We start from the raw sequence: 72,089 nt of genomic DNA, 5'->3' as shown, positions 1-72,089 counted from the left end.
GTCCAACAAGCTTTCCCGCTACTTGTTCAGCTAGGACCACCCTATCCATTAGTGGTTAACAGAAGCTAAATGGATAACTATCTACCCCCAGTGACTGGTCTACCCTTCCAGGTCCTGCGGACGAGACAGGCTGGTTGTGCTGTCATCAGCAGTGCCCTGGAATACTGCTGACCCAGCTGGATCAGGAACCGGATGACCGAAACTGCCACAGAGGGCTCACGCGATTCCAACATTCTGTCACCTTGAAGCCAGTTCAGCCAAAGAGACCCCACTTTCCTGAAAAAAAACAGTAACACATTCAAGGTGAAGGTTTGACAGATGGATATAGCTAACAAATTGTGTGTTGGTCTATTAGCACACAAGACAAACCTAATTAAAAGTATAGCAATTTCTTGGTTCAAGTCAATGGCTCGGTCTCCTTGGAGCACTCAGTGTTAGTCAAAGAACTGAATGGAGGATACAAACAAAATATCACTGAATATTTGCTAATTAAAGACTGTTCAGCACAAAAGATAGCACATCATACGGATGGCATTAGCCACTTTCAGGTGACTTCTCTCAACTCCTTTTACTCCATGTCTTTTTAATGGATTTTTAGATTTCTCCTGGTTTAGTAATGGTTTACTAAGATTGAATTTCATTGTACCCCTATTTTTAGAGTTTGTTTTTCATGAGGGAAAAGCTGTAGAAGAAGGAGAGAAAGTATGAATTAAACTAAAGAACAAGTGAAAGAAATAGAAAAATATAAATAGAAGTATGCTAGCAAGATAGAGATAATAATACATTTGATATAGCACGTTATCACAGAATAGCACTTCACAGAATATAGTGTAAAGTGAATTGACTGTATATTTTATTAGATAATCCCTAACATCATATTAATCCCAGAATATAGCTAGATTAAGACCACAACGATCTTAATCTCCCAGCAACAAGTTAAATGTACATTCCTTCCTCAAAGAGAATAAAGTCCTGCTCAGATGAAAGGATTATATGGACATTTATGGATTCAGAAGTAAATGGAAGATTAACTTAATTTGTAAATTTGCACAGCTGATCAGCACAGATACAGTATTTTACTTTTCAGATAGAACCTATAAATGATGGTCTTTGGATCAATTTAAGTGTTAACAGTCCATAATTTATAGTGCCAACCCCCCACACGGTCTAATCATTTATAATGGCTAAAAGATAAATTAGACTGATACCATAGTGCTTGCATGAGTGCCATAGGTCCATCAACTCTCATGGCTCAGGGCGTGGAACAAAATTAATACGACCCTAAATGTTTGTGTGTCATGCACATCAAAAGAATGCTTCAGAAGCCTGCTATATATATTGATATTGTGCTTTATAATCAAAGGTTTGTGTTGCTATTGAAAGCATTGTTGCAGTTTACTTGGAGGTTTACCAGCTATAATTTCATGTTATGCTCGACCTTTTAATCTACAGGAAACTTTTACGCTTTTAAAATGATTAAGAGCAAGATTAAGATAAGTGCAGGGGTAAAGATGAAAGTCGTTGATAAAGGTTACAAAGTTGAAAGATGAAGAATGGTATACACTCTCACATAACTGCGGAGGAGAAGCCTTGGACTCAAAAAAAATGACCGAGGCCTCAACCAAATGGCTCAGTCAACGAGGCTCAGAGCAACAGGTGCTCCAGAAGCTACAAGAGGTTAGTTGCTTAGAGACGTTCTCCCATTGTGAAAGGTGCTGTATCAGATGTTAGGATTAATGTTACCTGCCTGGTGGGATCAAAATTACTCCATACACACTGTGAGTTTATCTAACTAATGGCTCCTCCACAGATTAGACTACAAAGATGAAGGATGGGAAAACGACACGATAATGCATAGAGGTTGGTGCAATAAGCAAGCTGAGTTTTATTTTAGGGATCACTCTCTGCCCTGAAAGCTAGTTAAATTAATGTACATCTTAAATAAAACAGGCTATATTCAACGATACTGTAATGGGTGAACCAGAAGCACATTTGAAGGGAACGTGTCAGAAGTAGACAATATTGCTTGTTGTTCAATTGGCAGACCTGCTTTTAGTGAAGCCTTGTGATTCGAGTTGACCATCATGATGCCTTAAAGGAGAAGGTTCAGTGAAGCTCCAAGAACAGAATGTTGCAGGTTCAATTCCCGGTCTGTGCTGTGTTGGCTAATCTCAGGTGGGGAGTTAGTTAGGGTCTTTATATATTGCTTTAGTGTCCTGGACAAAGGAGTGGATAACCAGCCAGAGTTTCCACTCATTGACACTATCCAATGACTCCCTGTTGTAATTCGTGAATAATAGGAAAGAATGGGATGTCGTCCAATTCCTGCTGACAAGCATGACGAATGGTCATTTAAGTCAAAACCTGGACAGTTTGGGGGCCTGTGAAACTACCATCAGTGAGTGGACTGGTGGAAAGTGAGAAGATAATTGACTTTTTTTAAAAAAAAGGAATGTTTAGAGCAGCTTTCAGTTTGCCTTGATTATTGACCAGGTTATCAATACCAATGCAACCTTGCACAATAGTGCTGCACCTTGTACATGGAGCACATGATGATAAAATACACACCAACGGATCTTGTGCTTATTTGAATCCACTTAGGCAGCTGCTTCACCATCATAAGTGTGGACAGATCTAGGGAACATTTTATTCATCTTTCAGATCGTATGTATGTAAAGGGGCTTTGCCTTTAACTGCCAAATAATATTAGAGACATTAGAGGCCTCAAAGCAAGCAGAGAAATTATCTAGAAATAAGTTTTGAAAGTAAATATTAAGCCTACAAAAATAATCATCTCTGCTTGTAGTCCCTTGGTCCTTTATGCCTGTGTTAACTTGAATAGTAAACAATGAAGACATTTCATCCTCGCTGTATTTCATTGCCATGCCAACAACCTTTTAGGTAGATGACGTAAGATGCTCCAACAAAGGCGAAAGAGTAAGATCACAGGACTATGGAATAATTTAGTGTTCCTTTAGGAACCATTAATCATGCTAAGTTTGTGTTGAGCGGAAGCATAATCAAGCCTTTACCTTCAAAGATCCACTTTGGTAAAACTATGCTAACCATTTCTATTGCTGGACAAACTCAACATCGAAAATCAAAACATTCCCAGTGCTCTAAAAATAACAGTATGAAAGAAGCAAACACTTAGTTCCTTAAAGTAGCTGTGTATTGTGCAACCAATGGTTTTGCAAACTTTCTCATGTCATTATTTGTTTCACCCATAAAATAAACAGTCAATTCACTTGACAGGATATTCTGTGAAGTGCTTTGAGATGTTTCATCGATGTGATAAGGCATTGTATCAAATGCAAGGATTATTATGATATTTTGATTACTTTTTAAACTCCAGACATTATACAGAAACTGTGCAGTGCTCTCATACCTCTATCTAAGTACTTCATACACCTGGTCACAATAATGGAACTCGAGAAGCAAAGGGGACCAATAATTATTAATTCTTATTAGAATTATTATTATTGAAGGAGATCAATAAGTATGATTCCTTGTGTTGGATAGATTAGCTATGAGGAACTTTGAGGAGCAACTAGAAAATCTATGGCTCTTCGATGTCATTTGGCTCAGTAGCATACAACGCAGAACATTTACCACTGGGAAGCTAAATTAGTCTTCAGTCACAGCAGTTAGAAACTAAACTATTGCATTAATCCCTGACCTGCCAATCCTGGATATCATTGTTGAGTCCTGGGCAATGTCAGAGAAAATGCCAAGAGCAAAAAAATCAAAATGAACAATATATGCGACATATTGGTTAGTGGCAAGTCTGTTTCAAAGCTGCAATCAATCTTTGGGTTCCGACACCTCAGCAAACTACTTTTCAGAACACATCATCCGCATTTGACTTGAAGCACATTCCCAGCGATCTGATTTATATATCATTCATAAGAGTTGTCTATTGACACTCCTTCTCGTTTCATTGAGCTGACAGGCATCACTTCACTTTTCAAACATCATTTCTACTTTGTGAAATTGAGAGTGCAATGTCTTAACAATCCAACACATTTCAATGTAATCAGTTGTTTGGTCAACAATTTTTTTTAAAAAATGCTTACTTTGCTTGTTTTAAGCTTTGTATAAAGTGCAAACTAATTGCCCCAAGGAGGTTGGGAGATAGGTACTTTTGTGCAAGAAGATCCATCATTTCAGCACATACTGGACTTATTTCAAAAGGTTTAAATAATAGTAATTATACCAATTATTTCTGATCAAATTGTACCAATCGTGGAGTCCTGTAACTCAGTGGTTAGAGCACTCGCTTTGCAAGCGAGACACCTGGGTTCGATTCCAGGCAGGGCGAAACCTTGGGCAAGTTTCCTTACTCCACACGCCTAATAATAATCCCTCCAAAACCAAAAACAATAATAAATTGGTCATTTTCAATCTACCACTGTTTGTGCGACATTGCTGTGCGCAATTGGCTGCCGCGTTCGCCCACAAATATACAGTCAATTCACTTTACAGTGTGTTCTGTGAAGCGTTTTGGGACGTCCTCCCGACGTGAAAAGCGCTATATCAAATGCAAGGATTACTATTATTATTATTATTACCAAGTGTGTGCTAGCAATTCTTCATACGTTCAATCCCTGATCGCCGTCTGAGGGGCAAGTGTGACAAGTAATCTGCCACAAGAAAAGAGGAAGAAACAAAATGGGATGCTTCCCATAGTTAAAAGTACTACTAGTAACCTACTGATGACAGCCTGGTGTATTGGCAGGACTTGGCAGGACTTAGCAGGGCAGGAATTTCTCCCACACAGCTCCCATTAACCTTTCATGTCAAAGTCACACATACAGTTTTATTGTAACCCTATATTGTACACAACCACACATATGGATCCGCTGATACACAAACCCACACACACAGGTACATTTACATGCTCGTGCACACATATACATTTACAAAACAAACACAAAAATGTACTTTTATACACAACCACACAAAGGCTTTGCTTTTCAATTAAAATTGAATTTGCGTGTGCCGTCACACCACTATATACACCCACGTGGGCAGCATAGCAGCCAACTGATGCTCATCTACTGTATGTTAAGGAAGCAATTCAACCATTGTATGCCTTTTTGTATGGCAATGGCATTGCAAAAAAAAATCAAACAGCTCTGAATTTGCTCAACACCAGCGAGAAGTTGTAACCATGGCAACCTCTTCACTATGTCTGCATGTAAGCACTCGGGTGTATCAGGCGAAGAAAGAAAGTCACAACAAAAAAAACACTTACCCAAACATCATATGAATAAAATAGAGACAGAGCCCTCCAAGATCACATCCCAATCAGTAACACACACACCAAACACTCACACAGTCAGTCCTTCTTTGTATCTTTATTTGATAAATAGCCACACATGATACTGTACAAAATTACAGCTTTAAAGCGCCTTTCACGTCGGGAAGACATCCCAAGTCCTCACTTATGGTACAAGCGTTTGATTGAATCTGGCCTGTGGTGTTATGGGATATTACGGGTTATGGGATATTACTACCTATTACACCATTTCCCTCAAAACCAGAAGGGAAAAACAAAACAGCAAACTCTACTCAAAATATACCAGTGTCTTTTGAGTTTGTAAGCATTCGCCACGTGGGCATAAAATACTTGAGTTTATTCTATTTTAATTAAACCAGATGCTTTTGAAAGAGACAATTCAGCACTTTAGTGTCTCTAAGGAGATCATAAAGAAACAATTGTTTCCAAATATCAACAGGAATCAGAGACCACTATTGTTTTAAAATCCCACTGAAACAACTGTTATATGAATTGGGTTCTATATGAGTAGCAAATCTATGAGAAGTCTTGTAACCTACAGGGAAGGGTGGAGGACTGACAATCAAATTACTGGGTTATGCATGTTATTTCAACAGAATAAATCCCATGCAAGCTTGTTCAACTGCAATTATAATTCAAAATTCAATAGCTTTTACTGTCAAAAATAAAATGAATAGGGAATAAATATTTTAGCCATGGGCTGCACTATTTCTATTAACTGGTCTTCGTTTAATAGAACTACATTCCAGCTATCAATCATTGATCAATGTTTTTTTGGGAGTGAGGTATTTGTGTTGCACTGCATAATATTCTCCTGCCGTTCCATCCCAAGGAACCATTCCATAAATTCCATATCCCAGATTCCAGTTTGAAAATCTGTGGTAAGCTTCAATTTAATTGATGGGTCTCAAAAGTAGCTATTAAACCTCTCCACACCCCCAAAAATGTTCAACCTATCATCATCTTTCAGAAAATCAGGAATAACAGAACCTCTTTCTGCAGTACAAAAAATAACAGCAGGGCAAAACAAGCCACCCCCAAACATATTTATACATATAAATGTTAAAGTTATAGTGAACCAACAATGAAGACATGGTCATACCTACACTAATAATTCTGTATTCAATACTTTGGTAATTACTATAATCCTTGTAATTAACCATTCAGAATACTGCCCTGTCATCAAAGAAAAATCATGAAAAGCTCTAAATTGGAATTGCAAAGAAAACGTTGCTTTCAGGTTACATCATTGTGACAAAATAAATCAGCCTGGCTCAAATGGTAGCACCTTTACTACATGGCAAAGATTGAGCCTCCTCCCAAATGTAGTTTCCTAAAATGTTTCTCATCTTCTAGAGTAACTTTTAATGCTGAAGCAGTTTAAATTGTGCTTGTTCCACCATATCGTCCATAAAATATACAATCAATTCACTTTACAGTATATTCTGTGAAGCACTTTGAGATGTCTCAATGACCCAATGGCACTATCAAATGCAAGGATTTTTATTATTATTATAATGGACCGATGGTAGGGGTTAAGATATAGAACAAAATTCAGGTAGTCTCTAGCAGTCAGATTACTAAGGAATGATCTCCATTCCCATTCCCCTTAGTTTAGTGTTTAATCCAATTTAATTTAATTTAAGCATGTAATCCTACTTAGCCAAGTTTAAAAAAAAATCAGAATTACAACAATGGCTCATGAAATAAAATGAAAGGCATTTAAGATAGTAAATTAACTTGTTTTTTGGCCAGTGTGAAATTCCTAGTCTTTTGGATCGTTCCAATGATGGAATGATCAGTAATTAAATAACAATGTACAAATCTGTTATTGGCTGCCAATGCAGCCCTGACTTACTCAGACATCAACAGGTCAGCAGTTTAGCAATAATTCACAACATCACAGTACATACTGTATTCACTATGGTTGCCTCAAATGCAGCTCTACAGGTTAGGAAATAATCAGTGCAACAGAGATAATTTGCTGTGACTGATTGTCTGCACTCAGGCCTCTGATTAAATGTAGTAAACAAACAATTAGACAAGTATTGCCCACAAACACACAGTCACTACACTTTATAGAATATCCTGTGAAGCGCTTTGAGACATCTCGAAGATGTGATAAGGGGCCATGTCAAATGCAAGGATTATTATCATTATTATTGTTAACAACACACCAGTAAAAACAATGGCAATCTCACAATACAAGGTGCAGTGAAGAGTATATTCTGCATTTAGAGGATAGTTACCTCCTGCCACCCTGTGGCAAACTTTAGATTGTTATTAAACCATTTTATCTTCTTAGAGCTTTAAAGTTATTTTCCAAAAAACATTATCTGCAATTACACCACCACTGAACCAAGTATCTTTCATGATACAAAAAGGTATTTAAAAAATTGCACTGCCAGAAATAAAGGGAGATATTTGATGTTTCAACATGGGGAGAAAATCCCAAAATATTCTTGTTGTGGTTTGAGAGAGCATGGACATTTTCAGCAGTGACAGGCTTGTGCTTCCAATTCTGAAAGGTGGGATCAAAATTTGATGACAGACAGAATGCCAAATTGGGAGAGAAAACACAGCCAAGACTCACGAATAAGAACTAAACAAGAGAAAGCAGATTTTTGGAAAATGGAGACAGATGAGAAAAACTTAAGCATGTGCTCTTGGCTCTTTCTTCAGTACAGCAGGTGAAATAGCCAAGTTGTTTAATCTGTCTGATCTTGCAGGCATGTGTATTAAAAACATTCAGGTGCATCTAGTGCAGATAATGAAGTGGATTAGAATCTACTGCTGCAAGTGCTCCTTCTGGTTTCTGGCATAGACACGATGGGCCGAATGGCCTCCTTCTGTGCTGTATAATTTTATGTACAATGAAGAAAAGAAACAGAGGTTAGAAGAATTTGGAAAATGTGGAATGTCCTAATAGGACGTTGAAGTGAAGTCTTTAAAAGGAAATTGGAATAAATGTTTGAGTAAAAAATATGGAGCAAAAGAACAAGAATGGGATTACAGTAGATAGATCATGTGAGGGACCCAACAGTAGGAAATATGATGGGTAGGGCCTCCTTCTTCATTGTAAACTTTTTGTGATTCTATCATATCTGAAAGTTCACTTTATTTCTAAAAGAAAGCATTCGATGGTGCAAAGCACATTATGTATAAACTGCCTAAATTATGGTGAGGACCATGTTAATAACTCTTATTCACTCCCAAAGCACAAGCAAATCTATGTTCTTATGAGATGGATTTAGTGTGATCGTGAAACCAGAAGAAATCGGTGAGAATGTTGCACATGAATGAACACATTTGGTGGTTGACGAGGAGCTAGAAACACACCCACTGGTAGTGAGCACAGCTCATGGGTTTTCATGGATGAATCATTTTCTAAGTTAAGACAGTTTAGCTCTGTTCAATTTATTCTACGTTTGTCAAAAATTAGATTAATTCAGCTTTCATTTCAACCCATGCCACTCTCTGTTCCACGTAATTACTACTTACTACACAACACAATTGGTTTTATAGGAAGATTCGTCTCTTAATCATCCGAAATTGTGAAGACAAATTTCCAAATTGGAAGCCAGTTTCTGATCATAAAGTCATACCTGGATTCAATCGAGTTCAGTCTTAAATTTATAAGATGCTGTCAATTGAAATAGTGACCATGCTTGAGTAATTAGTTGAGATTTTTTTTAATCCTTAAATTTCAAATAGATCAGAGTTTAACTTTGCCCATGGAAGCAACTTCAACAAGTTTGAGGTCCTGTGTTTGAAAAACTCTTTTAATCAACCGTTACTCATCTTGTCTCCATATTGAATTACAGATACTGGAGAATAGTTAAGGTGTTTCCACCTTTATCATCTTCAAATGTCAATGTCTAAGACTCTAGGAACTGAATCACAAAAGTTTGGCAGAGAGGCAGAACATGCTCAGAGTCGATATTAAAACGTTATATATATTCAATGTCAATTTCACACGTATATATTCAAACAGATTTTAAAAAATATTAAAATGCTCTTTATACAAGCCTGAATTTTCATTAAAGTGTGATTGATCAATGCTGACAAGAAAATTGCAACTTTCCTTAATTAATTCTTCAATGTGAAACTTGACATTCAAAGCTGATGGAGGTAGTGAACCAATTCCATCCCCTATGCCAGGGAGGTTATTGTAGTTCAAAATCAGAAACACAAGGCTCACTTTCTTATTCTTCACTCTTATTCACGTTATTTTTCACGTTAAGTGAATAGGTTGAAAGCTATCTTGCCACTTCTGTAGTCATCAGCACAAAAATTCGAACACGATAAATGACAGAATTAAAATACAGTTTCCTTTCTAACACTGAGAAAATGGATTTTAGGGTCTGATAATTAAACAGCAGATGAGGATATGACCACAAGTTTCAGTAAGTAAGAGTACAGGAGGCTGCTCAGTAGAATTTTCAGGAACTGTGTACAAACAATATAGTATTAATAAACCTTGCATTTGATATAGTGTCTTATCACATCATCAAAACAAAGTGCTTCAGAAGATTTTTACTGTGAAGTGCAGTGACTGTGTATTTGTAGCAGTTCAATAGCTATGAATCACTATTAATTGATTAGTAGGGCAGGTGCCAAGGAAAGCATTGGTGGAAGATCAAATTCACCAGAGATGTGTGGCATCAGCCTCCAAACACACAGTCACTGCACCTTGCAGTAAATCCTGTGAAATGATTTGAGATGTTCTCCAGACATGAAACATACTATATCAAATTTAAGGATTGAGCAGTTGAACAAAGTGAAGCAGCTTATTCTCTTCAGCTAATCAGTATCAGAGGTATCAGTAAATTGATAAAATCTCTTCACTGAATCCAAGCTTTCCCTCATGAGACTTCTCAGGTTGACTACTGAGATTTCCTATCAATCCCATAAGATTCAGAGAGCCACTGTGTTAAAATAGAACAATTTAACTGCATTTTACACACATATACATTTTGAGGTTAGCAGGGATAAGGGAGGTAAAGAGTTAACAAGTTGGTACGTGACACCAGTTTGTGGTCTAAATCACAAAGTGTGTACAGGTGATCTGCAGGGTACCCTGACTCAACTGCAACCTGATTTAACAGGAACTCGAGATAAGATAGAGAAGTTGAATACTGACAAAAACAAGCCCAGGTATGGAGGGGCTTAGCGGAACAATAGGTATTAACATTTTTAACACAATGCAGCATAAAGTAGTTAGCCACGCTTATTCGAGATATTGCGAAAACATGTTTTTGCTGATAGAGGGCGAAGCAGCTTAAGTTCAGGGTGTAAAGGAAGCTCGCCAAGCTAGTACAGCAGAACTGAGGATAATCTGGTGACCTCAAGGGCTGCGCTGCTGTCCAGAGCTCGGAACGGGTGATATCGTTTTGGTTCTGTTAATTATCGCTTATGTGTGTACTATTGATTCTACAAATGTTACAATAAAACCTTCTTTACATCCGTATTGGGATTGTCAAGTCGATCACTGGCTAAGGTAACCTGAGGGTGATCCCCAGAAACTTAACAACTGTGGACTGAATTAAATTCAGTATTTTAATATTCAGATCTTGATTCTTGCTCGTAACTATAGACAAAGTCAGAACAATAATTATTAATAAAAATAATAATCCTTTTTGATACAGAATATACTGTAAACTGAATTTTACAAGATATCCTACTGGTGTGATGACCATCACTAAGAAATGACTGCATGGAATTGACAAACAGCAGTTGAATACCCCAAAGCAGTTTTGAATCAGCCATTGAAAGTTAGAACACTTGACGTCAAATTAACTCCTCTAGAAAGGTCACTTCAGAAAGCAATTTATAAATAATCTCTGCTCATCTTAACTTGCACTATTCACCAATCGAGCTTTGTAAAACAAGATCACGTTGAGAGTTTACTGAAAAGTCTAAAAATATGTTTCTCGGCATGATGAACCTCCACTTATCAAACGCTGTACACCCTGATTTGCTTTATTATACATAACTGCAGGGGACACTTGGTGTTTTGTATTGGGATTTTTAAAAAATTAGTTTGACAGCTTCTCTTTGAAACTCCAACAGTCTCAAACACTAAGCATTAAATAAGAAAAAAATCTTAAATTTTTATAAGAACATAAGAAATGCTAGACAAAAAAAGACTAAGGTCCATCTAGTTCGCCTTCCACCTTCCTGACAGTCACATGCACATATGTCCCAAACTACTTATGTACTATATCCCATAATGTTATTTACTAAAACTGTCTTAGTGTTTGAAAGAATCAACACTTCCTGCTTCAACCATCTCCCTAGGGAGCCTGTTCTACAGGCTCTCTATTCGCTCACTGAAATAGATTTGTCCTGAATTTACCTCCCTTCAATCGCAGGCCATATCCTCTGGTTTTACTATTCTGGACATATTGAAACAGCCTGTCATAATCTACATTGGAATTGGAAGCTCCTTTAGAATCTTAAAGACAGCAATCATGTCATCTCTCAATCTTCTCTTTTCCAGCGTGAACATGCCAATCTACTTAGTCGCTTCTCATAGTCCAGTCCTTCCATTCCCTCAATTATTTTGGTTGCCCTCTTCTGTATCTTCTCAATTTCTCCACTATCCATTTTGTCCTGCGGTGACCAGAACTGTACACAGTACTTTAAATATGGTCTCACCAATGATTTATAGAGTGGCAGGATCATCCTTCTATTTTGGCTTGCTATTGATCTTTTGATACATCCCAACATTTGGTTTGCTTTACTCACTGCCACAGAACATTGTTGGGAGAGTTTCAATTTTTGTCCATCAGGACACCCAGGTCCTTTTCATTTTCCATACATATTATTTTCCTTCCATTCAAATAATAGTCCCTTCCAGGATTTTTTGTCCCCATGTGAAGTACTTTACATTTCTCCACATTGAATTTCATCTGCCACCGATCTGCCCAATTCCCAAGTATTTTCAAATCTTCCTATAACCTATCTTGTTCAGCTTCACAATCTACCACCTTCATTAGCTTGGTGTCATCTGCAAACTTAGTCACTGTGCTTGTGACTCCTAGTTCCAGATCATTTATAAAAATATTAAACAACAGTTTTTACAAAGTAGATTGTGTGAAATGGAACTTGTTTTGTCAATTTTCATTCTCCTCTTACAATTTAAGATTTCTTTTCATTTCTAAGATTTTGAAAATGGAAGTGCTCACAGTTCCTGTCCATTTACTCATACAGATCAGAATTTCACAATCTCTAATGCTGCTCTGAACTGAGTTAGCTGATCCTTGGTAGGGCAATAGTTTGGGTGCTACAGTGTTCCTGAGTTGGGGAGAGCAAAATCAACTTGGATTTCCTCGTCCACAGCTACTGAGAGAGCCCTGCTGTAAAGTGTATGTGTAGATGTTAGATAAGAACAGGATGAGTCTTGGCTGGGATTATCCCCCTTCCCAGTCAAATTGCCGACACTTCTGTCAAGGCTCACAGGAATCGTGACTATATGAGGTACCAGAGGCCATTGTTTAACCTTGAAACTGAAGCCCTGTAAAATAAATATTGATAAAAATGTGTTTCATTCCACACACGAAGACTTGAGGCTGTTATGAAAGGTGCAGGTCTATTGATTTTATCATTTTTAGTCTTCTGTAAGGTTTGATTATTTTTACACAGTATCCAAAAGAGTAAATGTGGTAGTTTTGACAATATAAAGTGTACGTTCAATATAAATGTAATCGCGTGAACTACACCTATGTTACCACTTGAGGTCAGGTTCAATTGTTCTTCAAATTATATTAATAGGCGATGGATACGAAGATAGAGGCAAACAAATAACAACAATAAAATTACATTTGTATAGCGCCTTTCACGTCAGGAGGACGTCCCAAGGCATTGGAAAGATTGATCTGAGTAAATAAAGAAGTACAAGAAGAGCAGGAAAATCAAAGTCAAAGCCTCAAAATGAGCATCATCATATCAAGAGAGATTCACACCTCACTACCAGAATTTGTACCATTGATTTTTGTTGCTGTTTGAAATTGACTTTGAAAAGGAAAAGTGTCTAAGGTTTCCAAAACAACATACATTTAGGTTATTATGACACAGGGAAGCCAAATGCTCAATATCTTCACAAGGACAATCCAATAAGGAAAAATAATCCAGCAGAACTTGAATCTGTGCATTTGTACAAATCATCAGTTGAACAGAATGGGACAGTTTAGTATTCTTTTGCTTCAAAAACCTAAACCTCAAGGAGCATGAGTTGTATAACTGAAACTGAGTGAATAGTCTCAAGTTTGATGTTAACTCGAGGTACCTCTTAAGATGTTAATGGTCCTCTACTGCAATGTTCCATTTGTTTCATGACCAACTACTGGATGGAAAGAGCCTGAAAAACAAAGGATTGTGATCATAATAATGATCCTTGTATTTAATATAGTTCCAAATCTCCCAATGCTTCACAAAGTTTTTCTGTGAAGTGGAGTAGCTGTGTATTTGCAGGTACAAATATCACACAGCAATATCACACAAACAGCCATGAGATGAATGACCAATTTATTTTAAGTTGGGGCATTGTTAGCCAGAACCACTCGGAGAAATTATTTTCTGAAATAGTGTATGGCTCTTTAAAATCCACACAAACAGATGGATGGGACTTCAGTTTAATGTCTCAACCAAAGGACAGAACCCCCAACAATGCAGAACTCCCCCAGTACTGCTTTGGAGTGTCAGCCGAGACTATGATCTTAAATTTCAAAAAGTGGGACTTTAACACACAATCTTTTCATTCATAAATTAGATTTGGGAGGTCAGAAAGTCCAGCCATCAATAGAAGCTGGCTAAGAGGGTAAAATGCGTACGGTTGTAGCATATTTTGGATATCCTCACAACAATCAGGTCAAAGCAGTCACTGTATTATAATGCTGCAAGATTCAGATATTGTACTTTTGTTAGTTGAAGACCTCATTGAGCCACAGAAAAGATACTTTTTGAAGTAACAAATTGAAGCTGGAATGACAGGAGAGGACAGTCAGTGAGGTGGAGTGTGCATCCATGGATGGTGATGCTGCCAGCCCTGAGGTGTGGGAGCCAATCAGGATGGCACCGGTCGTGATGTTGGGGTCGAGGGTGGAGGCAGAGAGATAGAGTTGGGTGTCATGCGCATACATGTGGAAGTTGACCCCATAATTATTTTGGGAGTAGAAGGAAGATTTAGCAGAGGCTAAAGTTTTAATGTGGGCCAGCCAGATCTGCCGATGGACCGTTAAGTTAGGGATTCAATAGTAATGGAGCTACAGCAGTCATAAACTTAATAAGTGTGCAGGTCTCTCCAGTGATCTGCTGTTGTCAGATAAATGGCTTGATTTTGACTGGGCAGCAGGGAAATTGAATATTATTAAGGTCGTAAGCCCAAGGTAGAGATGATGAAGTGGATAACATTGTCAGTGACTCGGTCAATGAGAGTGACCTGACAAATGAGAGCTGAGCAGTTAAAAGTGAATTAAGTGCTAAAGTGATGGTGGTTGTTAGGTTTTTACATTTGTTGTAATTCAATCCTTACGACTATATCTCTCTCTGTGCTGTTGTTACTCTGGGGCACAGCACAAGGAGGCAGGTTTGAGCTGCCTGCTTTGCTCAGTCCTCCCTCTTGTTGGTTTATGGGTATGCAGCACCCTACTGGGGCAGGGGAGAAAATAGATCAATTCTGATTAGAATTCATGGATTAACATTAATAATAATCATTATTGCATTTGATATAGTAATTTCACATAAGGAAGATATCTTAAAGAGCGTCACATGATTTACTGTAAAGTGTAGTGACTGTATATTATGGGCAAACGTGGAACCAATGTGCACACGACAATGTCCTTGAAGTAAATGACCAATTTGTGAGATTGTGGGTCAGGATACCGAGAAAATTTATTTACAAATAGTGCCATGGAATCTTTGACATCCACCTGAACAGGGTGATGGCACCTCAGTTTAACGTCTCATCTGAAGGACGGTACCTCCGACAGTGCAACACCCACCAGCACTGTATCGGAATATCAGCCTGGACTATGTGAGTTAAAAATGCTAGTGTGGGGCTTGAACCCACAGCCTTCTGACTCAAAGTTAAAAATGTTACCACTTGAGCCAGGCTGACACCTAAATCATTTTTTTCCATCAGCATCTAAACCAGGGGTGGGCAATAATTTTGTCTGGCGGGCCACTTCATGAGTTTTGGTAAGCTTCACGGGCCACAAACTTAATATAGATGCAAATGCTTAAAAACAGCTGAAAATCAAGTCTTACACATACATGCATTAAATAAAGTCTATATTATTGACATTCATTAAAATTAGGTTAAATAAAAATAATTTATTGAGCAGACATTTATTCGATATTTATTAACATATTGATGAGAATGTGAGAAGCTCATTCAATGGGAAGATTGAAAGTGCTGATGTGCGTTAACAAACAGTTGAAGTCAGGCATCGTCTCTGTTGTTGCAATGCAGAGTACTGCTGCAAGGTGGTCATAGATCATCATAGATCTATGTTTTGATTTATTGAATTTCATCACAGAAAATGTCTCCTCGCATATGTATGTTGGTCCAAACAGTACAAGCATCCTTCAGGCATGAGCCTTTATTTTTGGAAAGGTACATTCGTTAAATGAGGCGTAAAAACTGGGAAGTGGCACTGATTTGAATTGCTCCGCAAGCAATGGATCACATTGCAGGTCAATAAGCTTGAGTTGGAGGTCAAATGGGGCTTTGTCAACATCAAATGAGAAAGGTGAAGAGACCAAAGATAGGCCATTTTTGATCAAATTGAAATCCTGGAAAGATTCGGCATATAAGTCAAGTAGGGACGAAGTATACTTTTTGAGGCTTTGATCGCAAACAGTAATCTGCTGCAAATTGGAAAGTGGGCGAACAGCCTGTTTCCTATCTGATGCAATAAAATAAATAATTTTGTCATAAATGGCTTGACACTGCAATACAAATCGTCGGGTCTGAAATGCTGTACTCTGTCCAACACCTTGAAACGTCCTCCCGAGGTGAAAGGCGCTATACAAATGTAATCTTGTTGTTGTTGTTGCACAAAGGCCCCCTTCTGTTGCAGTTTTTAATTCAGTTCACTCATGTGGCCCATGATATCAATGGCAAATGGGAAATCAGAGAGCCAATTCGCATCATTCAGCCATTTTTATTTGATGCCCAAAGATAAATCATTCTCTGTTCTCAGTTCCCACACTCTTTTCAAGCCCTTTCCTAAACTAAGCAATCTTACATTTATGTGATACAGAACATCCGTGTGCTCGGATTCCAATTCCTCAAGCAGAGTTACAAATTGCCATGGTTTAATCTTCTTGCTTGAATGTAGTTGATCACTATCATAACTGTGTCCAAGACATTGCTTAGTTTTAGAACACTGTTACAGAGGACCTCTTGGTGGATAATGCAGTGTAGAAAAACAATATTCTGTTCTGGATTTGTTTCTTTGACTTGATCTTGAATTCTTTTCAGTAATCCAACATTTTTGCCTGTCAGATTTGGGCTTCCACCGGTGGTCACATTCACCAATTTTTTCTACTCCACTCCTAATTTTAAGATACACTTATTTACTGCCTCCAAAAAAGTCTTCTCCTGTGGTCGTATCTTTCATTGACTGCATTGATGCCAATTCTTCTGTGAGCTCAAAATGTTTGGGTGATACTTCGAGTAAAAATTATCAACTGGGCTGTGTCTTTGATATCACAATTCTCATCAAGTGCCAGTGAAAAACATGCAAAATTGCTTACTTTAATTTGTAACTGCAGATACAGGTTCTCAGAGATATCCTTGACACGTCTCACAATAGTTCGCCTTGACAAGCTAATTAGAGCACTCGCTTTACAAGTGAGAGATCCGAGTTCAATTCCAGGCAGGGCGAAACCTTGGGCAAGTTTCCTTACTCCACACGCCTAATAATAATCCCTCCAAAAAACAAAAACAATAATTAAATTGGCCATTTTCAATCTACGACTGTTTGTGGGACATTGCTGTGCGCAATTGGCTGCCGCGTTCGCCCACAAATATACAGTCAATTCACTTTACAGTGTGTTCTGTGAAGCGCTTTGGGACGTCCTCCCGACGTGAAAAGCGCTATATCAAATGCAAGGATTATTATTATTATTATAATGTTCTCCAACTGTTTTTTCTTGTCTGGGCATAAAATCGAGACAGAGTCAACCATTCCTTCCTTCCTTCCTTCCTTTCTTCCGATAATGGTTTGCAGTTCTTGGCGATTTTGTGTGCAATCACGTAACTCACTCTTGTAATCTCATCCTGGGGGGACGCAAATTGTTTTGTGAAAATGCTTTGTTCTTTTTGCATTCGAACAACCATCTCATCAGCTTTCTTTCCTTTTTCTTCAGCAGAAACGTTCTTATATTTGCAAGCATGTTTGCTCTCAAAATGGCGATTCAAGTTGTAATCTTTGAGCATTGCCACACTTTCTTTGCAAATTAAGCACGTAGCTTTTCCACCCACACTGGTTAAAAAAAAATTTAGAAGTCCATTCTTTGTTGAATATTCGGCCTTCAGCGTCCACTTTCCGCTTCTTTGATAAACTCATTTAGAATTAACGTCCTCTTCAGTGAAAAGTATTGCCGCGGTTGCCGCGTGATTGAAAATTTGCCGATCCGTACATTTTTGACGTCAGCCTGATTCAACACTTAAGGGAGCGTGCGCACAACTAAGCCGATTGGCTGATGTCCCCGGTCAGATTCAAATCCGAAATTTGTGCGACTTTCTGGGACTGAACGAACTGTAATTTTTTCTATTGCTAGACACAAGGACAGGCCGGATAGAATCATTTGGCGGGCCGGATATGGCCCGCAAGCCATCTTCCATTCCCCAATCACTCTGCCTCACCCCCTCCACATCCCGCCTCAAAACCCTCCTGTTCGACCATGCCATCGATCAGCCCCCTTCCCTCTCCTCCCCTGACCGCAGCTCGGGTCTGAAATACTGGATATTGTCCAGTGCCTTGGGACTTCCTCCTGATGTGAAAGACGCTATACAAATGTAATCTTGTTGTTGTTGTTGCGTAGAAATAAGGTTAACATTTTCAGGTTGTTGCACAGGATGCCAAGCCTTGGCTTTTGCCAACCTGCGCCTAACACTCTCCTGAATTAGGTAAACAAGATCATCCCTCAGGGAAGAGAGTGCGCAGTCCATTCCAACAATTTATCTCCGGGATTTCCAGGTGTAGGTGGGATGCATGGAGTTCGCAGCTTGGTTTGAATACTCTGAAGCACGGTGATGGATTTCCGCATGTATCAGACACCGGAATGACCCCAAAAAATTGAAACAAATCTGATGAATGTGTGTGAATGGTTCTAATTCAAATCTCCAAGCGCTGGGGATCAGTTTACTTCTCTAGGCGTTGTCGGGCTCTCGGGACTATTGAAGGGTAAACTGGTTTGGCAGCCCTCAGCCTGGTTTGACCTATTCTGGATACAAACCCATTTTCCACAGGCAAAAGCACAACATTTTCATCTAACTATAATTAGAACCCTTGTAATAGGAGTCTATGAGAACCAGCTCTGATAAAACAACCTTTGCAAGATTGTCATGACAATGCTGTCCTTTGCCCATCTCCATGGCAACAAAATGGCAAAATGATGAGCTTGGCCTTGTGCCAAAGATGACTCTTTGGGATTGATAGTTTGGTGCATGTTTGGTGCAAGAAGAGTTCAGATAAACCGCAGTAGATCCTCTCTCTCTCTCTCTATATATATATATATACAATACAATAGATTACCCAGGAATCATAAGCGGAGCAATGGCACTTGAGTAATGAGGAGTTTACCTCACTGACTTGAGTTATCTCCAACAAAATCCATATCAAACGTTTTGGGGGTGAAAACAATTGGAGGAAGCATTACTCCGGATCTAACTTTAAAGGATAATATTTCATCATTATGAATCATCTCTGATACGTAGAAAATTATTCTCATATTACTGTGAAATACCTGTCAACACATGGTTCCTGTAATATACTCCACGAGTACTTTTGTCTAGTTGAGTTGAGTTATCCTCAGCTCAAGTTTCTAGTGGAAATCTGGATCTTGACCATATCACCTATTCGTCCAATATATTAAGCATTGATACAAGTGGCCACATAAATCTGTACTCCAGATTTGGATGTATATATGTATTGCGGTATATCCTTCAGGGATCTTGCTTTGTAAACAAATATATCAATGCCTTGCTATGGATGAGTGGGAACTCCATTAATCTGTGACTGCCAGAATGTGGTACTTTAACATTGACTTTTTCTTTAAAAATTTTCTTTAAAAGATCATCTCACACTGTTGTCAACTACTATCATCTCACACTGTTGTCATTCCATGTATAAAATATGCATTCCTGCATTTACCTAGGATTAAACAGGATTAAATTATAAAAACTGATATTAGTTAAGAAATCTATATTGCAGAAATAATACTGTATTAAGTTACCATAGATATGAAATAGATTCAATATCATGTGGCATAATTTAAAATGTAGCAATAAACTGAATTATTAAACTTGAAGTCTAGTGAATACAATAATTGAGCATATGCTAACTTTCTTATCTGTGCTATTAGCTTCAAGCATATTGTGCCTCTTCCTTTTGTCTATGTTCATTTAATTATTTTTCACCTGACTTATAGGAAGTGGGATCAATCAATCCTTCCTCTGGGATTGAATCACATGGCTTGTTTCATTTTGTATCAAATGCGTTAGTTATTAAGCAATGAACTCACTGGCATTTCAGCAATTAATTTTGAGTTTCTTCCATCAATATCCTTGCGACATTTCCTTGTTTTATTCTCTCCCCCTCTCCTCCGCTCCCCCTGATAGGAGTGAGTGAAACTGTTTTCTTGGCTGTGGACTGAAGTGATGTTGATTCTACTGTTGCTATGAAAATCTAAAATGCTTACTTTCTAGCAGAGCTCATGATAACAGTTCTAAAAACAGGAGGTCAGTACAAAAACAGCACTGCAGCACTGAGTTCCAACCCCTTCCCCTAAAACCCAGCAATCCTAACGGATCTTCATCCAATTAAATTTAGTAAATCTGTGAATATGAATAGGTGAAAAATCATAAATGAGGGACAGAACAGATTAAACTTAAGGCTAGAAACTATTATATAAAGTTGGCACTGAACATGATTCTATTGAGGCCCATTGAAATTCAAATTTAATGCCTGTCCTTCTCAAGAAAAATGCACAAATTTTCTATGTACACCTTCAGCTGCACATAAAATTGCTTTAAAACAAATCCAGTAACTGTCATTCTATTATTCAGTTTGCTCCAGTTAGAAGAGTTTTAGGAATTACATCCAACCCTTGGTCTTTCAAAAACTGGACACAATAGCTAACAACATATGTTGGGTCAACACATTTGAAAGATTTATAAATGATATGAGAAAAAGGGATTGTAACTGCCAATTTTCCATAGTTTTCGATAAACTTCCAAGCCCAAAATAAATCCAATTCTGCTTAGAGAGCCTAATGGTCTGAAAGATAGCACATCTGTCTGGCAGAATCCAGAAAGTGCAGAATATAGCGTCACCTATCAGCATTGCCTCCTCAATGATTTTAAACAGTAGCCAGAAGGTTCACGGATATATCTTGCTTCTAGGGCCAATGCTCTTGTTGATTTTTAGGTAACTCACTGCGACACTGTCCAAAACTTCTATAACTATCCTCCCCCAGTGATTTAAAATTAGTTTCCAAGTACAGTTATACTAGGAGCTCTGGTACAAGCTGAAATCACGGAGCTAGAAACTCATGTAAGGCCTCTGTGTGAGACTTTTAAAGTTTAAAACTCATGGGCTTAATTGTAAATTGGATTGAAAAGTGCCTTGGCAATCAGAATCAAGGAAACTATATTTCCTCTACAGTGTAGATGTCTAAGTGTTTCTTGATGTTCATACTATTGAAAAATTACTTGGAGAACACTTATTGTAATATTTCATTTGATGATGCCAAGCTATACCTGCAGGGCAGAAATAGAAGTATAATTTGGATTTAAGAAGATCTGGGGCAATTAAACAAAAAAAGTGGATCAATCCAACCCCCTGCCCACATCACTTAGTCATCAGGTTTGCAGCATATGTGATTTGAACCCTTTCCACCCACTCCAAATGCAAAATAACAACCATCCTTGTGGAACATGATTTACAAATATATGATGGGAAAACACAGCTCTGTATGCCAAGAGCACATGAAAATTAAAAGACAATTGAGAATTTAGATGATATTTTGATGAATAGTTTTAATAAAAGCAGTGCGGTTTTATTCATATGAAAACGTAATTCTCACAAATAATTTACACGCTGGTTACAGATTTTGCAGTATTGTAGAAATTACAAATAAAGCATTCTGACATGGTGATTTAATGTCATAATCTTTATAAATAACAGAAAGTAGTGACTTTTCCTTTGCTTATTTTACTGCAACAATTCAAGCTGAAAGCAGATCCTTCTGATTCAGTTGCATGTCCATTTTGTAATTCTTGATCACCTGCAATTCTGCAACATTAATGTAATGCACTGTATGTTGTTTAATATGTTAAACGTTTTCTTCCATTTTTCTGCTTTCCTGTTTATTTTTATTGCTACTATCTTTATTTAAGTCTTCCATTATCCATCCTCTTTCCGCACCAATTTGTCTGCCTTCCACTTTGGCCTGACCTTGTTCCTGCTGGCCCTTTATCTTGAAGCAACCAGTTCACCATCTAGATTTCTGCCCAGCATCCTCGTATTATTTAAAGGAATAATAACTTCATTTTAAAGGCACTTTGCAAACGTTTTATTGAGTAGAAAAAAGCAAGTGTTGTTGTCATCACATTACAAACACACACAAAGATGCATTTCAAAATGATCTGCACTGCTGAATAGTATCCCAAGTAGCTCATTCAGTTGTACTGGGACCAGAAGGCTCTTGAATTAACTCAACCTTTCAAATAAAAGTGAAAAGTGGGGGGAGGGAGAGAATAAAGAGGAAGTCATCATGGGCTGAGCCAATAGAAAAGTGCATAAGTATTTGCCTAAAATTGCGGGAAAATTTAAAAATTTTGCCGGGACATTGTGGGGGTTTGATTGGTACTATTGAGGTACATTTTACTGCCAACCTACATTTTTTCACTTTATTGATGGAAAACTAAACGTGAGGAAATAACACGTTAGATTGTTGCAAAACATTTTTATTAATTTCTTTTAACAAAAACTGGGTAGTCCATTTTGGGGGAGGGATTTTTTCAATTGAAATGGTTGTCCTAAGTAGATTCATTTGCATATACTGTACTTTTAATTTAGATAATTCTGAAGTGTAACAATTGGCATATTATTGGACCAATAACAAGATAAGCAAGTCATCAGATGAGTGACTTTGAATTACTCATTATATGGAAACACTGACTTTTCAAAATCAAAGCCCTTTTTTGAAGGGTTAATAATGACAAATCTAAATGTGCATCATAAAATCAAAATTTTATTTTTTAAGGCTTAGATAAGCCTGCACTCTGTTATTCTGATTTATAAGCTATGTTTGCTCAAGTTTGATTAATGCTCCCTGGACTAAAGATACGATTAGAGAAATAAATAACAACGTAAAACAGACACAAAGACTCCAATCCAGGGTTTATATTTCCCACTGACCAAGAGTGCTAATAATCTTAAAACAAAGAAACGCATGTTTGCAATCTAAACAGGGATACGGTGAGCTATCAGTACAATTTTACCTATTAAATAAAACCACAATGCCTTCTTCCTGGTAACTGAGACATGAATGTAATATTGCTATTTGCTTTACATTCAGTGTAGGTAAACACAGGGACAATAAATCACATTATTCATATGGGGCCGCATCTATTTATTGCAGTGTATTCATTAGCAGTGTGCCATTTAAAACTTTATGTAATTTTATGGTCATCGTTTATCATTACTGGTGAAAAAATGACTTGCAGCGATGAAACTGATGGCAACTAATCACAAGTTTTGTCCAGTCCCAGCACACTTCCTAACAATTTTATCCTGTAACAATGATGCACACTTTTAAACACATCAATTTGAACTCACCGTATCCAGGGTATTGTGATTTTTGTACATCTAAGGACCAGTGACAATCTGAAACCAAAATGTCAGTCTGAACATCAATGTTATGTCAGGATGGACAAAAAGGCAGCAACTGAGTGGAGCAATACCACGTCAGAATACCTTGTGAAGATCCTAAAATAAGCTCCACTTAATCTGAATTTCATTTCTAGAGGTACAAGGAGATCCTGAATTTCAAATCCTTAGACTCTTCAGTAGGTGTCAGTTGATAGCACTTTGGATCAGTTCAAGCCCGACATTGAGACTTTGAACTCATATTGTTCAAACTGTCACTCAATACATTTAGTGCTTAGTACCTAGACAGATATTTAAATTGCGGAGGAAAGAGTTACAATTGTATTGATGTTGATTAGCAATACTGATATCAGCAATTGTCCATAAATTACTGCGCTGATCAAAGCTGCCGTACCTTTCTCTTTAAGTACCTCCACAACGTGGATACAAGTCAGATACGGCAGGTAGCTAATGGGAGGGCCAGATATTGCTGAAAGGAAAAGAAATTCACTTTGAGTTTGCAATAACTTTTTAAGAATTAAACATCAGAAGAGTTTGAGTTTTAAATTCCAGGTTTCTTGGACACCCACCTGTTGCATTTATTTTGAATATGCCCCAAAACGTCAACCGCAAGTATATTTTCATCACTTTTTTCAAGCTTGATCATCTAACGAGGCAACACCAAATACTGCATGTGTAATACAGTATTCTTCTCCAATCAGTCATTCGTAGAACACCGATTTTTCTTTATGAAGAATTACTAATTACTCATCACCTGAATGGCTTTATCAATGCAATATCACAGATGCACTGGCACATTGTACATCTAATCGTCGATATGAATAAATGGCAGAAAAATGAAGAGAGATGAGAAATACTTTTCGAAAAAAGTTTTGGGCAGAAGGAAATTATCTTTGATATATTGCATTTCTGACATTGATGCCAACTGGTTGGTGGATTATGAAAAATGTAGACAAGGATTACACAGGACAAAATAAGGTGATATGCATGCCATAAATGTTTGTTTTATTAGAAATTTTGTAATACTGACTAACATAGTTTGCACTACGTTACCAGTCAAACAACAAGAAAGCAAATGAAACACAAAATGCATTATAAAGTAACAATACTGAATTGGATATTTGTTCATAAAGGCGGAATTTTGAAACTCTAGATTAGTGTTTTTCACCATAGTCAATATAGAAGTACTAAATGTAAAACATGCTTTGAAACTAAAGATAAAGGAGAAATAAAGAATATACAATCTAATGAAAACAGTTTTGATTGACAGATATTGCAGAAAGTCCTCCTTTAGTGTGTTACCAACTGAGTGAGTGCTCAGCCAATGCAACACCAAAACATCTGTTTTGTTTCAAATGGTAAGCAATATAGATGTGACACTTTAACATACTGCACTGAATGGGTTTCAACTTCTTTCCTCATCTCAGTTATTGTGGGTACAGCATGTCATTTCAAGCTTTGTATACTCATGTTGCACTTGAAACTGCTAGCTTTTTCAGGTGATCCATAAACACCTGCAGGCTGACATCATCTGTCAGGATGGGCGCTCCACTCTCCTACGGAACATAATTGCATCATAATTATAATCATAATTCACAGAGAACAAAATTGCACAAGCTACAGATACCATGTGAGACAATCATTTAGCTTAGCTTGCGAATTACACGACACTCAACATTAAGCAGTGCTTCAATATTTGAATAGGCGTGCAAGATTTTAGGCAATTTACATCATTTGGATTTAGAATGAGTAAGAGTCTAAACAATTTGCTTCCCGAATATTATGAAACTTGTACAATAGAATGCTGTGTATCTACATGCCGTCTATTTGCATGACAAACTTATCCAATATAGAAATCAAACCAGGCTGCAATGTTGAATTTTTAAATAGTTGTGCACACGTGTGCAGTGTTTAGAAACATGACTTTATTGGAGCAGGAGGGGTAAATGGGAGTTAGGTAACTAATTGTAAATAGGTTTGAATGCTGAGGACACTAGTTCATTGTTCTTTTCACAAATAGTAGTTAAGATAATGCTTTTTCCACATGATGATTCTATGTGGAGAAATACACACAAATGTGAATCACTGTTTAATTGTCCAAGTTCTATTTAAATGGATAGAGCAAAGTCTGAACACCACAATAGTAAATAACGCAGATCCTCGCGAATCCAGGAAAATATTCCTGTTTCCATTTCAAGCCTCTGTGCATGTAAATGATGCACTGAGGGATAAATTTTACACTAAATGTGTTAAAATTAATACTCAACTCTGCTAGACATTAAAGGACGCATGGTGTAAATGTGAAATGCAGGCTTACCTGTCCCCATGCATACATGTTGTTGTGAGTCTGTGAGGGGTTTACTTTTGACAATAAGAAACGAGCCTGTTTTCAAAAAAATATACAAAGAAAACGAGTCAAACAGTACCACAGGTGCCATGAAGACATAATCCATCCTCATATACTATTTTCATTCTCTCATGTCTACAAAGAAAAAGATTAACACAGGGAAACATGAAATGCTACATAGATTACTAAACTTCACTACGGCACCATCAGGATAATTACCTGGCTGCCTCCATGCTCTGTGTCAACATAGCGTGGCATTGGGAATCTGCTGTGAAGGATTTCCTGTGCATCATCAATAGGTGCTTGGAGTAAATGTCGGAAGTTTTCATATTCTGGCATGTCATGATATCCAGCCTTGCGCCACTGAGCGATGGTCTAGGGAAAAATATTTTTCTGTTTAATCTGTTAAATTAAACACACTTTATACACCAAATTACAACACTTACTTGGTGTTTTCAAGAATTACTCTTCACCCAAATTAAAGATTTAACAGCTGATCTTTACAGGCATTTGCGAATTTGTCATACTTCCATTTTAAATTAAGTCAATTGACCGCTACAAGGACCAAAAGTGACTTCAAAAGTTGTTAAACTTTTACCTCTCCATGGTAAATAAGTATCTGGAAGAACGTGTCCATGAGAAGAATTCGATCGGGGAGTATGCTGCTGCTGTCCAGAAGAACAGGCTATTCAAAAGGAACACAAAATTGTCCAATTCAGAACAAAGGTTCACAGCTGTATTCCTCCACTCCTAATTATATTTACAATTAATTCAGCAGAGGTGCTTATAGATGATTTAAATTAATGAAGTACTTCACCAAAAATGTTTAACTCATCACTGAAACCATTCTACGCGCTTGCAAGTTGTGGACATATTCTGCTCTGCCTTGACACTGCTTCAATCCAAATTTAAGAGCCACTCTCATTCAACTTTTGTGGGAATAGATTTTCAAGTTTCTCAGTTATTCTGCGAGCCTTTGGGTGAAATTTAATGCCAATATGTATTATGGCAAATTTTCTGCTATTAATTGGTGACAACCGGTTACTGGGTTCAAAGTGTCCAAGTTCATGTCATGTAAATCCCTTGCAGCAACACATAGGGGAAAGGAAGCCTCTCAACCAAGCAATCTGAACTCAGAGTTTGACCAAGTAGCAGAGCTGCCCAAGTGAATGTGATGAAGTCTAACCGTGCTCCAGAGCTGCGCTATTTGATGAGAATTTAACCTCGAGTCAAGAGTCCTAAACTACAAGAACGATTGCATTCCTCACAAAACTGAAATGTAAAAAAAACAATAATTTCAACTGTATGAGTTACAAGGAAATGACAACTCAATTTAATTTTTAAACAAAGATTTTAACAAAAATGTTAACAAATTTGAACAAAAGATGAATAAGGAACTGTAACAGACATCTTACCTCTGGAGGGCCATTGAAAGAGTATGCATATAGGATAGGTTGAATCATGATCAGTGACTGCGTAAGATCCTGTCGCATGAAATGATGACGGTAGTAGGAACTCTCATCAGGACTGTTATTAAAAACTTGTAAGAATGGCGATCTTCTCAAGTGGAACATAAACTAAAACAAAAACCCAGAAGTTGAACATTTACTAATCATGAAAATAGAAAAGGTTTCAGCGGACATCAGCTGTATCTTACTTCATCTTGAACAGATTCCATCTAATGCAATGTATACACATTAATAGACCAAAATCGTATTTACAAGAGAAAACACTGAGCTGGAGTTCACTCATCCTACCTGTGGATACAAAGAAAATGTTTCCGAGAACCTGAAAGAGGCAGGATCATCTTTATGATAATCTCCAAATTTCTGACACTGAAAAAGAATAATTATTGAATTTATTCATTTATTTATAGAAATAACACCAGACTATCTTATGCAATAGGAAGTATTAAAATGTTGATTCTTGAAAATGTATCATACCAGTCGTATAAGTTGTCTATCCAGCCATCGGAGAACATCAGGTCCCTCCTCAGTCTCTGCTCTGTACACTGCCAGCCTTGCCATGAGGACAGCTGCAGCCTCCTGGTCAAAGGAAGCAGCAATGTTCTGGATCTGTGTTTGTGCATCTGCCCAGCTTTATAAAGTGGAGGAATCACAAAATATTAATATGTAAATTTACAAATTAACCAACACTGACATAACCTAAATACAAATAAATGCCAAATAGACTTCAAACAAAAAATATACTGTACATAAACCTATGATGGCCTTTACATTTTAAAATATTTGACAGCTGTTGTTTAAAAAAAGAAAATAGCAGGAAAACAGACCCTTAACCCATTACAATTTTTTTTTAGCTTGCTATAAATAACCAATGTCTTTGACAAATGTAAACAAATTGAAACTTGCACTCAAAGTCAGTACAAATTGGACAAGCTAACAAAAATAGTGTTTCGTGCCAATTTTTGGAATAATGTGCTCTTCTACCAACTGAGCCTCCCAAGGTCTGGGAAAGATTATAGCAAAGATAAACTGATTAAAATAGTTTTCCATATCTTGGCTTAACTGTTCAGCCATGTAAATTGAGTTGTAATAGATAGTAATGGAGAACTTTATATAGTGCCTTCAAGAGCAGTGTCTCTGAATGCTTAGTAATTAGATTCAGCTATAAAACGCCATTCTCCTTCTCCTGCACCCATCCCTCCCTGCCCCAGCAAATTGTCTGACACTTTAACCTTAACCTAAAGGTTTGTTCCACTTGTATATTTCCATACTTCATACTATGATGTTTTACAGCAAAACTGCTGGAAGTTCTCCCAGTATTATATAACACCAGAGTTTCATATATCCAGCACGCCTAAAACGTCTCAAAAAGAATTAACATGTTTGCAGTTCGGCTTTGAAAACATATGGAACCACTTACTTTCTGGCAATCGTTGCCACTCTAATCCGCCTCTGTCCACTCGAATGTTGATACTGTGTTACAAATTGTATAGCACCACGGCCACCTTGAGGTATTGGGGCATTATGCTGCAAACAATAATACTTAGTGTTACAAAAATTGCCCAACAAAATTCATCATTTGGGACTTTATTTCTTCATTTTTGAAGTACCAAAGTACACACCACTGTAGCATTCAATTACAACCAAGGACACAGAGTTTTAGTTCACCACCCACTTCCTATAATAGTCATATCCAGTTCATAAACAGACGTAGTCAGCTGCTCAGTGAATGCTGGATGGAACAGAATGAGATAAGCGACCCAAGGCAATTTCTATTTTACCTTTGCTAGAATCGCAGGTGATCGCAACAGAAACGTTGTACCCTAAACAGTGCTATTTAGTTGTAAGTAAGCATAAAATACAAAACCAGTTCAAGGTTTGGATCGTCTCTCATCTGTTCCTAAGACAACAAGAGTGAAGGTATTGGAGAAGCAAATATAAGTAAAAGGCTTCTAAGGATGACTACTTGACCAGGTAACAAATGATCAATATGTTGTAGAGGAGGAATCTTGGGTGTCACTTGCAGTATTATTTAAACAATCAGCTTATATTTATAAAACAAGTTTATTTGGAAAACAGGATGAAACAAACAGAAGAGATAAATTAACCATAGTTTTCACTGATAGTAACCAAGATAAAATGTGTATTTTATAATTTAAAAAAAAGGCCTAAAGGATAGTTTTGCAAACTGCATTGTATTTTTGCTTAGAAAATAGTTTGCTAAAAGCAAATGTACTTTGTTTAAATTTAACATATGTACATATCAAGCCATGTATCTTAAATGAAAGTAGCGATGTGCTTAGCAGAGCAGGAAATGTAACTGAACTGCTATTATGCACTGTAAACCTCTGACAACTAAAATTATTTTTCCCGAGCAAAAATAAAAAATATATTTTTTAAATGTTTTATCTACAACTACTTTGTTTACCACATAGTGCAGTGCAAGGCAGCCCATAGTCCCTACTCAGTATTGTATTTATAAATATTTCCCAAAAGGTCAAAACAAACAAATTAACAGTGATTCATGGCTAAATAATAATTTTTATCTATTTTTTAAATTTCTGTACTGTTATATTCTGCAGTTGTATTTTTGCCACCCCACCCCCCCCTATTTTAAAGTCAAAATCGTATTTTCTCTGAGGCTGCTTTTGAACTATCGCAAGTAAATTACTTTTGTGACATGCCAACCGCTGGTGTAAACAAGAAACTGAACTGTGGTTCAGCACCAGTATAGAGACGTCTTCTTTTCGTTTTTAAAATTTTTTTTCATAATCTTTACATAGTAAAACATTTGGTAACTGATTTCAACTGTAATTTGTGAACATATGATCAAAGTTATAAAGGCATATAGGAAAATATAAATTATGCTGATACAAGACTCTGGGTTCAATTATTTTTAGCCAAAAAATGACTTCTATGTGATCAGTTCTGACAACACAAATTTTCTTTGATTTCAGATTCCTTGTTGGTTAAAAATATGGTGAAGAATCTTCAGCTATTGGCACTAGCAAATTATCCCGTGTAACAACGCTTTCTAGCTGATTGTTTCAATAATATTGCAAACAACTCCAAGATTCCTCCTCTACAACATATAAATGGTTGAAATTACACAAATCTTTGGACCACATAAAGATAATACTTAACTATGATCTCTATCACCATTCTGTGTGCCTTTCTAATGACTCTCACTTGCATAGGATCCGTTACTACCAACATTCTATTACTGTTGACACTTGGATTCAACCAAAAATTGTGGAAGACACATCATCTCTCTTGTTTAATCTCTGTATCTGTGATTTGATCTTGGGTCTAATAGTGATTCCTGCAGGAGTGCACAATAGTCTGTTTGATAAGTCGTGCTACAGTAAGCAGGATATATGGTGCCAGTTCTCTGCTTTTCTTTATGTCCTGCTGCAATTTGCCTCCGTTCATTTAATGTCATGGGTAACAATCGACAAGTTTGCAGAGATTGTCTTGCCTCTCCGTTACGCACAATTGGTTACGAAGCAACGGACGTGGGGCCTTATTTTATCCATCTGGATTTATTGCATTATTAATGCAAGCTTGCCTTTTGTAGGATTAGGGCAATATAAATACGAAGAACATAGATATATCTGTGTACCAAGTTTCAGTTCTTCATTAAAAGTTTACAGTGTAATCACTATTGGCATCGGAGTACTTGTTCCAATAACGACAGTCTGTGTACTGTCAATTTATATTGTGAAAATTGCAAGGCGGCAAAAATTGCGAGGAACATTTGAATGCAATGATCAACACTGCTATTCCGTGCCTGCAAAAGGCTATCTGAAGAGCACAATCATTCTGGTTTCAACTGCAGGTAAGTTATCTTTTTACATTGATTATATTAACAATAGTTCAAATTCTTAGTATAGTATTTTTTTTCTTTCCCAGACTTTAGTCTGAGATGAAAAAAAATCTTGAAGTAACTAATTGATACGTGCAAGACTGAAAAACTCTATAGCAGAGTGTCAGCATGGACAATATAGGTTCCAAGTCTCGACGTGGGGCTTCAAACCACAACCTTCTGAATCAGAGGCAAAGATGCTAATAACTGAGCCACGGCAACACACAGGAGATCAGATAAAACTCAACACCAACGAGAGATCTGGGTGCAAATGTTGTTAAGATCTCAGGACTGGAACTCAGCCCTTACAAATCTATCTAGGAATATAGCTCCCAAACATCTGTGCAAAACTATTAGGGATTCTTGAATTTTTACAGATTCTCATTTTTGCATGCGTTACTGCAGTTTATTCATATTGTCTATTAATTTGCTGCCCTTTTGTATAATTTACATCTGTAAAAATATCAATTAACTGGAGAGGAAAGAAAGTTGTTAATTTCCTGAAAGAGCTGATCAAATCCATGCAATTTTTTTTTCTAGTCTCACTTCTAATATGCTGGACTCCATATATAACTATTAGTTTCTATGAAACCTTTGGAGAAAGAGTTCCCCCGTTGGCAGAAATGGTGTCTATATGGCTTGTACTTCTAACATCTGCTCTAAACCCATGGCTCAGCTCGATGATACAGAAGTATGTATTTCTGCTTTACTAAAATTAGAACAAGTAAGTCTTAATTTTCCCCGTCGATCTTGCTAATTGTCTGCCCGACATTGTAAAGTGCTCCGAAACACTGTCCTGCATGAAGGGTGCTTTATAAATGCAATTTTTATATCTGTATTATTTTCATTAAGTACTTGTAAGTTAGGCTTTATACTTGGGTTTGAAATGAAATATCCTTTTTATTGGGTTCTAGTATATAAAAAAAATTCACCAGATACAATATTTAACAGGATTGCCCTGCAATGCTTTAACAGAAATAATGCGATTAGCGATTTGCAGACTTTATAATATGACTAAGTATTTCCTGACAAAGACTGCAATACATAATCAGATGGTTTGAATTTGTACTGTATATAAAATCAGAGGAAAATTAAATTGAAAACAGGGGTTCAATGTCTATGATCAATATCAATTAGATCTCCTTTTCTGAGCTCTTCTGCTATTGGTGGTCGGACTTCAGCCACTCTGCCCCAATCCTCAGGAACTCCATTCTGCAATCCCTCCACCTCGCCCTCTCCCTTGCTTCCTTCAAGACCCGTCTCAATACCCTCCTCTTCGAACGTACCTTCGGTCATCCTCCATTCCCCCCTTGTCTCACCTTCCCCAATCCCGACCCCCAGCTCGGGTCCGAAACACTGATTGTCCAGCCCCTTGGGATGTCCTCCCAACGTGAAAGGCGCTGTACAAATGTAATTTTATTGTTATTGCCAACTGGCTTTGAAATAGCCTATAATTCCATGATTTGCCACCAAATGTAGCAAAAACTTGCAGAAGACGAGTTCAATAAGACTCGATTCTAAAATAAATATTTCACATCTCTAATGTAGNTTTTTTAACCAAATAACGCTGTAGAACCAAACATTGTGAACCCTTCATTGATCACTGGTCAAGGAATTTTGTCAATCTGTTCCACTTTCTTCCATTACAAACTGATGATGTCCAAATTTCCTGAGTGCACCTCACAAGGAAACCAAATTGTGGAGTCCTGTAGCACAGTGGTTAGAGCACTCGCTTTGCAAGCGAGAGACCTGAGTTCAATTCCAGGCAGAAGGCGAAACCTTGGGCAAGTTTCCTTACTCCACACGCCTAATAATAATCCCTCCAAAACCAAAAACAATAATAAATTAGTCATTTTCAATCTACGACTGCTTGTGGGACATTGCTGTGCGCAATTGGCTGCCGCGTTCGCCCACAAATATACAGTCAATTCACTTTACAGTGTGTTCTGTGAAGCGCTTTGGGAAGTCCTCCCGACATGAAAAGCGCTATATCAAATGCAAGGATTATTATTATTATAAAATAGTCCACTCTACATCACAATCCTTAATAGTGTTACCTAAACTTGTACTTTATTTAACTGAAAGTAGTCCATGTACATGGTTTGTTTTATTATATTAGAATCATGACTTATTTTAAAAAAGTCAGATTGAAAATATCTCACTCTGAATTTAACTATTTTTTTACTCAGGAAATATAGAAATGCAATGTGGGAAGGCTGGAGAAAACTAAGAAACAGAATTCTACGCACAGAGGAATACTCCCTCTCTTCTTCAGTTAAAGACCAAAGCTTGAGACTAAGACCTCAAAGAAACCTACATGCACCTACTGAAACTGAACCCCCAGGAAGAATTCATCAAGAAGCAGAAACATTTTCAAATTAAAACCTGGACTTCAGACAAACAGGAGTGCAATGATAATAATAATTCTTGCATTTGATATAGCACCTTGTCACATCCCTGAGAGGTCACAAAGTTTTGAATCACAGGTGAAGTGATGTAAAATGATGACTATGTGTATATAATAATACTCGCATTTGATACAGCGCCTTATCACGTCTTCGAAATCTCTCAAAGCCCTTCAACATGTAGGCAAATACAAATACAATAATTAAAAATAAAACCAGTAAAAAGTCAATTAATTATTATACCCAATGCAACAGACAATAACTGTAAAACAATAAGTTGAATTGCGGGGTCATGTCCCCTGACTCCCCATCCACCCCCCATAATGCCAACGGAAGCTGTGCTTTCACCCGCTACACCCCCAACCTCAACTCCCTACCTCAATTCCTCCACCTTTCCGCACACTTAATCTTTAAATCCCACCCTAAGACTTACCACATCTTTGGTCGCTTCCCTCATCTCCCTTGCTCGATGTCCAACCCTGGCACCGTGCAGCACTCCGAAATATTATTCTGCCTGAAAGGTTCTATACAAAGTTTTTCTTGTTTGAATTCTCTTTTTCTCCCAAGGCCCAGCCTTTCTCCTCCCCTACAAAACACCTGCCTCAATTTCTTTCCACTTATGATGTGGTAACATTTACTTTCCACATACCTGGTTTACCACCTCAAAATAGATACCGAGGGTTGTGTTGGGATCCAGACCACAGATCTTCCACTGACAGGTGCCACCTGTTCCAATTTCCTATAAAGGAAACCATAAAAAAAAACCTTAAACTATAAGCTGGCATGCTGCAACATTTTCAAAGGTTGAAGTAAGCATGAAAATACTAAATGAATCTGTAGTGCACATCACAGATAAAAACATTAGCATGGAATGAGCAATGGTCATTTGGATCATCAGGAACCCCACCCAAAACCGCCAAGTTCAAGCAAAACTTAGTCCATCCATCAGCAATCTCCTGGGGCAAACAATGACGTACTCAGAACCACAAAGTCAATCAAGACAAGACTCCTCATCTCCAATATTCACTCATAGCCTTCTTTTGTCCACAAACTTTTCAATTCTTCAGTATTACATGAAGAATTTTAAATCTCTTTCTGCTCTCAAGGTCAAAGATCCTGCTTGTATCTATAATCATCTGTATCTTCCATCGTTTTAAAGACTTTGATCATACCCTTCAATCTTTTTTTCTAATGAAAATTAATTCTACTTTGTGGGTCTCAGCTAACAAGTTTAGATTTTTAAGTATCAAAATTACAGTGAATTCAGGAGGCATTAACTATTCCTTACAACATCTATGCTCTTCGGATGAGTTTTGATACCTTTCTCTAATCACAGAAGCGTTGCAAACATCAGTGAGAAGTCCCATTAATTTTTTCTTAACACTAAATAAATATTGCTGAATGCACAAAAGACAACTTACATTTTCTGATACGCATGGTCCTTTGGCACAGAGTGACACACAAGGTCCAATTGCTCCAGAAATCTTTATTTCCCTTGATGTCTTTAAAAGAAAGAATATTTTGTTTTTAAAAAATCATACAGACACAAGTCACAATACAAGAATTTCACAGAATGGACCTGTGGCTGCCACATCCACCTACAATAATTTTGCAGTAAATCCTGTGAACTCTTTGAGACAACCTTCCAACATGATTAGGCCTAATTATTACTCAATATGCAAGATGCCCATATTTACAAGCAACGCTAAACATTTTTGGTTTGGGAAAAATAGATTACATTTACATGACGATTTACACAATCACATTTGGGATTGCTGAGGAAATCATCATTACTGTACCATTTGTTTTAGAGTTTATTTTCAGTCAAATTTCCGATTTTAATTCTGTGTTAACAAAATTGATTTACATGTAAATCACAAGAAAGTGGAATAAATCAAAACCAAAATATTGGATGACATAATTGCAAATATTGTATGACACTAGACACATCGCTTTGCAAAGTCAATTTATTTCAATTGTGAGTAATTACCTCCAATTCATTCCACATATCTGAAAACAAACTTTCACAAGCGTACATCAAAATACTTGGGAATGAAGCTCATTCAATGGGATGCAAATTAAATTCCCAAAAAGCTATCGAAGTGTTAAAGCAGATTATATTAACTCTTCTGGAAATATCATTTTAGTTTCTTGTGAGGCTATATTTTGTGAGGCAAAGATGTGAGAGAAGATTGAAATTTATGAACCTCAAACACATGTTTGAAACTCAGTTATATAGAGAAAACTATCTCCTGAAATGGAATAGGCATACAAGAGAACAATTCCAGATACAATACTCTTTTCAGTAAATGAACATTGTCCATGGTTCCAGTTTCTGTTCCATGAAGCAAAATACTCCAAATCAGGATTTCTCCTATTCCGTGTCCAATTTAATTTCGGGATATTTAAGCAGGATCAAGTCTCCGTAAAATATTATTTGAAATCTTTTTTACCAACTTATACAGATTGATAATGGTTCAATTTTCTTAATTTTAGTAAAACTTATACCTTAACTATATTTTTCAATTGTAGTGCTCCCACTGCCCCCAGCAGAGATCAGCCTACTTAGTACAGGCTGGAGATGGAACCCTGGAATCTTCTGTATAATTCAACTGCTTATTCAAACTTGCTGAGCCACCATTGGCAGCACAGTTGTAAACTAATGGAGATGATGCATAGGCAGTCATATCCTAGTATAATATTCTGTGTCTTTCATAGAAGCCTTGAGATGAACTCATATTGGGTTTTCAACCTCTAACCTCTAATAGCATCCAATATTAACAGAAATAGTGAAATTTGCTGTGGTGAGAAGCATCCAGTGTTACCTTAATTTCCAACGTGCCTCCAAAAGCCATTTTAAACTGTCCTTGCAAATCTTTGTTGAACACTCTCTGAAAGGTTTGCTTAAACAGAGACGTGTTAAACGAGTCACCCATCACCATGTAGCCCCTAGAGAAAACACAATGAGCAAAGCTACATCAAACTCTGGTACTATTCCTGAAAAGAGTGGGGAAAACATTACAATATATTTTATCTTTTTAAGTTGACATGCCAACATTAAAGGACCGATTTTTCAACAATTTCAAACTTCAAGTCTCTGTGTCGACCAAGCTATGAGTAGTTTCACAATTGTCTCCACAAGGCACATTTAACAGAGCTAGATACTGTGGAGGAAGAAAGAGGAAAGCTCTAGCAAGGAGTGAGTTTACTTGTATTTGAATTGTTATAGGGCATCTCCTGGTGGAGTAAACAAGCAGCTACATTCATGATGTTCATAGATCAGGAGTTCACAATCCCAGGAAATACTTAAGGGTGAAAAAAAGCAGAGACCAAGCTTTTGGGGGGGGGGGGGGGGGGGAGAGGAAGCGAGGGAGTAAGGAACAGAGCCCAGGATAATGATTATCAAATGATTAGCTCAACCATAATCTTACTTTTAGTTAAAATAATTTCTAAATAGGTTCCTATTAATAATTAGAAAAAAATCAACCAGCTATGTGAAAAAGGAGTAAAACCTAACACATTCAGTAGCTTAGTTTATCGCGCTACTACATTTGCCATCTTTTGAATATTTAATAAAAGTACGTTTGGTATTTTCACATTATTTCCCAAGTATACTAAAACTCCAAGAACCTGGACTCACCCTGTGTGATTTGGGCAGCATTTCATTTCATTTAGCCCAGTCTGATCCAAAGCGCAGGCATAAATATCAATAACATGACCATTTGCTGCAGCTCGATTTGACAATGCTTCGTAGTGCTGCGTTAGAGGTAAAGGGTAAAAGAACTTAGCATCAAATCTCAAAATCCACCTTGTACTAAAACAGACAAGAAAGGTTATTTATTATTATTAATTAGCCTGTGATTTAAAGAATTGGGCAAGATTTGATTTAAACATTTGCTGCTTTATTTTTTAACACAGTCAAACCTGTTAAAGCAACCACCTCTATTCAGCAATCATCTTGGAACAGTCCCTCCGATTTTCCATAATAAACCACTTCTATTCAGCAACCAGTGGCTACTCTTTTTTAGCCCTATCTGTTGGTGTACAGTACACCCTTTTCAGCAGCAGTGAATTTCAGTGTACTAATAGGTAATGCATTATCACTTTCTGAAGGCTCACATATGGGCTCCTGCTAGACTCTTAGTACATTTACCAATGCTGCACTGAGCAGCCTACATGATGTCCAAAGCTTCCTGCCACACCAATGAGATGTTGGTAATGCACTAGAAGTCTAGTGCTAGTGTACTGCACTTCTGATTGGCACAAGTCTACAGTAGACCGTGCAAGTGTTGACAGCACTGAATGCTGTAAGAGTCTTTGTATTTATACGGAATGAAACATGTGCCATCTAGAGGTAAAGAATGGGACATCAATAATATGATCAATTTTCATTTAACGGCAATGCACATTTTATATAATTAAATAGAAATACTGTAAAAGTCTCAGCCAAGGATTGAATTACAAGAGATGTATATTAAGCGGATCCTCATCTCCAAAGTAATCCATGTGCAAAATTCAATTAATATTTCTCCATATATGCATTCTTAAACCGTTTCAATGTAAGACGTGAAAGGCACTATACAATGTAAATTGTTTTTGTTGTTGTTTCTTGCTGACAAAACAGTTTTGAAATAGATATTCAGAATGAATTAATTTCGTAGGCACAAGACTTATTCAGAAACAATAAGGTTGACATTGATAGATCAACATTACAAAGGTTTTTTTCCCCAAAGGGATCAGCCTGTGAAGGTAAATGGTGTTGTGTTGACACAATCTTACTTAGAAATAAGGAGTTGACTACAATTACTACAGCTATTTATTTTTAATCTTAGCTTTTAAAAATTATTTAACACATATTGATTTTTTTTAGTTGCAGTTTTGAAACCATAGAATTAAAACAACTGTATTTCCATCAACTTAATCAGATTGTATCAAGGACACAAATGCATTACTGAGGAGCAGGAAATTAACAGAAGAGCTAAAGAGAAGTAAGACAGTATTGTTGGTTATGAGAGACCAAATTGTCCAGAGAGTGTCATTCAGTAAGTTCATTAACAGGCCGGCTTATGTAGTTCTTTTTACTTAAAGATATATTTAATTATAATGGTAATCCTTGCATTTGATATAGGGCTTTTCACGTCTTCTAGACGTCTCAAAGCACTTCACAGAATATACTGTAAAGTGAATGGATTGTATATTTGTGGGTGAAACGCGGTAGCAAATTGCGCACAGCAGTGTCCCACAAACAGTCGTGGATTGAGTGACCAAATTATCACTTTTTTGAGGGATTATTATCCCCGGAAATGCGATCCGCAAATCAACTAACAACTGGGTTCCTACTTACTGCTAGGTAAACAGAGGTGTGTGGAGTAAGAAAACTTGCCCAACATTTCGCCTGTCGGGAATAGAAACCAGGTCTCTCCCTTGTGAGGCGAATGCTTTAACCACTGAGCTGCAGGACACCACTTAGCAGATAATTTAGTAGATAATTATCTGTAAACCTACAAAAAAAACTATTAAATTAGTACTGCTTACCTTCATGGCTTTTTTCATGTACTTAATGTTATCTTTCTCAATATCATGCCAAGATCGGATTGGTGTCTTCAGATCATCACCAACCACCATGCCAGGTCCCTGAGTGGCTGGTCCTCCCATGAACAACATTACCCGGCCTCCAGTGTTAGGAAAAGTGCACTGATTAAAAGAAAAGATAAGTTTAGGTGAACTGTATCTAAAAATGTAATACATATAGGAAGGAATACATCATGTAATACAAAATTACATTTGTGGAGCGTCATTCATGTCGGGAGGAAGTCCCAAGGTGCTGAACAGTCAGGAATTTGAACCCGAGCTGGGGGGTAGGATCAGGGAGGGGGAGGGTGGAGGGTAGCCGAAGGCTCAATTGAGAGGAGGGTTTTGAGACTTGCCTTGAAGGAGGCAAGTGAGGGAATCAGGCGACGGGAATGTGGGATGGTGTTCCATAGGGTGGGGGCAGAAAGGTTGAAGGCCCGACCGCCGATGGTGGGGTAGGCTGGGTGGGGAACATACAGCCTGCTGAAGGCTGTGTAATATCATGGTGTATAAGAGGTATTGTAGCTCTTTGCATTTCCAACATGTGCACTAAGAATATCAGACTCAATTCCTTGTCTATGCTAAGTTCATCATTTTCAGCTGTGAGCACGCACAATTGATTCTAGACAGTGTTCCCCCTCCTGACTACTATCCTTGTGAAAGCATGCACATGGAGATGCAATGTGTGAGCAGAATCAAGCTCAGTTACGACACACCCCAGTCAATCACTGCCCAGCCGAAAAGGTTAGTACTATTAGAATCATATCCTACTGCTTTGAATAGGAGAAATCAAATTTGAGACAAATCAAACAACTAAGATTGTTTGATCCTTTATTAGTCTTTTATTATTTAAAGCATGTGATTTGCCTCAAGTGAAGACCTCAGATACCCATAAACAGAGGTTCTTTGAACAAGTAATGAAAATGTTTTTAAAAAATTAACCAAAAAAATTATAGGATGTTATAAAAGATGATTATGTGTGAAATAAAGAATATATGATGAGAATTAAAATTCCGGAATGTCCATGTTCAAAAAGAAATCAAATGGAAGTCTTGCAAACAATGAAGAAAGGTGGTTATAAATACTTTATAAAATACATTTGATAATTCTGTGATTACCATTACTGCAGGTAGATTTACAAGAAAAAATCAATATAATTGTACCAATAAAGTAATTTCCATAATTACTGTTATGCACCATTATAAAACTAGAACCACAGAGCAACACATACCTCGAGAAGACCAACAGCAATGGACAGAGCAGCGCCTGTTGATCTCAATGGTCTTTTCCCTTGTGGTACAGGCCAAGGGTCACGTTGCAACTCCCCCAAAAGATCAGTCAAATTCATGTCAATTTTTTGCACTGGTTGCAAAAATCTGTTGTTTTTTTTAAAACAAAACAACCGTTAATAAAATCTCATTTTAGGCACTTCAAAATTCACACAATTGGATGAAATTCCTAGCTCCCCACATTGTGAATGAGATTTTACAAATAGGGAACGAGCCAACACTATCAAAATTTAAACAATCTGACAATTTTGAGATTAGAAAAATGTTTCAAACAATAATGCAAAAAGCGCCCAATAGTGATATTTAATTTTCTATCATTTTATTCAAGTCTGGGCTTTGGAAAAAATCAACAACTGCATTTTGTTATTATATACAGGCAGGTCACCTACATGCTGCTGTAATCCAGTACTGACCGACACAGCTTTAAATTCAATATCAGTCAAAGAAATGGTTAATTATTTCACTTTCTGTGCATTCTCTGGACTCTTTTGCATCACGGATGGTAAAATTTAGTTCAGATTCTAAAATTTAATTTGTTCTAAATTAGATTGAAGGCTGCGCGGGAGTTGGGGGTTGGTGGAGGGGGGGGGGGAAGAGAAATCATTTAAAATTTGTTCTTGTAATGTTTATGAAATTACAAAAATCTTAAATAATTAGCATTAATATAGTGTCTTTCACTTAAAATCAGTGTCCTATACGTGGTACAAACATCGTTGGTGGTTATCAAATTACAGAAGTGTCAACATTTCTTTGCATCTTTTTCAACCAACCTTAGTACAGAAATTTCTACAAGAGCAACAAAATACTTCCAAGGTACATGCAATGCTTTAACATCATTTAGCAAAAAGACTTAACCATTTGGAGATTGTATTTTTTTTCAAAGATCCTAGATTTTGATACCAAAATATAATCCACAACTAGTAGATTATCTTACATTATGAATTTGACAAAAATAAAGTTAGTGGCATCAAAAATATTTGTACAGTGTTGTAATTAACAAATTATCCATTGAATAATGCTGCCTTAAGGAACTGTTAAAATTGCACAAATAAATTTCAGAGTGCAAAAATTTCCCCCAGATATATAGTACATTGTGCAGGAGCTACAATGAGAAAACAGTCATACACTTACCTTAGGTTTATGACTGAACCTTATTGCACTAAAGCTTATTGCAAATTATGCTTTTCATAAAAGTTGACAGTTCATCGTTAACATGGGAAATGAAGTTCAAAAATAATAGTGGAACTAAATTTGAATTTAAAAAAAAACTTCAGAATAGCAAGTTAAGTAAAAAGAAACAACTAGCATGGAACTAGGTGTCAAAGCTTTTCCTGGTACATTCTTAAACAAAAAACGGGGTGGGGATTTAATTATACATTTTTACACCCGCATTATTTTCTCTTTTTTAACCTCACTCCTCATCTTTCTTTGATGTAAATTGTTCCTCACCATTTGATATTCTGGTGTTGTACAATGAATCCATGCAATTTTTAACATGTATTTACACAAACACATGTAAAAACTTTCTTTTAGAGAATATGATAATTTAGTTGAACTGTATAATACAGCTCCGTTCAACAGATCAAACAATAGATGTAGAAGTTTTAAAATGGTAAATGAATTGCACTCTGTACTATGCACTCTCTCTCTGTTGAGATAAACACCAACAGAATAAAATGAGAAACAGAAAAAACAGAACATGATAAATATCATAATTAGCTGGAGCAAGTTATTTTCTGTGCGCAAAATATTTAAAGAATGGAAATTGCTCTATTGTTTCTATACTTTTACTTGCTAAGTTCATGCTCACTTGTACACAGAAAAAGAAAAGGTACATTGTACATGAAGGTGTTTTGTGATATGGGACATTGCTTTTGTTCACATTTTCCTTCACAAGCTGAAGTGGTACAGACTTGGGTTGAAATTTTATAACCATGCCCTCAATGATCAAACTTTTTTCTGTAGTAAGACAGCAATTCCAAAACATACCTCAGTGTCCATAAATGCATTTACTGCAAGAAAAAAGATTGAACATTTCAGAATGGCAATGCCAGTAATTCAATTTGATCCAAAAGAGGGCATGTTCTCAAAATTATAGTATCTGAAATCAAAAATAGACCAAAGCAAATTGCTCGGAATTGAAACAGCAAATTTATCATTAACATTTTCCAAAAAGCAATCAGTCAAGGAAGAAAACGTTTCAGTCGCTCAGTGACTATCCTGATCATGTAAAGTTATCAAAATTTTACTCCTAGCTTGCAAAGAGAAAGTGCTTGCTAAATAAGTTGGCCTCCCAATCCTCCCCCAAAACAAAGTGCAATAATCTATAACTTAAAGCAGCCTTATTTCATAAGGTAGTATTTTAGGGGCAATTTTAAAACCATAAATATTTTAATGCCACTATGGAAACAGGCTCACTCTGGGAAAATACATTAAAGGTAACTGAAATGGAGAAATTTGCTGTTATTTTACCACATTGAAACAGACAAGTAAGATGTTAAAATGTCACCTGTTGGATGGAGGAGGCTGCTGAACCTGAGATCCACGACCTACTTGGGCAACTTGTGGTTTTGTTAAGCCCAACATGTCCTGTTAATAAAATGTATATAGTTAAAGGCCTATTCATGCTACAGTTCATTCATTTATTGATCCCAACACAAGTCAATAGCATTATGCTGAATGTTGCATCTTTTTCTTACCACATACCTGAAGCTGCTTTGCGGTCAGGTCTTTGGTTCCTCTGAAGACATAGCTCTTAGAAATTCCCTCACAACCAAGCTCATGGACTTGCACCATTCTTCCAAATGTAATGAGACCCACTAATGCCGTAGGTGGTAAAAGACTCAAGGACATTTGCATAGACTCTTTCAGGGCCTGCAAATCTTCATCCTCTATGCAAGTATCCACAACATAAAGAAATATTAAGGGCATCTGAGGACCACGCTGCGAAAGAGAAGTTTATACTTTAATCATTTTAGATATAAATTGTTTTGCATATTTTCCAGACATAAAATGTATTCGTAAAAGTACTCTTGTGCCAGATGTTATTAAAAAATCTCTTATGTCGTTAAAGGTTTCATTACTCTCACTGTCAGCATTCTAGAGAACATACAAAACAATAATCTAGTGGCTATCTGAAAGCAGTAAGTGAATAATTTTATTTTAGTTTTGGGTCAGTGCTCATATATTGCTCAAGCTTTCTATTCCAGTTTGTGACGGTGCTAAATTACTGGAAAGAATTGCTGCCTTGCAACTCAAAATACTTACACTAACTTACATTTGGCTACCTAAAAAAATCCATTCACGAGTTAACCCATAATTCAAAACCAAAACTGCCCACAGTTATAATTAGTCTTGAAAAAAAAGTTTAAATCACAAGCCACACACTTGAAAAAATATTTGAGCAGCTATTTAGTTTAAAACTTTTAATCTGGAGTATTTGTATTTCCTTCAACATTGTGCACTATTGGGATTTAATGGTGGTTTAGAAAATACTTCTTCCAGGAGAAACTAAGCCATGGTCAGACTCAGCCCAACTTGAATTGGGGAGTGGGGGAAGGGTTTGTGAAGGGTGAAAACAACACCATTATGAATTTCGGGTTTCTTTTGTTAAAGTATCAAAAATCTTGAAGATTTTACTACAAAGAAAACAAATGTTACAGTGACTAATATATTAGTTCAGAATAATCCCACTGCATAGATCAATCATTTTTGTAACACTTTTTAGATGCTTTCTAGCATAGAAAATATATTAGAATATGGTAACAATATGACTACCTATTGTCCACAAAAGCTAGTTATCAAAGTCCTACCTGGACTACATATTCAATAGTGGAGAACTGCGGTAGAAGTTCTGCTGGTTGGTTCATTTCAGATATCCCAGAATAGGAAGGAGGAAACTGTTAATAAAAGTAAAAAGATATTCAATCACTTTTTTTTTTAAATCACTGCTATTACAATCACAATCACTTTTTTAAAACAAAAAATCCTTTCACCCTTATAAATCCATTTCATTAACATGAGAAATTGTCTTGAAATGTCAAACTCCACTATACTCTCCATTGGAACTGTGTGCATCTAAAAACACATTTTTCTCATAAAACTGATTGATTCATATAAAATATTCCACACTGAATTATGTTGTGCATCATCTAAGATCATACAAAAGCAAAAAATACAATTATAAATGCACATATATGTAATTCCTTTCATATCAGGAGGATGTCCCAACAGTACTGGCTGGGCACCCAAGCTGGCGGTGGGAGAGGAAAGATGACCAAAAGAGCAGTTGAAAAGGTAGGTCTTGGACCTTGAACAAGGTGATGGAGGGAACAAGTGAGAGGGACTCTGGATGGAGTTAGAGATGGGACAGAAAGGCTAAAAGCCCACCCGATGATGCTGGAAGTAAGGTGAGGGACATGAAGCAGCCTAAGCAAAAGAAGCAGCCAGGTTGGTGGGATATGAGGTCCCAGAGGTAGGGTGGGTGAGACTATGGAGGGATTTAAAGGTGAGGACACTAACAACAACACAAGCAGCTTCTTACCTGATTTCTCTGGTAGCAGAAGTTACAAGCCCACAGCTTTGCCTTGTAATCTACCTGGCTGGAAACAAAAAAAACACTTCATCAGTACAACCCATGCTGCAATGTATGAAAGCAGTCACTTGTTGCTCCATAATCCATTTCAGTGCAGTTTAGCTTAAATAAATAATTACAATGCTTCTTAAGAAAACCTTTTCAGACAAATATTCAAAATTTATTCGCAATTATTTTTCCCTACTAATTCTCCCTTAGATTTTTTTCCCTTTTAAAGCTGTAAGATGCTGGAGTACACCTCAATGGTCAGCAGCTCACCAAGACAATAGTGATTATGAACACACAAGTCTGGTCCCTCGAAGCCATCGGATCCTAGCCTTGCCATGTGCTTACCCAAAAACCTCACAGTACATCGAAAAATATTTAGACAATTATCAGCCAGTAACCTGGGTTTATTTCTCTCCTCTTTAGCGTAGCAATGTAGGGACTAACTTAAGAAATCCCCAACCAACATCCAAGCAGAACTGCTGAGCACAGACTAGGAATCAAACCTGCTACTTTCTTTGGTCTGTAAGGATCAGTAAGTCACACTGAAAGCTGTATGTACATAATGATCCAGCAGGAACAGGAGATTTTATGAAAATATTTACCTTTTGAAGATGTAAACTACAATCACTTCACAGAGGGCATTTTAAATGCAAATGACATGAATCCTATACTACAGCATAAACAGCTGCTGATCAAACTATTTTATGGGCTACTTTAGTTACAGTTTTTGCTCAATCAATCAAAACAATTGTATACCAGTTCCTTAAATATACAATCAAACCATCTCCAGCTATCCTAAGGTCAGGTAACCTTATGCTATTAAACCTAAACCGCTGACTTACCATAGCGGATTCAAGACTGCACGACAGGTTGCTCTGCTGCAAAGCACAGGTTCGTACTGAATTGGAGGTAAGTCTGGCCGCTCTTTTAACGGTGTAAACAAGCCACCCAGAGGAACCACCATTCGGGTTGCTTCCAAACGGCTGGAAGGCCAAACATTCCAGCTCAACCGAACTCCATCCCGATCTTCATTCTGTTGGATGAATTCCATAAACGTTGTCATTGTGACTCCACGATTCTAGTTCTGCAGGAAAAAAAAATCAAGTTTGAATACATTTGGGAACTTTAATAAAAGGATAGATGCAACAATAATTTCAGTCCATCAAAACAATACTAGGAGAGACCCTGATCATCTTCTAACATTGCAAATATGCTGCACTGAATAGAGCAACCTAAAAGAAGGAACCAAATAAGGGAAAAATTAGAATGCTCATCCAAAACAATTACAATTTCAACAGGTCTGAAACCAGGTTATCTGGGGAATGAATGGTATTTGGCAGGTGAGGGAGACACAAAGGAAGGAAGCAAAATTAAACAGGAACGTTAGGAGAAAGTTGAAAATGTGACCAAAGGTTTCATTTCTTTTGCTTTGAACTGTAAGGTACTTGAAATGTAAAATCATTATTAAGCTCCTCTAATAGCTGAGTGGGTAAATCCTCCACAAGATAAAGCACTGAGCCATAAAAATCAAAGGCAGCTTCAAATCCTGGTCTATGCCAATCTGCACAAAATGCCTCAACAACCTACAACAACAAGAAGATTGCATTTATAGAGCGCCTTTCACGTTGTGAGGACGTCCCATGGAGCTGGACAGTTGGGTCGGGATCCGAGCAGGGGGGAAATGGTCAGGGTGAGGAGAGGGAAGGGAGGGATCGAGTAGGGGGTAGAGAGTCGAGAGGGGAAGCTGAAGGCACGGCTGAAGAGAAAGGTCTTGAGACCGGCCTGGGTTGGGCTACTTTTTGTCCCTCAATATACTGTTAGACCAGTCTTGGCCATGGCATGGCCGATGATTACTGAGTGAACAGGGACAGCTTTTTTTTCTCCCTTTAAACAGTCAGAAATTGAAGCAATAAAGACACGTAAAATGCACTTTGGTTTATAATCGCAACCAAAGGACAACGCCTCTTAAAATGCTCAAAGTCCTGATGTTCAGCTTGAACGTACAATCTTGTCTCCCAGCTGAGTCGTACCAACAAAGCCAGGCTGATATCAAGCAAAGAACATGCACCGTACTGTACAATCAAGCAAGAATATTACAGAATTAAAGTTTTTAGTGCCTAAAACAGAGTGGACTCATTTACTGTACTATAGTTTTCAGTACTATTGTTTCTAGTTTAATTATTTGAAATCTGTGCATTATTTGCTCATGCAGATAATCTTCCTATACAAACAGAGAAAAGATTAAGGATCAGGAAAAATGAGATTCAAAGGTCAAACCACATAAATTTGAACACGGTTCCATCTTTATCAATATTACCACTAGAAAAGCATCAAGGATCAGATCCATCTAAGTGAAAAATCAATTAGGTTCCACGATCTTTTGTATACATTTGGGTAAAATGTTTTATCAAGTTATAGTGAATGTACAAATGAAAAGTTTTTAAAAAACTTATTATCTAATTATTGCAAGTTTTAAAAGTTAAAGAGGATTTTCAAAAGGTTTCAGATTTCTGGGATTTTTTTTAAAACCAGTGATTGCTGTGGCACAAGGCAACAGTATGAATAATAGCAATCTTGTAAAATTTATTTTGAGACAGACCTGATGCATTGAGAAATTCCCACAAACAAACAAACAAACTCTTGTAGTAAAAGAATTGTATGTGATCATACACAGCAATGTATGAAATGTTGCTTATGCTTAGCAATGTTTGCACATTTTATATGCACCTCTAAAATGTCAATTGGACTATACAAACATTTAAAAATTGACCACAGATAATTAAAGTATGAGACACAATGTCCTGTAAAAGTCTTCACCCCAAAACAAGATTCTCTGAATACAAAACTTGTAAGATAACTTCATGCTAAATGGGTCAATTATCATTCTCAAGGCCCATTTGGTCAAGATGAAGCAAGCATTGTCCATCTCAAGCATTATCATGTTAACTCAATTGGAAATTTTGTCACTAAATCCGCAACTGTCTGTGGGTCACTGTTGTACACAATTGGCAGCCACGTTTTGTCCACAAAATACAGTCAATCCACTTTACAATATATTCTGTGCAGCGCATCGAGACGTCTCAATGACATAAGGCGCTATATCAAATGTAAGGATTATTATTAAAATATATAATCTTGCGATAAATCTTATCCAGTACTATAAAAAACAGAAAAAAGGAATGATATTTCTCCTCAGAAATGTAATAGAAGATAATCTGCAAAAGCCTCACAAGAGTCTCCTAATCCCTCATTTGTATTATATTTTCAGTGAACACTTCAATTATAATAGATATTCAGTGAACACCTTAATTATTAAAGGCAACTATAAATCTACAGTGAACATTGTTTTGTATGTCACAGGAGTTCAGGCCATCACAAAGAAACGTAATTGCCTGGCTGTAAGATCAAGCTTATTTTTTTCCATACATAAATCCATAATACTTTTGACTAGGGCTACTGCAGCTTCCTACTTCGAAGTGTTTACATACACATTCATTCATATTTACTCATTCTAGATCAGTGTTTCTCAAAACAAACAATCAAAACAGGTCTCTAGTCTTTGAATTTTGTCATAGTGCAGACCTGTTTTGATTGACCCGATGGACTCATTTATTAACAGTTTGCTACATTTTAAGAAGCAACTGGTCCCCAGTATCAAAACGGTTCAGAAGCACTACCCGAGTTCTATATCTCTGTTATGCAATATTATATTTTAGTGAAATATGCTTCTGAAAATCTATGGCACAATAGACACAAACTGACAGAAGTTGATATGCTGGCACCTACACATGGAAATTTCCCCATCTGGAATTCAACAAACAATCTCTCCCTGGAGAGACACACCTGCTTACCTAATTCCAGAGAGTATTAGACACAGGTTGGCAAGAGCCAAGGCTTGTGAACCTCAGAATGTGCACTGGAGTGCTGCTGTAGTTTAACCGACTAAAAACTACCCTAAGAGTCAAATGGGAAGAATCCTAGAGACCAGTGTGTCTCTCCAAATCCTGCTGACCAGCGAGGCAGGCTGGACTATCATAAGAATTGCTCAGGAGTACTGCTTCACCTCGGAACTGGACAACTGAGACTGCCATCGAGGGTTTACTCAATACCAACATTACATTGCCAAGTACAGTACATCACCTTAGAGCGAGCGCAGCTCGGATTGGCCTTTAGTTTCAAAACATCCTTATAATTTAATAGAAATATATATTCAGTCACTGCACTCTTACAGCAAAATCGTGTTTGCAAATCATGAGACGACGATGACAACAACAACAACGTTGCCAATGTGATATTAAATGCAAGGAACATTATATATTATGCTATTATACTATGGTTTGATCTCGCTGTACCTTGTCAGCGTATTATGAAATTATTCCTGGGGGGGAAAAAAAAGAATTAGGTTTTTTTTTTGAAAGTTACAAAAACACTACCTGTACAGTATAACTGCAAATAAAAGGGGCAGTTGGGGTGGGGGGGGGAGAGAAGGACACCAGGAAGAGTTGCAGCCAAGGAACCATAGAGACTGAGGATCAACTGTCAGCTCCAATGACAGGGAACAGGCAGCCAAGGCCGGGGGGGGGGGGGGAGAGGGGACAGCAGAGACACCCAGGGCCGAGGGTTAGGGAGAGACCAGAGACGCCCAGCGCTGGGGAGTAACCTGCAGAGCCTGAAGCCGGGGACACACTGAGACACCGATTACCCAGACCCGACCCGGGTGGGTGGGCGGGGAGTGGGAGCCCCAGCGCCGGGGAGGGAGGCAACAGAGAGGCCAAGCAGGTGGGTGGGTGGGTGGGGGGAAAGAGAGGCGGGTCGGTCGGTCGGTCCCTGATCGCACAGCACACCGGCACCACACCCGACCCGGCTCGGCTCTCGCTCACTTAACCGCCGTGACAGGGAGACACTGTCAAGCCCGAGTTCAAAAGCACCAACGTATACAGTACCTGCCCGGCGGGAGCGGGAGCGGGGCCGGGGGCCGGGGGCCGGGAGCGGGGCCGGGGTGCAGCCCCCGGGGCTGGGGCTCGGTTGCGGTCTGTCCTGCGGGATCGAGCTCACGCAAACCTCGGCTCTCACACACTGACTGACGCCACCAACATGGCGGCCTCGGCTCTGCCACGTCGCGGCGCAGAGGGCAGCGCCGTAGCCACGCCCCCCTCTCACAATCACTCGCTCACAGATGACACACGTCTGTCTCGTTTAGATAGGTATACAAATACATATATTTTATGTATATTTTAAAGAGAGTATGCAATAAAAACCACCAATCACATGCCTTCACATCACGCAGCCGTGAACACATCCATAAGAAGTTGTCCCTACATTTATTTTAAAATCTACTGTTGCGATAAGGCACTGTATCAAATGCAAGGGTTGGCGTCGTTGTCGTTGTTGTTAGGGTGACGCGTGTCGATCTTAAGAAACTTCATGATTATTTGGCCAATTTCACGCCTCTTTCCCCCACTGAACGCACCGACTTGGGACTGCATGCTCCGAGGTAACTTTAAGCACTCCGAAACGCTGCTCTGCCTAAAATACGTTCTATAAATGCAATTGGTTGCACCGAACACCCTCACGGACCGTCAGGTGGAACTGAATAATGCCGTTCTTGATTCAGATTTCTACGGTTATACATCAAGATTCTGCCATAGTATTACCAAATCGTTTTCAGGTGGTAAATGTTAATGTGAACACAGAACTGCACTTATAAATCAGGTCTGTCTGTTCATTCCTTGTGAACACACAGGAGTCTAGATTGCAAGTGTCATTCAACATAACGGACTTTTAAATAAATAGCTTTTAAAGGTAATTGACTAGGATTGGTACTAATGGCTATTGCGGTAACAATACACTGCAAAAAAAAATGATTTTCAGCAGTTACTGGTTAGAAATGTAACTGTCAAAATCCTAAAGTGGTTAAATGGCCAATTAAAATTCCTGCAGCTAGTGTCAAATTTAACTGAAGTTACCAATAACTCAAAATTGACTTTGTGTTGTCCCAAGTTACTTAGAAAATGTTTTTCCAACAAAATACTAATGTCTTGGGTTAGTGGAAAGATACCATGACACAGACCAGGTAGTTTTAATCCTGTGTTAGCTCATCTCAGTCAAGGTAGGACAGTACAACTAACCGATGTGTCTCTGCCAGGAAAAAAAAAACCTGCTAAACCCAAACAGACGTCTGAAATTGTGATTCATCTCTGCTAGTAGTGTACTTTTAGTAAGAATAGGAATGGGTGTAACCATAAACCGGAAAGTTAAGAAAAGCATTCAGAGTTTGTGCTAGGATTCAAATGCAACTCACATGACCTTCCCTCAATACAGTATGTGATATTCACTGGTCGGCATAGTAGATCTCAATGCTGTTCTTGACCCAGATAACCTATGTTTTTACATATAGAGGTTGCAAAAGCACAACAAAATTGTTCAATAAGAAACAAATTATTTTATGAAATTTTTTATTGATTCAGAACAAAGCACTGCATTTACAAATGATTGTATACACTATTCCCTTGAACAATTGTTCCATAGGTAAATTAATTAAATTCTACTTTTACATGATTAAATGTTTATATTTGTACTTTACAGCATAACATGTAGAACTTACTTGAAAAGAAATAGCTAAACAATATTTATTTCACCCAATATTATTAGGGAAAGGTTCACTTAATGAAACTTTAGCTGTTATATAAAGCAAATTTCAAAATGCTCTCTAGTTAATATATTCAAAAGAATACAATAGTGTACCAATGTTATTCAGTAATTTTGAAAGATTACAAAGTTTTCTCAGTTGTACTTCATCCTCCCTATCATTCTCCCCTGAAAAAGGGGAGGGTGGAAGAAAAAATAAAGCTCAATCATTTTCCAAATGTGTTAATCAGTTTATTAAAGGCATTTGCTTCAAAGATTATTGAATCCCATCATGCCTTTCATGTTCCCAGCAGCACCTTGTTGAAACTGTCGCATCATAGTCTGTAGCCCAGCCATACCGCCTACAGAAGGAGGGGAAAAGCATTAGTGTAGCCCTACAAGATGATGGTAATGGCGAATGTAAAATTTGGAACAGACTTACCCATGTGATGAAGAACTCTGGGATCCATCATTTTAGCCATTTGCTGATTCAGTTTGGCCATTTGAGATGGGTTGACATTTTTAGACATATCACCACCTGATTGAAAAAAGACAATTCAACAAAGCTAAACATTCAGTGGTTACATTTACTCGGATGTAGAAAGTAAATTATGTTCGTTAAAAAAGGCTCCCCAATGGCCAACTATGAGCATCACCTTATTCTTTATGACTTAATAGCACGAAGTCATCGACCCAGAAAAATTGATTATGTTGAGTTGGCTCATCTTAGTTAAGCTGAAGTTAGGAGCCACAAATGATGCTAGAGATCCAAAGCTCAGGATGGGGAGGGGTACAAATTTGTCAAGGGCCCTGCTTTAAATTACTATTTGATGACCTTTGTTAGAAAATGTGAACATTGAGCAAGAACAATATTATGCCTGGCTAACACCATGGTTTGAATGGCCCACCAACATTCATTGCCTAGGTTCAATAGCCAATTGAACAAGCTATTAGAGTTTACAAACCTGCAAAATTACATCTCAGCAAATAAGAGCCTCCAGAACAGAAGAAGAAAGCCAAAATATATGGCAAACAGTGAAGACACCTTGAATTCATAGGCTAAGATCTTGTATCATACTTATTACACAGTGTTTTGGACTGGACTTGACATAACATAACAACATATAATCCAATCAACACTATTTTGATTGGATTTCACATAAAACCACAATAATACATACTGAAGACAGACTTACTCTGGACAGACCCTGGAGATTTAATAGATAAGCAGGTAACAATGACCGAACCACCCAAATTCCACAACAGCCTTTACATACCTTTGAAAAGACCTTTAATTCCTCCCATCTTTTTCACCATTTGTGCAAACTTTGTATACTGAGTCAGAAGTTCCTGTACATCTCTGGTTGTAACACCAGATCCACGAGCCACTCTTTGAATTCTTCCTGGTTGTTTACTGAAAAGTTTGGCACCATCTTTATTGTCGAGTTCTAGAAAATGTCATTACAATATTTTTTTCAAAGCTTTTCAACAACTGTAACATGCTTAATTTAAAGTTGGAGTTGAACAATAAGTTTGTATACAAGACCAGAACTGTCAACAACAAATACCTTGATCATTCATACTGTCCATTATGGTCATCAGTTTCTTTAATCTTGCCATGGATTCCTGCTCATTGCCTTTGCTCATGAAATCAGTTCCAAAACCAGGGATCATACCCTTAAAAGAAAATATATGGCAAATATTAAATGTTCGCAACAAATAAATTATGGAAAAGGCATTATGCGTTGTATCAATATGGTTAGGGATGTTAATATTGGCCAAGAGTTAATCAACAAACCCAAATGACAGAGATAATTTAATAAAACATGAAGGTACACAAGGCTCCTTATTAAGCAAACTATATTATACTTTCTTCCATGTAACTGCAGCATTCAGAATTAAAAACACACCATTATCTGACTGAAAGGTCCCATCTTCATGATGTTTTGAAATTGTTCATACATATCTCTCAGTGTGAATTGACCTACAAAAAAAAGCAAGATTATTAGACCCAAGCTATTTAGCCTTTCTTGTCACCTTATTTATTCCAAGTTACCGCTTACCATGTTTAAGCTTGTCTATTAGTTCCTCATTGTCATCCAATTTCAGCTCATTTACCTTGTCTATCAAACCTTCAATATCACCCATACCTGAAATAAGTAAAATTGATGTCATCAGAACATTTAAAATAATTAGGTGGCTCCCAATATATAAAAAACAAATTATATTTAAATAGCACCTTTCTTGTCGGGGAAATAAGAAATACTAATAATCAAAAAATAAATAAGGCAACGGGGGGGGGAGAAATAACTTACCAAGAAGTTTGCTAATGAAGGGTTGTGTTTTGAATGGTTCAAAGTCATCTATATGTTCTCCTGTACCAATGAAAATGATTGGACTTTTGGTGGCAGCCACACTAACATGAATAAAGCACATTGCAAATGGTTACTGACATATTTGTGAGAAGAAACAATGTGGACAGTAAAGAATTTTCTAAAATTATCCCTTGCAATTATAAACTTTAGAATGAACTGAAATCAGATGTGAACTCAAATAATATACTATAAGACCTATGGTAATGTTCTCTGTCTTTACAAAAAGATTTCTTAAAATTGCAAAATAATGCTTTTATACCTGAGGTGATACCACCAGAAGTGTATGAATGTGCTTACTTTCTTGAATATAAAATCACATTGAATGTCTCTATAGAATACATAAAGCAATATACAAATTAAGTCTAAGATGTTGACTTTCCATATTTCAGAATTTATCTAATTGAAAGCAAGCAACAACTTGTGTGTAAATATAGATTCTTCCTTTCAGAATATTAGATTATGGCATTTCAACTTAACACATGGAACATTAATTGTTTGAAATGGAATTCTATAGGGGTCCCAGGTTTGTTCAGTCTTTAAATACATTGTGATTATACTGAACTAGTTTAGCAAAGGCTATGGTTCAACTTTCAGTGTGCATTAAACTGCCTACGGCAGGAGTTTTGGCATTGGCAATAAGGGGGATGGTAGAGAAACAACCAGCTGAGCCCCTTGAAGCATAACAAAGCTTAGAAAGGCAACTTCAGGATAGGAGGAAAGAGGAGAAAACTATACAACATATCTCCAAAGGTTTATACTTATTCCAGTCAGGATTGCAACCCAGTTTAAAATAACCATACTAAAAACAGTCAATCGTATTTAAATTATACAGCAAGCTGAATTTCTATTTATATTGCAGTTTATTCCACTACATTTGAAGCAGTCCAGTGATCATAATTCACACTCTGGAACTGATGTACAAACACGACATTGTTGGAATGCAGACTGAATTAGAAACAGGTTCACTTACGCACTGAGAGCACCACCTCCTTTTGCATGGCCATCAAGCTTGGTTACAATGACTGAAGCAACATCTACTTTATCTTTGAAGGCTTTCGCTTGTGCTTCACAGGCTTGACCAATTGATGCATCCATTACATAAACAATGTTGTCTGGTTGCTAAAACAGTGTTGAAAAGTTAAAATGCATATATACAACAGACTAAAGACACAATGATGTTATTGGGTACATAAGATTATACATTATGAAAAGACTTACGATAGAATTTGAAACTTGAAGCATTTCTTCAAATAAGGAGTCTTCCTGTTTATGTCTACCACTGGTATCAACAATTATAATTTCAAAGTTTTCTTTTTTGAACTTCTCCACACCTTCTGCAGCTATCATTACTGGATCCATTTCTGTATAGCTAAACATCACACACAAACAAAAAAATTGAGTTAGTTCCCACTTTCTCCTTGATCTTTTGCTATCTCCCCCCATCATCTACAGTTGAAAATGCAAGCACTCAACTCTCAGGCCTATCAATTTACAACAATAACTACAACAACGACCATTTATAAACCATTAAGAGATGCAAGTCCAGTCGGTATTAATTGAACTATAGAGTATAATTCTATTGTTACTTTCCAGCCATCAAAACAAGAATCGCAAGTGTTATCCCATAACTTTACCACTTCTTAGACTGACGATGTACATCACATTAGCAAAAGTCAAAGCCAAGGAGCACTTTGCAAGACGAAAATGTGCATACATTTCTACGTGTGATCTCTTGGAAATGATTTAACAACAAAATTACATTTGTATAGTGCCTTTCACGTCAGGAGGATATCTCAGGCACTGCACAATCGGTGTTTCGGACCTGGGCTGGGGGGGTCAGGATCAGGGAGGGTGGAGAGTGGGGACTGAGGCTGACCAAAGGCGCACAGTCGAAGAGGAGGGTCTTGAGACTGGTCTTGAAGGAGGCAAGGAAGGGGGCAAGGCGGAGGGACTGCGGGATGGAGTTCCAGAAAATGGGGGCAGAGTGGCACAAGGCCCACCCGCCAATGGTGGGGTGGGCGAAGCAGGACGTGAAGCAGGCCAAAATCCGCTGAACGGAGGGAGTGGGCCGGCTGGTAGGGGGTTAGGAGGTCGCACATGTAGTGGGGAGCAAGGCCATGGAGGGCTTTGAAGGTGAGGACCAGGACCTTGAACTGTATTCTCTGTGTGATGGGAAGTTAATGGAGTTGGGTGAGGATGGGGTGATAGGGTCGTGGAACCTGGTGCAGGAGAGGATATGGTCTGTAGAGTTCTGAATGATCTGCAGCCTACGGAGGGAGGAGTTGGGTAGGCCGACAAGTAGGGAATTTTTGTAGTCGAGCCTGGATGTCATGAATGAGTGCATGAGGATCTCGGCGGCCTGCTGTGTGAGACAATGGCACAGCCGGGCGATGTTGCGGAGGTGGGGGAAGGCAGAGCGGGACATGGCACAGATGTGGGGTAGAAAAGATAGTTAAGGGTCAAACAAAATGTCAAGGTTCCGGACTGGCTTAGTAAGGTGGAGTGTGCATCCTTGAGTGGTGATGCTGTCAGTGCCTGAGGTGTGGAAGTACTGACAGAAGCCAATCAGGAGGGCCTTGGTCTTGTTGAAGTTTAACTATAGAAAGTTAGCTCTACAAAACATTAAAATCTTTTGAGGTAACTGTAGGGTCATACGTAGCTTAGCAGAGAGAAGAAATTAACATAAACAAAAAATGTCAGTAATAATTAACTGCAGTAAAATGTAGATTTTAATAGGAATGTGGTGTACATTTTGAAATGTACTAATGCTAGCTTATCAATGAGAAATCATACCTTCCATAGAAAGGAATTCTTGCTTTGGTTGCATTCTGTTTCAATTGGTCAAATGCACCTACAAATCAAAAACATAAAAAGTTGAGCCCAAACTAGTTAACTTGAAACTTAATTTATCACTTTACTGGTTTCAATATAACGTATTAACATATTGATGCAAAGTAGATCCTATGATTACATTTTTTTCTGCATAAATGGACCATCTAGTTCACCTTGAAAGTTTGTGTGAATCCTGCAGAGAAATGTAAAACGGCTGATCAACCTATACCCTACAAATTTTGTAACATGCTAATATGCACCATCGAGCCAAGCAATTCCATATACTGAACACAAATGTAGCATCTTTTCAAACATATTCATTTCTTGGCTTTTTTCTGGAATGGGATTTATTCCACCACCTCAAACGACTGGCAATTCTACAAACAGGAATTAGAACAAAGCAAGTCACCCTGGAACCAAGTTATGTGCCAGAAAACCAGAAACCTGCTTGCCTCCAGCTCAGTCACCCGACTCGTGATTCCTGTTTATTGCAGAGCATGCATACCAAGATTAAAAAGGGATATACAAAATGACTATTTTCTTAACTTTCAGTAACAAAAAGTAGAACCTTACTCACAATAGAACAGAGAAATTTGGTAAATAGTAAGTTACCCACCTGCTCTGAATGTGTCAGCACATATTAAGCAACTCTTCCAGCCCTTCCTCTGGAAGTAGTATGCTAGCTATGTGAAGGACAAAAAGAAGTAAAGATGGAATCATCTTCATATTTCACTAAGGCATTAGTTTAGTCAAACAAATACATGGATTACTGAAATGTTATGAAACATGAGCAATACAAAAACACCTAGTATGATAATGAATGCTTCTAGTTTTCTAGATCTACTTATTCAAAGGTGGAACATCTTTAGGTTGCTCAGTTGAACATTGCATAATCACTGTTCTTCTTCCCCTAAAGCCTAACATTTTAGGAAGAAGCAAAATTATACATGCTTTATTTTGTGTGCCATATTAACTCCAGAAATGCGCAATAAACATAACCTTTACATATTGGTTCCCACCCGGATACTAAAAAAAACTGGCGATTCAATTTATTCAGAAGTTTACTGCAAGGCAGTAAACATTTTTGTAAGAGATAATTAACATGGTCACAGCATTTTGAAGTCTTTTCCCGTGATGCTAAACAGCCACCACTTTATCATGTAAATTCAGACTTTCCATCACCTCCTTTTTTAAAATACGTTCTTCCCTATTAGGTCTTTAATTCCACAGCTAATGCTAATTTGTAATAGTCTGCTTTATCCTGTACACACACTACCCAAGAAGATTTGTTCAAGTTGAAAATCTTGTCTGCTTGTAAGCAGATAATAGTTTGTAAGTTTGGAATTTAAATTCTTTAATTACCTCTTTTTTTAAAAATGCAGGTAATGAACAAAATCAAGATACCTTTGAACAGGTTGTTGTTTTACCGCTACCTTGAAGGCCCACAAACATGATGACATTTTGTTTTCCTTTTGTTGGTGTCCAGGCCTTAACTCCTGGATCTACAAGCTGAACAAAAAACACAGGAATAAGTTAAGAGACTAAAGAGAGACTAAAAAGAGAACTTAGGAGGAACTACTGAATGCAAAGGATAGTGAGATTGTGGAACTCGCTGCCTGAAACAGTGGTTGAATCAGATAGTATAGATCAGGGCTCTCCAACTGATCGATCGCCGCAAGGTGTCCTTTCACACATGCTCAATAAAAATGGGAACAAGTGATATTTACCACAGCTTAAACAATAACGTTTATATTTTTATTTTGAGATGCATGAAATCAAATGCAAGAAATACTTTGTGCATCTGGATTTGTTTTCCAATTGGACTAAATACACTCTGTTCCATCTCACTCTTGTCTTTATGATGCGTAAAAGGGTGACAGACAGGTTGGAGACCCCTGGTATAAGATGCCCGCGACACAAGAAAGTCCGCCCGTGACACGAGAAAGGGGAATAGAAGGGAATCAGTGAGTAAGCAGCTGGAGTAAGCAGCGGGTGGAGTATAAACACCAGAATGGACTAGTTAGACCAAATGGCTTCTTTCAGTGCTGTACATTGATTGTAAATCTTCGTAAATTGAAATGAAATCATGCTGCCTTAGTTACCTTGACTAGCTCTTTAAATACAGCATGTTGGATCATTCTTCTTTTATTAAGGCCAGATGCCATTTCCTCCAGGTCTATAGCTGCTCTGAAAAAGTTTTCAAAACAGTTTGTTCAACTTATACAAGATATTATAGAAAACATTTAAATCATAACACAAATCTAAGAATTATATCAAATTTTACAAGTTGAAAACAAATTGAACAGCATATTGAGCTTGATTTATCAAATTTAGATTTTAAAATCTTTTACAAATTCAAACAAAAGTTATTACTACTGTAATAGTTGCATTTGATATATATCATGTCGTTGAGATGTCTCAAAGTGCTACACAGAATATACTATAAAGTGAATTGACTATATATTTTGTGGGCAAAACATCTTGAAGAGGAGCACTACCAAAAATATATATTTCAAACAAATTCACTTCTGATGCAGGACAATCCCAATTGATACCAACAAGATCACAATTCCAGTTTGATTTTCAGATTCCTTTCATCTTATAAATTGTATCAGCAAAACAGGACAGAGGAATTTGTAAATTAAATTTGCAAACTGCTACAGAAAAACAAGCAAAAACACTCACAAATTCACTTACTCTAAATAACAGATGAATTTCCTAATTTACTTTCAAAACGGTAGTATTCTACTTCAATATACAGTATATATTAATAGTTCTGACTCAGTCCTTGTATGTTCGACAGTGATAAGAAGAGGGCCAGCTAATAAAAAGATGTTATCAAAGGATGATTTGTAGTTACCAAAGAACGAAGAAATATCAAATCACCTATGGGATGCAACTATTCAAAGCTTGAACAATGTCAAAGCACTCAGATGTTTGCTGCCCAACCAAGAAGTGTCACCAGCCAATGCTCCAAATTCTGACTTATAAATCTCTTCCTAGGATTTTGGTTCCACATAGAAATCTTTACAATATCTACAACCAAACCATCACAGGACTTTCATGCATGGCAATAGACAATAACACCAAAATATTGGAGTAATTGAAATACAATGACAGTGTAAAGCAGCAATAGAATGATATATTCCTCTATCTTATTTGCACATGCTTGTAACTAAAGAAAATAGTTTGAGAAAAACTGGGGAAACACGCTGCCAAAAAGAATTTTAACCACTTACTTGACATTTTCCCTGAGCTGCTTCACCAGTTTTATATTAACATCTGCTTCCAGTAAAGCCGTGCATACTTCCTTTAGCATAGCATTCAAAACCTGAAGTTGAACACAAATAAATATAAAAATAAAAGAGCAATACTGAAATTCAAGATTTTATATTAAATTTTCCTTTCCCCTCCACTGGACTCATCAGGACCTTGGGGTTGTTCACCACCAATACAGATTTGTGACTGGGTTATGCTGTGATTCAGCAGAATGGAAACAAATCCCACCTTTTTTTTACAAATTAAGTTATGCATTAATGCTCCAAGTCTTAAGTTATATTATTTGTTAAATTATGGAGTGCTTATAGTATTATATTTGAATGCATAGCTTTCAAGACCTATTTACATCATAGCAATTCTACCAACAAGTTCTGTTTTGAGCAAGATTTTCTACCTACCAATGAGATGAAACTTATTATGCCTACACTGCAGAGCACATTACTATATAAATAGGATCAGTTATAAAGCCACAGCTACCACAAAGTAAACTTTCCTCTGCCAATCATGTAAATTCAATAGAATATCTGTCCCAGTGTACATCAGTCTTTGTCAAAATTAATCCACCTTAAATTAAATAGCCCAATGCAAAGGAAGCAGGGAGATCGAAAGCACAGTTGAAGAGGAGGGTCTTGAACGAGGTAATGGAGGGGGCGAGGCAGAGGGACTGCGGGATGGAGTTACAAAGGGTGGGGACAGAGTGGCAGAAGGCCCGCCTGCCAATAGTGGGGCGGGCGAGGCAGGGGACGTGCAGCAAGCCGGAGCCTGCTGAATGGAGGGAGCGAGCAGGATGCTAGGCGGTTAGGAGGTCGCAGAGGTGGGGGGGGAGCAAGACCATGGCGGGCTTTGACGGTAAGGACCAGGATCTTGAACTGTATCCTCTGTGTGATGGGAAGCCAGTGGAGTTGGGCGAGGATGGGGGTGATAGGGTCGCAGAGCCTAATGCAGGAGAGGACACGGGCTGCAAAGTTCTGGATGATCTGCAGCCTGTGGAGGGAGGACATTGGAAGGGCGACAAGCAATGAGTTTGCATAGTCAAGCCTCGATGTAATGAAAGCATGTATGAGGGTTTCTGCGGCATGAGACAATGACGGAGCCGGGCGATGTTGCAGAGGTGGAGGAAGGGAGAGCAGGTCATAGCGCAGATGTGGGGTAGAAAGGATAGTTGAGGGTTAAACAAGACGCCAAGGTTCCAGGCTGGCTTAGCAATGTGGAGTGTGCAGCCATGGATGGTGATGTTGTCAGCGCCTGAGGTGAGGAGGCACTGACGGGAGCCAATCAGGAGAACCTCGGGCTTGTTGACGTGGAGTCCTGTAGCTCAGTGGTTACAGCACTCGCTTTGCAAGTGAGAGACCTGAGTTCAATTCCAGGCAGGGCGAAACCTTGGGCAAGTTTCCTTACTCCACACGCCTAATAATAATCCCTCCAAAACCAAAAACAATAATAAATTGGTCATTTTCAATCTACGACTGTTTGTGGGACATTGCTGTGCGCAATTGGCTGCCGCGTTCGCCCACAAATATACACTTTACAGTGTGTTCTGTGAAGCGCTCTGGGACGTCCTCCCGATGTGAAAAGCGCTATATCAAATGCAAGGATTATTATTATTATTATTTTCAACTGAAGAAAATTAGCTCTCATCCAGGACTTGATGTCCGACAGACATTCTGGAGTCAAGGGTGGAGGATATCAATGCAAGTTGAAGATGTTAAGCGTACAGCAAATGGTCTTATTTTAGACAGCCAATACGATGCAGGTTTGGTAAGCACTTTCCAGAATTACACCAATAATATCTAACTGGTGTGGTAGAAAACTCTAGATTAACAAAACGGCACCGTCGCATTCTGGATCCCCATCCCAGACGGACATACATACATACCTCTTCGTTGATGATGGTCGCGTTGCTTAAAGAGCGCAGCGCGGAGGTGATTTTCCTCCCAAGATCCGCTAACACCATTTTCGCTGCTTGGGAAAGGGTTACGATTTTCTGAGTTTCAAAACAGAACACATTGGAGGATTCAGCTGAAAACGGCAGAAAGGACTGGGACGATAGCAACAACCGTACGTGGAGAATACACACGTTCAACAGGTATTTAATTATAACACAAGGGGCGGGGGGGGGGGGGGGGGGGAATCAACCCGGGCTCACCCTGGGGCCTTACAGGTCAGAAACGGGGGGTGCAGAGAAGCGAGGCTGCCGTCTTCTGGAAGTTTCCAGGCTTCACTCCATGCGCCGAGGGCCAGGCTTGGCTGCCACCACACGGGGACCTCGGCCACAACAACAGGACCCGGCGTAGGCCGCCTCGGTATGTAAACGAGATCGGGCTCTGCGGGAAGAGGAGTCGAAAGGTACGGGAGGAGAAGAGAAGTGGGGGAAAAAGACCCCCCCCCCTCCCAAAAAAAACACACACACCCGACCAACCGCACCCCTCCCCGTCTCGACGACAAAAACTCGACGCCGGTAACGCTCCCCCACAGCCACAAGCACTGCCTTCCGTCCTCAACAGTCACTAACCAACGTCACCATTAGCCGTGACCTCAGTCTGGTCGCTTATACTTCCGGGGTCACTCTCTCTCTCCTCCCGCCCCCCCCCCCCCTCTCTCGGCTCAGTGACGCAGGCGCAGTTCAGGCACGTTCCAGATTCTGGTAAATCCTGACTATAATAATAATAATAATCCCTGCATTTGATATAGCGCCTTATCAAGTCTTCCAGACGTCTCAAAGCGCTTCAGAGAATAAGCTGTGAAGTGAATTGACTGTATATTTGTGGGTGAAACCCGGCAGCCAATTGCGCACCTTAGTGCCCCACAAACAGTCGTGCACTAAGTGACCAAATTTTTTTTTGTTTAGTATTATTATCATCCCCGGAAAAGCGATCGGCCAATCGACTAACAACTAGGTTCCTACTTACTGTTCGGTAAACAGGGGCGTGTGGAGTAAGGAAACTTTCACAACATCTTGCATTGACTATGATGATGATGATAATAATAATAATAATCCTTGAATTTGATACAGTGCCTTATCACGTCTTCGATCCGTTCAACGCGCATCACAGAAATATACCGTAAAGTGGGCGAAATCGACACCCAATTCCAACAGGGGCAAAGTGTGAGGCTTTTGTGTGGACTGGAAATGGAACTACCCAACAGGAGATGAAATAGAAAGCTACTCGTTAACCCATTGGCGATCAGTGAGTGAACAATGTACAATGTATAGTAGAGTATCTGCATCAAGGTGTTTGGCAATTTTTGGGGTGTCAGCTGGGTGTCTGACACAGATGGAAACCCAGCACCATGCATAAAAGTATTCCATGCATCCCACCTACACAGGAATTCCAGAGTAATTTGTTGAGATAGAATGCGCATTCTCTCCCTGGAGGGACGCACCTGCTTACCTGATTCTGGAGAGTATAAGGCGCAGGTTGGCAAAAACCAAGGCTTGGGGACACCAGAATGTGCGTTGGGGATACTGCTGGGAGTCTAACCTGCTAAAACCGCACAGCAATCTTGTTAGTTTGGCTCAGTTGGTAGCGCTCCTGCCTCTAACTCTGCTGAAAGTTGAGGGCTCAAGCTCGGGTTCAAGCATCGTTGGAGGCTGCCTCCTCGGGTTAATACATTTCCAATCCAATTTTCATCCCTAATGCGCCAAGATGAATTGTTTCGGTCATTATTGGGCTGTTCATTAACTCAAATAACTGGTTCTGAGCAACACTTTTGAACAACAGTGCATTACCAGGCACAGATACATCCAGATGTGAAAGGCAATACAGTTGCAAAGCACCGCAGGGATTCTGTTGTAGTAGGGAGAGAGGAAGTGACGAGTCCAACCCGCTCAGCTGCCGACTTTCGACTGCGCAACGTGCAGACTGGGTCAAGGCAGCGTTTTGCAGCCGAATATTTGGGTTGCATACATCTGCATCGACGTGCTGTGCAGTGCAGTGCAGGAGCACCGGCTCATTCATCTCCCGAGACCGAGACTGGTGCTGGTGCAAGACTTGAGCTGCGTTTCATGGAGTTCAGCACAGCCAAAGCTGCCATACACGATGTATTGAGGAAAGTAGCCCCTGTTCACCTCCCGAGACTCGTTGAATGGATGCAGACAAGTAAGGATTCACAGCAGTTTCAGCTCCACGTTAACAATTCAGACCCAGTGTTTGCAACCTACAGGCCAAAACCTTGGCAGAGGAGGGCTGCTGCAAATTCCGAGCTCAGCATTTGCATTTGGTTGGATTTTTGCAATATTGGCCACTAGTTATTCAGGAAAATGAGGGCATTTTTTTTTTTGTTTGTGCACATCTATTTCTACACATGGATCCCGCGATGATCGTCTTAAATCTTTTTTTCTCTCACATACCTTTTTAAAAGAATCGCTCTTAAATCCGTTTGGTTGGTTTCTGTTTGGTCCAAGAGCGAAATCTTCCCCCAAAGTAAAGGGAGGCAAGTTAGTTTCTAATAAGTTGTTTTAAAGTTGAATTCCCAAAAATCTTTCCCCTTTAGTCTTAAGACTCATCACATGAATAATGCATTCTCTTCGTAAAAATCAGTTTTAACAGAAAAAGTAGCAATTCCACATTTTTCTCCCTCCCCTCCCCCCATTTTACTGATAAAATACAGTAGTTCGTTTTAAGACTCGTGGTGATTTCCACTGTTCCACAGAACGTAACTCCTGCGGAACATCGTGTTGAAACCAATAGGTATCTTGTCCTTTAATAATAATAATGCTCGAATTTGATATAGTGCCTTATCGCATCTTTGACACGTCTCAAATCTCTGGCCCTCTAAGTTCAATATTTGATTCAATAATAATTCCAATTTCACTGGATGCTGAAATCACTGCATAAGAAATATCTGTATGCATCCTCCTGATCCACTACAGCAATGTTACAAAATACCTTTTGTTCAGAGCCACAATCTCAATCCCTGAAATTTGGTGAAATTGCATATTGATATATTTTAGTGGTTTTATGAGCACATCTTTTCTAATACAGTGTACTTTACTTTATGGCCACATTTCCTGGACGTTTTGGTCCAGTATTACTCACTATATTCTAAAAAAAATATTTTCTAGATGATTTTGATGAATATTGTACGGATAACAATGAAATCCTACTCAGAAGCATTGCTGAAGATCTTCGGAATTGCTTGCCAGTGGGAGCAGTACTCAGCTCAGAACCCCTGGCATTTAAAAAGGTATTGTCCAAATGCTTTTTGGCAGTGTTGTTTGGTGTACTATTTTACAGGATTTCACAGTGTGAACTATCTGGCACTTCTTGTGAGACCAAAGTAACTTAATAAAATAATAATCCATCTATTTGATAGAGAGCCATATCACGTCATTGAGTCGTTTCAAAGCGCCTCATGGAATACACTGTAAAGTGAATTGACTGTGTATCTTGTGAGCAAAACTTCCTAAACCATTTAAACTGTGCTGTGATCAGCATTACTTTTATAACCACTGTTCCACAAAACGGCTACTGATGATGGATACATTATTATACTTTTTCAGACACACCAGAAGCAGGATCCCACTGTTAACGTTGATGCCTTTCTGTATGACGATGACCTGATTGACTCTTTATGTGAGCAAGGGAAGATGAGCAGAAACTACTGCTTAAGTTGTGGATCACATGACACTGCACCACTCTGTTAGTTTCATAATTATTTATGTGTGTTTTTCATTTTCATTTTTTTAAACCAATTGTCTGTGATTGTGCTTCATTTCAAACTCAGTGACCATAAGAAATGCTGTCGGTTAAGAATTCTCAAATGGCTCAGTGGCTAAATGTATCACCTGATATGTTGGTTAGCCATTCTAACCAAGAAAGTTTCAGATCGATGCTGGGTTAGCTTATCACAGCCGATGCAGCTGTGTAATTAACCTAGGGGCCCAATGGCCAGGAAGTTCAAAACCTGCTAAAATTCCCAATCCTGACTGCTATCGAGTGCTCCTTGCTGAACATCGAGTGGATACAGCATTGGTCTCAGCTCTGTTCTTCACAGTGCCTTAGCCTGATGGTATTTGCTTTCCTGGCTTTCATATCAAGAATGATCAGTTGGGTTAGGTCCCGGAGTGTGCAAAATTGGCAAAACAAATTACAGTATTTATTGTACACAATCAAGTGTATAAATCCCAGGTTTCAAAATAAATGTTAACCCAAGTGTGTAATGTATTGGCAAAACATTTGTAATTTTGTTACAAAACTTAACAATGTGTTTCTTTATTTTGTAGCTTTTATTTCTCATTCTTTCTCCCCACTGGAGATCAAGTTCCTTTTTCATCATGTGCTGCCAGATCTAGCAGGAAAGATTCTTATTGATGTTGGCTCTAGGCTAGGAGCAGTTCTATTTGGGGTACAGTTGTCATTACCACATACTCATCTTTTCTGTTAAAAGTCACACCTTACCATTATTTACAACCGTGAAATTGCGTTAACATTACTCCACTTTGCACTTTCTTCCATTACTTTCCTGCTTAAATGTCCAGTGTAATTTTTGCTTAAAATGTAGTAGTATGTCTGCATTTTTAAATTTCTTTTGACATTTATTAGAGGGAAAATGGAATGGGCAGCAAATTGACAAATAATAGATTTAATATTTTGCACAAAGAAGGCAAATTTCTTTGCATATTTGCATATTCTATTAACTGATACATTTTGCAACCGATCATTCTTTTATTGGTTCTGTATTTAGGGATACCTCTATAGTGCTGCTTCTCAAATCATAGGAGTTGAGATGAATGAAGATTTCTGCCATTTGCAGCAATTGATGATTCAGAAGTATCAGTTCACCGACAGAGTACAGGTATGGCCGAAAGCATTATGCACAACTCTTGAAGCTGTGCCAACACCAAAGTCTTGAACTTAAAATAACTTATAGTCAGAAGAAACATTTTATTATGCATCTACTGTTATACTAAAAGCTAAAATGTATTTTTTTTTAATTATTATTATTCAAATTAATAACATGGAAACATATGAATAAAGCTTTGGCAACAAAGTTTATATCGCTTCATTATATTGTAGTACTTGGATTTCTATGACAGCTTAACTGATATCTGTGACTAAAATTGATGTGAATCCTTTGGAATTCTTTTTGTGCTCCAGGTTATCTGTGGGAATATTTGTGCTCAAGGCTCTTTGCTTCAAAATGCTGATGTCATAGTTATGAATAATGTCTTTGAATATTTTCTAGAAGAAGAGGAACAAGTCAGGTAAACAATTTCAAGATGCAAACGCTTATTTTAAAACAGTCGTACTCCTCATGTAACCTGGGGATCTTTTATTTTCCACCGCAGTTTGCAGCCTGCTTAGCTGTGGGAATGTTCCAGTTGTATGATTGAACATTTTTAATGCTAATATTCAGCTGTAAAGCAGTTCCAGTTTCCTTTCCTCTGTGTCCAATGATGAAAATCTATTAACCAGGCTTAATTCTGCACCAATAGAACAATTGGAAGTTTTCCACTAAAACTATGTGGAGTTTTATCTTTAATTGAACTAATAGTCCTATATGTTTTCCCCTTCCCCTCGTGTGTGGTGGCACCTACATCTGAATTTTTTTAATAGCTGTCTGTGGTTCTGCTGTTTATTAATGAAATGCCAGATTTTGCTTTAATCCTCTGAATGGGTAAATGACAAGGCTAAAGGCATTTTAATCAATAGATTGCATGTATTGCCCTTGATTGCACTAACTTTTTTCCCTGATAAGACTTTATTTTAGACTTTTTGAACTGATACTGCTGAAAACGGTATGTACTGTGGAGAATTTTGGACAAATGGTTACATCTTGGACCTGCATGGAGAAATTGTAAATAAACTGATGCAATTCCTGTACATCATTTAAATAAAAAGTTCATCCTGATTGAAGCCTGATATTGAACCTTATTAAATGAAGAGCAGAAGTGTTATTTATTTGTGTAGTCTAATAGAATTCTACCACTTTTTTGTTGATAATATTTCAGCTGTATGTAAAGCTGTATATAGAGCAACTTTCTTTTTGTTAAAGATCATGGCAGTTTATTAATTCAGCTCTGAAAAAGAAGGGTATGTTACTCGTGACGACTCCAAGCCTTCAGGAATCTCTCTCTCAATTGCAGGTCAGTGTGTTCATTAAAGTGTACAGATAAATAGAATTTATTAAAAAAAAGTCTCAGTATATTTATTAGCTGCTGGATATTACCTGGTTAATTTCCTCCCTTCCCTATTTTGATTAGAGAAGTGGTGAAAATAAGAAAAACTAGTGCATGACAAAGTTGTGGAATGGTATTTTTTGATGGAACATATCTTTCCTAAAGGGTGAGTTTGTTTCTCACCCAATTTGTGATCACCCCATGCTCGAATGCATTACTCCAGATTAGGTGTCTGGATTTGGGCTTCACTGAGGCACAATCTTAGTGTGCGCACCATGCACTGCTGTGTTCCTACCCATGTAAAATGGCAGGTAAAATTCATGAGTGTACAGTGAACAATCTTAAATGTGCCTGTAACTAAAGCTATTTTTCTTTTGAACAGACTGGTGTACAGCTCAAACAGTGGGTTCGGGAAGTGCCACTTGATTATAATGTTTACTTGGGGAAGGATACTGACACGGAAGCCTTAAAGCAATTCCATCTTTACGAAGTGTTGTAACAGTGGGGTAAAGCATCTTAAAAACTCTGACTAACTGTACTTCACTACCTCTGATGAAACATCCAGCTGTAAAACAGTGTTCTTTAGTAGTAAAAAAAAATCGATTCTGATAGAAATAGTCATTTCAAACGGTGCTTTTTCAACAATATCCTATTCGTTTCCTGGGTTCTTGCACTTTTGCACAACTAACAGATATACAGACTAAGATTTCATGTTTTTACTTATGTTATCTAAAATTCTGAGCTCTGTCAACTACTGTCATACCTTGAAATCTTGCACCCTAAAACGGGATTCCTAGACTCGAGCACGTGTTTTATAGCCTTTTTCTTGTTGTTTAAGAGAACTTTTTTATATAATCATGATTTATAGTGACTTTTGTTTGCGCCCCTGTGTTAAGAGTAACTCCAAAATGGCTTCATACATAGAGAAACAAACACTGATTGTCAACTTGTCAGTTCATTGCTAGATGTGATTTGTGCACTTTTAGACAGAAAGCAATCAACTGTATTACTGTTGCATTTGTGAATTTTTCTTTTTTTTATTCCTGCGTTTACATTTGATTTGTATCCATTCCGGGGGTGAAAAGCGATATGCATTTTTGAACTGCACAACTAGTGAATTGCACTGCAGTGTCTTGAGTGAAGCACTTCTAATCTTTTAATCCCTCAGGAAGATGTTTTTCAGGGTGAAATGTTACCTTTTTTGGTCTGAGTCACTATTCAAATAGTTATTGGTGCAGAGCTGCTTTCAATACATTTTATTTTAAAATATGGAGTGAGGAATCTTATCATTACCAGCAATGAGAATGTAGGGTTTTGTTGTGAAAACAACCATTCAGTTTTATTTATGGAATAAAAACAGAAGTCGCTGGAAACACTGAGCAGGTCAGGCAGCACCGATGGAGAATGGAAAATTAGCTAACATTTCAGATCGATAACCTTTCGTCAGAACTGGGGGATGTTGAAAGGGAGCAGATTATAAGGACAAGCAGAAAAGGGGCAGGGAAAGAAAAAGGAAAAATTTAGGTGGGGACAAAAAATGACAAGATCAGCTGCTCACAATGTGGTCTCCTCTACATCGGGGAGACCAAACACAGATTGGGTGATCGCTTTGACCAACGCCTCAGTTCCGTACTCAATTGCAACCCAGTGCTTTCAGTCGTTTGTCAATTCTCCTTCCCACTTCCACTCTGCTATCTGTCCATGGCCTCCTATGCTATTCGAACCAAGCACAACGCAAGCTCGAAGAACTGCAGTTCATTTATCTCCAAGGCACCTTACAACCTTCTGGCCTCATCATTGATTTTAACCACTTCAAGCCTTAAACACAGCTCCCATCTTCTCTCAGCCTTGCCTCCCACCTCCCCCTCTTCTATAACCATTCACACATCCTCTGGGTCTTAGATGCATCTCTTTTTTCTGTAATCTCCCACTAGTGCCTTCTTTTGCTTTGCATCATCAACAGCCCTGATCTTCTCATCATCTGTCCCCCACCTAAATTTTTCCTTGGTTTTTCCTTGCCCCCTTCTCTGCTGATCCTTTCCCCCCTTCTCTGCTTGTCCTTATAATCTGCTCCCTTCCAACATCTATCAGTTCTGACGAAAGGTTATCGACCTGAATACCTCATTTTCCTCTCTCCATAGATGCTGCCTGACCTGCTGCGTATTCCCAGCAATTTCTGTTTTCATTTCAGATTTCCAGCATCTGCAGTATTTTGCCTTTTTAGTTATGGGGAGTTGATTAATCCAGCGGCTCGTGGGATTCCATGTTTACATTATGCAAATTTTCTGCACTAAAGGGAGAATAGGTTACTGATCTCCATGGAATATTCCAGATGAGTTAAAGACAAGAGAAACCATGAAGACGAAAGAAACATAAAAACACTGTTCTTCAGCTTTCAGAATCATGCTTGAAATTTTCCAATTGCAATTGTCCCAGATTGAAGACTATTGTGATGCAAAATGGACTTTGTCTTTAATTGAACCTGCGTGCAAAATATAACTGTTATAAACCCGCTATTAAGCATGTTGGTGTCAGGAGGAGTTCTGGCAGTGTCTTTTTAAAGCAGGATTAAAAACGAGAGTGGCCAGGCAAAGCATTAGAACTAGAATTTACATTTATATAGCTTTGCTTGTGTCTGATCAATGAAACTGAAGTTAAACAATTAAAATAGTCTCTTGTTTGAGTAGAATTTAACGTAATAAAATAAATTTCCCTTAAATTAATCCTGTCTGGTAAAAATAAATCATGAAAGGGTCTCCTGTAAAATCACACTTGCCTATAGTATGCACTCTGAACTTCTGTTCACCATTAATATAGGTCCTGATGAGTTTCTTAGTTTATTAGAATCTGCGTCTGAAATAAAGAAATTAAGGGTTTGTTAGGGTAGTCAATTTGTATACTCTGCATTGAAGACTGGTATAATTCATAAATAATCAACAGTAGAAGGTTGGCAAAAAATATCTACAATCAGTTGAAACTTGTTAAGCATCATGGTTTATGAAAATGTAGCAGTGTGCAAGCGGGAAAGATTTTTAATTGTCTTCCTGCTTAATAAATTTCTATTACCAAAAATGAAATGTGTTGTGAAGAACTGTGCAGTTTTGTATTTCCTATTTTTGACATCTACCAGTACCAAGCCTTAAAAGTTGATGAGGTCTCATAGATTATATTATACACCAACAGCAAAAGTCGATGTGTGTTGAATTAATGTGGTAACCAACTACAATGTTGCACTTAAATACTGTACCATGACACAAACTAATGGGCTGGAAGCTGCCACAGTGAATTTCTTAACTCTGGCAGATCCAAGGGAGGCAAAATAGGAAAATGTGCAAATGAATCAAATGGAGATGAGCCAAATGTTGTCGCTTGTGAACTTCTCACCAATGGGAAGAGAGAAATGGACAAGCTTTAGATAATCACTCCTCTAATGTTGAGTTAACTGATCTGACATCAAATACAATCTGGAATCCTGTAGCTCAGTGGCTAGAGCACTCGCTTTGCAAGCGAGAGACCTGGGTTCAATTCCAGGCAGGGCGAAACCTTGGGCAAGTTTCCTTACTCCACACAGAGCCTAATAATAATCCCTCCACAACAGAACAATAATAAATTGATCATTTTCAATCTATGACTGTTTGTGGGACATTGCTGTGCGCAATTGGCTGCCGCGTTCGCCCACAAATATACAGTCAATTCACTTTACAGTGTGTTCTGTGAAGCGCTTTGGGATGTCCTCCCGACGTGAAAAGCGCTATATCAAATAATAATAATAATAATCCTTGCATTTGATATAGCGCTTTTCACGTCGGGAGGACGTCCCAAAGTGCTTCACAGAACACACTGTAAAGTGAATTGACTGTATATTTGTGGGCGAACGCGGCAGCCAATTGCACACAGCA

General features: G+C 38.0%; 3 protein-coding genes across 5 annotated transcripts; 1 reads left to right on the top strand and 2 right to left on the bottom strand.

The window, feature by feature from the left end:
* Positions 1 to 24,409: 24,409 nt before the first annotated feature.
* Positions 24,410 to 49,935, bottom strand: sec23a (Sec23 homolog A, coat complex II component). Its single transcript, XM_007893368.2, has 20 exons — positions 49,899 to 49,935; positions 45,798 to 46,039; positions 44,917 to 44,974; positions 44,186 to 44,272; positions 43,080 to 43,316; positions 42,883 to 42,962; positions 40,316 to 40,460; positions 39,049 to 39,207; positions 37,154 to 37,269; positions 36,339 to 36,462; positions 34,935 to 35,015; positions 34,163 to 34,252; positions 28,664 to 28,770; positions 27,721 to 27,874; positions 27,535 to 27,612; positions 27,193 to 27,354; positions 26,376 to 26,462; positions 25,997 to 26,152; positions 25,748 to 25,813; positions 24,410 to 24,986 (listed from the first exon to the last, which is right to left on the bottom strand). The coding sequence occupies exons 2-20, from the start codon at positions 46,016 to 46,018 to the stop codon at positions 24,897 to 24,899; spliced, it is 2,298 nt and encodes a 765-aa protein (XP_007891559.1). The 5' UTR covers positions 46,019 to 46,039; positions 49,899 to 49,935; the 3' UTR covers positions 24,410 to 24,896.
* Positions 49,936 to 51,393: 1,458 nt separating this feature from the next.
* On the bottom strand, positions 51,394 to 62,574 carry srp54 (signal recognition particle 54). 3 transcript variants are annotated; one of them, XM_042337853.1, is made up of 16 exons: positions 62,228 to 62,574; positions 61,945 to 62,052; positions 60,029 to 60,120; positions 58,892 to 58,976; positions 58,194 to 58,298; positions 57,406 to 57,472; positions 56,751 to 56,808; positions 55,176 to 55,326; positions 54,928 to 55,076; positions 53,898 to 53,998; positions 53,646 to 53,732; positions 53,493 to 53,566; positions 53,151 to 53,259; positions 52,860 to 53,030; positions 52,025 to 52,120; positions 51,394 to 51,944 (listed from the first exon to the last, which is right to left on the bottom strand). In XM_042337853.1, exons 2-16 carry the CDS (start codon positions 62,020 to 62,022, stop codon positions 51,853 to 51,855), a joined length of 1,515 nt encoding a protein of 504 aa, XP_042193787.1. In that variant the 5' UTR covers positions 62,023 to 62,052; positions 62,228 to 62,574; the 3' UTR covers positions 51,394 to 51,852.
* Positions 62,575 to 63,789: 1,215 nt separating this feature from the next.
* On the top strand, positions 63,790 to 69,665 carry zgc:109986 (uncharacterized protein LOC553566 homolog). Its single transcript, XM_007893369.2, has 8 exons — positions 63,790 to 64,168; positions 65,134 to 65,255; positions 65,572 to 65,710; positions 66,295 to 66,416; positions 66,756 to 66,866; positions 67,169 to 67,275; positions 68,067 to 68,157; positions 68,573 to 69,665. The coding sequence occupies exons 1-8, from the start codon at positions 64,075 to 64,077 to the stop codon at positions 68,687 to 68,689; spliced, it is 903 nt and encodes a 300-aa protein (XP_007891560.1). The 5' UTR covers positions 63,790 to 64,074; the 3' UTR covers positions 68,690 to 69,665.
* Positions 69,666 to 72,089: the final 2,424 nt, after the last annotated feature.

The sequence above is a fragment of the Callorhinchus milii genome, unplaced genomic scaffold, assembly GCF_018977255.1.
Source record: "Callorhinchus milii isolate IMCB2004 unplaced genomic scaffold, IMCB_Cmil_1.0 Scaffold9, whole genome shotgun sequence".
Classification (NCBI taxonomy): Eukaryota; Metazoa; Chordata; class Chondrichthyes; order Chimaeriformes; family Callorhinchidae; genus Callorhinchus; species Callorhinchus milii.
The sequence above is the reverse complement of the archived record's forward strand: the minus strand, read 5'-3'. Positions and strand labels throughout refer to the sequence as shown.

What these genes read in the sequence shown, in the direction of transcription:
- sec23a (XM_007893368.2), bottom strand. Translation starts at nt 46,018, where the DNA reads ATGACAACGTTTATGGAATTCATCCAACAGAATGAAGATCGGGATGGA. An exon ending in CATTTTCTTTGTATCCACAG is followed by an intron (nt 27,355 to 27,534) that starts GTAGGATGAGTG and finishes TTTTTGTTTTAG; the next exon opens with TTTATGTTCCACTTGAGAAG. An exon ending in TACTTATTTACCATGGAGAG is followed by an intron (nt 26,153 to 26,375) that starts GTAAAAGTTTAA and finishes ATTTTTCCCTAG; the next exon opens with ACCATCGCTCAGTGGCGCAA.
- zgc:109986 (XM_007893369.2), top strand. Translation starts at nt 64,075, where the DNA reads ATGGAGTTCAGCACAGCCAAAGCTGCCATACACGATGTATTGAGGAAA. An exon ending in ACATGACACTGCACCACTCT is followed by an intron (nt 65,711 to 66,294) that starts GTTAGTTTCATA and finishes TTTATTTTGTAG; the next exon opens with CTTTTATTTCTCATTCTTTC. An exon ending in AGTTCACCGACAGAGTACAG is followed by an intron (nt 66,867 to 67,168) that starts GTATGGCCGAAA and finishes TTTGTGCTCCAG; the next exon opens with GTTATCTGTGGGAATATTTG.
- srp54 (XM_042337853.1), bottom strand. Translation starts at nt 62,022, where the DNA reads ATGGTGTTAGCGGATCTTGGGAGGAAAATCACCTCCGCGCTGCGCTCT. An exon ending in AATAGACAAGCTTAAACATG is followed by an intron (nt 53,567 to 53,645) that starts GTAAGCGGTAAC and finishes TTTTTTTTGTAG; the next exon opens with GTCAATTCACACTGAGAGAT. An exon ending in GACCTTTCAGTCAGATAATG is followed by an intron (nt 53,260 to 53,492) that starts GTGTGTTTTTAA and finishes TTTTCTTTTAAG; the next exon opens with GGTATGATCCCTGGTTTTGG.